The 72,089-nt window shown below is 41.5% G+C and overlaps 2 protein-coding genes across 7 annotated transcripts in view; both read right to left on the reverse strand.

The window, feature by feature from the left end:
* Positions 1-237: 237 nt before the first annotated feature.
* On the reverse strand, positions 238-53,922 carry sparta (spartin a). Of its 6 annotated transcripts, none has more exons than XM_060908286.1 (9): positions 52,894-52,970; positions 50,924-51,656; positions 38,271-38,465; positions 36,379-36,532; positions 35,695-35,889; positions 31,059-31,217; positions 30,858-30,948; positions 24,450-24,640; positions 238-793 (listed from the first exon to the last, which is right to left on the reverse strand). In XM_060908286.1, exons 2-9 carry the CDS (start codon positions 51,623-51,625, stop codon positions 675-677), a joined length of 1,806 nt encoding a protein of 601 aa, XP_060764269.1. In that variant the 5' UTR covers positions 51,626-51,656; positions 52,894-52,970; the 3' UTR covers positions 238-674. The 6 variants fall into 6 exon arrangements, with proteins under 6 accessions (XP_060764269.1, XP_060764268.1, XP_060764266.1 ...); XM_060908285.1 differs by lacking the exons at positions 238-793; positions 52,894-52,970 and adding exons at positions 7,203-7,535; positions 53,873-53,922; XM_060908283.1 differs by lacking the exon at positions 238-793 and adding an exon at positions 7,203-7,535.
* Positions 53,923-70,372: 16,450 nt separating this feature from the next.
* The window catches only part of ccna1 (cyclin A1), a 3,004-nt gene continuing 1,287 nt past the window's right edge, over positions 70,373-72,089 (reverse strand). The window contains exons 4-8 of the mRNA XM_060909628.1: positions 72,063-72,089; positions 71,787-71,991; positions 71,586-71,699; positions 71,295-71,428; positions 70,373-70,448 (exon numbers count right to left, since the gene is read on the reverse strand). The exon at positions 72,063-72,089 is cut by the window's right edge and continues 197 nt beyond it. Of these exons, the coding sequence (XP_060765611.1) occupies positions 70,397-70,448; positions 71,295-71,428; positions 71,586-71,699; positions 71,787-71,991; positions 72,063-72,089 (532 nt within the window). The 3' untranslated portion in view covers positions 70,373-70,396. The remainder of the gene's footprint in view (positions 70,449-71,294; positions 71,429-71,585; positions 71,700-71,786; positions 71,992-72,062) is intronic.

The following is a 72,089-nucleotide window of genomic DNA, read 5'->3' on the forward strand; positions in this document are numbered from 1 at the left end:
CTTTCCAATGTTTCTCAAATGATAAAAATAGATGCAATAGTATATCTCTCTACATTTCCATTCCTTAATCTGGATCTGCTCCCAAATTGTATAGTTTATTCTTTGGCTCTTGCTCCACCTTTCTACCAATTTTTGTGGAAATCACTTGAGTAGTTTCCAAGAAATTGACGAACAAAAAATAAAAAAATTTGCTCTAGCTCGCAATGTTAACAGGATAGAAAAAAAAAACATTCCTGGATCCTAGATTTTGTGTAAATCTGTTGAGCTCTTTTTATGTAATCCAGCTGACTCACAGACAGATTGCCCCGAAAACATAACCGCTTTTGTGGAGGTAACAAGTGCATTTATGTACGGCTTCCAACGAAGCATGTACTATTATACACCTTGGTATATAATAGTTGAATAATAAAAATATATCAACAAATCCCTACTTTGTTTCTGACTTAAACAGATCCAGTGTGATGAGGGCTCAATGTTAGCCCATGGACACCAAACAACTCCAAAAGACTGAACAAAGAAAATGGCTATGTATTTTGTGTGAGTAAACATTTGTTGTTGCATGGTGGTGCAATGGTTAGCACTGTTGCCTCACAGCAAGAAGGTTCTAAGTTTGAACCTCATAGCTGACGGGGGCCTTTCTGTGTGGAGTTTGCATGTTCTCTGCATGGGTTTCCTTAGGGTGCTCTGGTTTCCTCAGGGTGCTCTGGTTTTGTCCAAAGACATGCAGATTTGGTACAAGTACCCAGCCACTGGGGTTGCACAAGCCAGTGCATATTTAGTGCTGGTCCCAAGCCTGGATAGATTGAGGAGAGTTGTGAGGGCAAAACCTAAAAGGATGTAAAAACCTATAATCTGCTGTGGTGACACTTAATGGGAACAGCTGAAAGAAGAAGAAACATTTGTTGTTATATGCTGTGTTGTGGAAAAGATTCATTACATTGAACTGTACCTTTGAAATAGCCTAGTAATTATAGAAGAGTACAAGAACATAGTAGAAGAATAGGCTTTTTATGAAAAAAATTCATTAAAAAATAGAAAGTGCACTAAAATCCAAAAACATGAGGTGTGTCTCATTCTGTGAAATCAGTTATACATTTCTGCATTAGTTTGGAGTTGCTGAGTCACATGGCCTGGAAGCTTTTGTTTATTTGTCACTGATACAGTAATTTATTAATGGTCCCAAAGTAAAACGGGTGTGTTTTAAAGCAAGGGCCCCGTGGTGATCTATGCGTCCTCTCAATGCTGACAATCGGTGAAACTGAGGAGGAAGATGCCACTGGATCGCGGTTGAATGTCTGTCAAATATCCAACCTAAAACTATCTTCACCTTGGTCAAGCTCCTGATCTCGTGGCACTGGGTGTTTAGAGGACACCATTAAAATGCCTCAAAAAAGGAAAAGAGTGACATTACCCACCTGATTTCAGCATTGTACTACTATATGGGAGCTATGAAATGTAAACCACTCCAACTAACTCCTGCCACCCCACACAGATACATTGATTATCTGAATTTCGTAGTTTAGAATGAAATCAGTAGCTCATAAACAGTACATGCCTTCCACATTTAGTTAACTTCATGTTTGTAATAAACATGTATGAATTTTTCTAATAATAATAGTGTGATTGGGCCATTAGGGACCAACTTCAACTTGTCTGTCCTGTGGGGAGAGCAGGGAGACTTGGGACAGTTTGTATTCCCATTAATTAATTTAATCTAATCACATAACTCTCAACCCATAAGCAAAAGCTGTAAATCTTACTAATTTTTTAGATTTTTGTCAGGCTTATGTAAAGGTCTTATATAGCTGGAATCACTTCACAGTAGATACCGGAAGACAATTTTGAGCCTTCCGGGGGTCAGCCAGCACACATTCTGGGCCCTTCTATCAGAATATGTAAGAGCCGTGGAGCTACCTTGACAACCGAGATGGCATGGCTTCCATCCCCGGGAAGTTTGGTTGTGTTGAAAATGGCCATGGGTCAAGCGCTAGATAAATTCATCTGTCACAACTGTGAAGGCATCTGTGAGCATCCTTGAGGCATACACGAAGTTTATGTGGCCTACTGGGGGTTACCATAGAATTCCGTCACCACCATCGAGCTCGAAATGTTCACAAAACAACATTCTGCAGAAAGTGAAAAGTTTGCCTAGGGGGTGTGGCTCATTTCATCTTGCCATGGCTATGCCATACAGCAGTCATGAAAACCGTACTTGCTGCCATCATTGCCGTCAGGCCATACATTGTTATATGGTGCTGCCGCCATAGGTTTTACCAGCATCTTCCATCGCTACTGTCATAGCTACCATGGCTTCATTTGCATATTTACTGGATATTTGCTGGAATGACCATGGTAGTTTAAATATAAAAGATTTTGATTTTCGAGAAAGCAGGACTCCAATATGTAAAGCAGATTTCTTTTTCTAACTTTTCTCCTCTGTGCAAAAAGATCCGGATAGATGCTGACCTTGTTCAGTGTGAAATATTTCACACTTTTAAATTGTTTTCCTTTTTAAAATAACTTCTATTAAATTGTGCTTATTTGCTTGTTTCCTATTTATTTGTGTTTGTTCTAATGCATATGTGATGTGCTCTCGGCTGTGATGTGCTTTATACTGTAGATTTCAAAAAAGCATTTGACAGTATACACAGAGGGAAAATGATAATCCTTCAAGCCTACAGCATCCCAACGCGACTTCTAAACGCGATTCAGGAAATGTACACTAATACTAGAGCAAGAGTACTTTCTCCAGATGGAATAACAGAAGAATTTGAAATAAAAGCTGGAGTGCTACAGGGAGACACCCTTGCACCATACCTTTTTGTTATCGTCTTAGATTTCACCCTGCGACAAGCTATTGATTACCATAGTGAAGGTCTGGGTTTTACCATCACACCCAGACGCTCCAGTAGACACCATGCAATTACCTTAACGGATCTTGACTTTGCGGATGACATCTGTCTACTCTCCAACACACTAGAGGAAGCACAAAAACTACTGCTAAATGTAGAGTCAGAATGTAACAAAGTTGGTCTACACCTAAATGCCAAAAAGACTGAAGTAATAACAACGAACATCCCCCAGCCAACCCTTCCTCTTAAGACAAGAGAGGGACAACAACTTAAGGAAGTGGATGACTTCAAATATCTTGGGGCATGGGTAAAATCTTCTGAGCAAGACATAAAAGTTAGAAAAGCACTAGCATGGAATGCAATGAACAAGATGAAAACAGTGTGGACCTCCAATCTCTCCAGAGATTTAAAGCTTTCCTTCTTTAAAGCAACAGTTGAGACAGTTCTCCTTTATGGTTTGGAATGTTGGACTTTGACAAAACATCTCGAGAAATCCTTGGATGGAACATATACCAGAATGTTGCGTACAGTGCTCAATGTAAATTGGCATGATCAAATACCTAATGCCATTCTATATGGTGATCTGCCACGTCTAAGCAATATAATTGCTAGTAGAAGAATGGGCGTGGCAGGTCACTGCCAACGGCATGAAGAGCTTGTTACCAGCAAAGTCCTCCTGTGGGAACCCACCCATGGGAGGAGAAACCAGGGGCGGCCCATTAAAACGTTTATTGACATCCTTAAATCTGATGCCGGGGTTGCCACCCTGAATGAGCTTGCCACGTTAATGATGGAAAAATGTGACTGGCGTGGGAGACAGGAGGCTCGCCTGAGGGCGGCCTAAGTAAGTAAGTAAGTAATGCATATCTACCCATGTATTAATTTCTACATTTTTATTCATTTATTATTTATAATCTTGCTCTTGCCATGAATATAGCACTTGATGCTGAACATGGTGTTAAAAATTAAACACTTATCCGAACCTTTTCGCTCTGCGCAGCTCCTGGACGTGTTTCATGAACAGCTCAGCTCCGGAGGCAGTAAGTGTTTTATCAGGAGATTTAAAAGTGATGCTTCAGTATAGTTCCAGAACATGATCTCTTTTATCTTCCCCAATTTTTAACCCTGATATTATACAGCATTAATGGAGTTTGTTGTCTTTCTTTCCTAAAGGTTAAGGGAGGATTCTTGGAGTGCCTGTTTGCACTCATCAGCCTGTGGGACGTGGACGTGCGGGAGCCTGCAGCAGGACTGTACTTCACAGTGCTTCTTGTAAGTGATAAATATCTTCTGATGCCACAATACACAAATTCTCAGCATTGTATCTCTAACTCATTGACACTATGTTGAATTTTTGTGTATGTGTGTGTAATTTGTCAATAGGATCAACTGATAGTGCTTTTTGAAGCACTGTTTTCCCAGCCAGTGGAACTCTACAGCAACCCAGCAGTGTTATCCAGTGCAGTTTGCCATCTCATCGTTCAGCATGTCCAGCAGACAATGGACACTTTGGAGAGGATTTGAGCAATGTCCCTCTGACACCCAAACGCCCCTCCCCCCTTCACGCTTTTATCTTGCTTGGTGAACACTTTATATTATAGAATGTTCCTTAGTTCCTGCTACCTCTTTTACATTAATTTTAATTAGTTAATTAATTAGACCCAGGGGCGGCACGGTGGTGTAGTGGTTAGCACTGTCACCTCACAGCAAGAAGGTCCTGGGTTCAAGCCCAGCGGCTGGCGAGGGCCTTTCTTTGTGGAGTTTGCATGCTCTCCAGAGTCTGCATGGGTTTCCTCCGGGTGCTCCGGTTTCCCCCAAAGACAGTCATTCAAATTCTGTAAAGCTGCTTTGTGACAATGTTTATTGCTAAAAGCGCTATACAAATGAGCTTGACTTGACATGCAGGTTAGGTTAATTGGTGGCTCTAAATTGACTGTAGGTGTGAATGTGAGTGTGAATGGTTGTCTGTGTCTATGTGTTAGCCCTACGATGACCTGGCGACTTGTCCAGGGTGTACCCCGCCTTTCGCCCGTAGTCAGCTGAGATAGGCTCCAGCTTGCCTGCGACCCTGTAGGACAGGATAAGCGGCTACAGATAATGGATGGATGGATAATTAGACCCAAAAGATTCATTTTTTCTTCCTCTGTTGCATTTCATATTTTCTCTTTTCCATTACTACTTTTCCCTACATTGCTCAAGCTCTCCATGAGTATTAATTAGTTTTGCTATTTTTAATGAACTTAATATTTTAAAAATCTCTTTTTTCATTAACAGGTCTGCAAGAGAACCCAGGATTGAATCACCAGTATGACATCATCGCTTGTCCTATTCCAGTGGCGGCTGCTGGTTTTTAAAACAGGGGAAGCCCATTTTACGCATTCATCGTAAAACCTGTAGGCCGGATATCAAAGCATAGAAAGGTGTGCCCCATTAGCATAGTGAACTAGACAACCCTACCTAGTGGCAGAAAGTATTTTTGCTTGTACCATACATTTCATGTTATAGTCTGGCTTGCCAGGCTAGTGCCTCCTATCCTTAATCAAAAATATCAAACATCCAAAAATCACTGGCTATTCAACGAAGAGCCTTGAACATCATACTCTGATATGCAACACAGAGTCTTTAACACAACACCCAGCTGTGCAACACATCCTTGAACATCTTCTGCAACACAGTCTGGAAATTCATAACCAGGTAGGCTATGCAACACACAGAACCTTGAATATTATACCCAGGTATAACCTATAACACAGAGCCCACCATTCTCTTAACATTACTGAACAATATACACACTTCAGATTCATGAACATTATATGATGCACACTATTTATACACAAATTCTGCCCTCCGCTCCTTTTCCAGAAAATGGTCTGTGACCCTGTCATACTAGCTGGTTGTGCTTTCCAGAGACTTCACCAATTTCTGTTAGCAGCTAGCACTGCAGATCCCAATAAGGCTCAAGCTAGCCTACAACCAGATTGAACTACAAATGAAATAAACGAGTGAATTCACGAATGATCAAACTGATAGAATGGATGAAAGTTAACGGAGCACAACGAGTAATATTTACATTTATTTACAGAGTAATGTACAGAGACATCAATGAGAAGAAACGTTTATATGAAAAGAAATTCGGACAGCACTTTGGCACACGACTACACTTTCTGATCATGCGCTTACCGTGTTCCTTGCCGACACCGAAGTACAGAGCCCACCCTCCTCATGTCTTTCAAACACTACCTCCAATAATCCTTCATCAGCCTGGCTTCTTGTCCCTCCCACTGTCTCGTTTAGTCCCAGAGAAGCCCGGCTTCCCTGGAAGTGACGATTTTGTCGATTTTAACCAATAACAACTAGCCGAAATTGGCTGTTCAGAGCCCTCTCATAGACTGCAACAGATACCCGGCTGCCAGTCCATAGAGCCCATTGAAATAAGAAAGGTTACAGCCAGTGTTGTCAGATTGGGCGGTTTTAAGTGCATTTTGGCGGGTTTTGAACATATTTTGGCTGGAAAACATCAGCAGTATCTGGCAACGCTGGTTACAGCCTGGCAGCAAAGGTGATTCTCGTAGCGAACTGCAAGTTCGTCAGACATCACTCAAATAAGTTACAGGATAGTTATGAACGTAAATACAATCTTAGGCATATATTATGTTATGCAAGTTATTGTTTTAATGAGAATTCAACGTCATAGAGGCCGCAGTTTGGGGAGAGAATTTTAGGGGAAGCTCGGCTTCCCTTGTTGTCTCTGAGAAATCGCCCCTGTCCTATTCCTATCTATAGCTTAATGATCTTAAATAGGTAGCAACTGTAAATAGTCTTGTTTGTAAATTAACTTGTTCCATAGTGCTTACATAGTTCAGTTCAATAAAGGTTTTCATTTGCTCCCATTGCTGCTTCATTCTGATTATTTTTAGTCATCAATATACGTATATATAATGTTCCATTAAAAAGCAAACCAAACACAAAAGGAATTTCTCACAGATCCTTTAAAAAAAAATTTAAAAAGTCAAATAACTTTGACTTTTATTGTCAAAGTTATTTGACTTTTTTATTTTTTTTAAAGGATCTGTGAGAAATTCCTTTTGTGTTTGGTTTGCCTTTAAAAAATAAAAATAAAAAAGTCAAATAACAAATTTCAGATATTTATAGCCTTGGAAAATTTGTTGATGGCCTCAAACTGTCAAAACTGGCAGAATCCCTGTGAATAGGGATGTGAACAGGAATCTGTAACAGTAAGGTTCACTTCTGAATTTGCATATTTATTTTATTCAAAGTGCTAAAGAAATACATTTAGTCATACTTGTGTATGAGATATACAAAGTATAAAATGTAACTGCACATTATTCAATTAATTTTAAAATGTTAAGCTACGTTTTCATGACTATTATAAAATTACATTGTTAATGTCGAAGTTGAGGACAATGACCATGATCTGCTGTTTCTATAGAACTGTGATGTTCACTGACACCATTTCTGTTTCACCTCTCTTCCAGCTTGATGTGTCAGTCAGTGAGCAGGATGACACAGAACATCAGGATGATCTTTCAGAATCACTCCAACAGTCCCAGACACCGCTGTCGAGGCCTGGCACACCATCAGCTGGTACATTACATCCTGCCTCCCCTCTTGAATGGTTAGATGAAGGAGCTGTTGAGGAAACTCCTTCACCTGCCCCATCAACTGCCAATGCAAGGGGACATCAGAATCTGACATAAAGCAGCAGAAGCTTGTTGTTTTAAAGCAAATGACAGCAAAACTTGATGCTGACCCAATTCCTGATGCATTCACTACATTTATAAATCAGGTAGCATCTGAATGAAGGCAACTACAAGCCCCAGCAAATCTAACTAGATTGAAAAGGAAGATTGTGAACATGACATATGATACTCAAGACACTGAAAGGAATAGATCCTCCTCCTCACCTGCACCAGCAGCACTGTACACATTCCAACCCATCATTCCACCACTGCCACCAATACAGTCCCATCCTCAGTACAGATTTATCATCCATCCATCCATCCATCCATTATCTGTAACCACTTATCCTGTGTAGGGTCACAGGCAAGCTGGAGCCTATCCCAGCTGACTATGGGCGAGAGGCGGGGTACACCCTGGACAAGTCACCAGGTCATCGCAGGGCTGACACATAGAGACAAACAACCATTCACACTCACATTCACACCTACGGTCAATTTAGAGCCACCAGTTAACCTAACCTGCATGTCTTTGGACTGTGGGGGAAAACGGAGCACCCGGAGGAAACCCATGCAGACACGGGGAGAACATGCAAACTCCACACAGAAAGGCCCCCGCCAGCCACTGGGCTCGAACCCAGGACCTTCTTGCTGTGAAGTGACAGTGCTAACCACTACACCACCGTGCCGCCCCAAATTTATCATCATGTTCCTAAATGTTACATCTGCATTCTTGACCTCAAAGCTCTTCTGAAAACACAATAAAGCTATGATCCAAATGAACACCTGTGAAAAGCTGTGCCTCTTCAATTTTGTTGCATTTGTTTACAGTATCTGATTTGTCTTTTACAGGTATTTTTATACTATATGTGGATTGCTGTTTATTTTTTAATTTTTCCACTGTAGTGAAAAGAACACTTTTGCTTTTTACATTGTGTGAACAGAAGTTTGTATTTATTTTACTGTTGTAAAAGAAATAAAAGCAATGCAGACATTGTAGTGTTAGAAAAATAGTTGTAACACTGGTTGGAATCTGTACAGTAATGTGCAGGATATTACTTTATATACTTCATGTTATTTTATACACCTTGTCAATAAATGTTTAAAACAATGTTTACAAAAATTCTGTACATGAAGTTGAAACAATTATATCACAGAGTGTACACACTTGTGTATACTGTATCTTGAAACTATACAAGACATCCTGTATCAAAGATGTTGAATTATTATTATTATTATTAATATTGGGCGGCACGGTGGTGTAGTGGTTAGCGCTGTCGCCTCACAGCAAGAAGGTCCGGGTTCGAGCCCCATGGCCGGCGAGGGCCTTTCTGTGTGGAGTTTGCATGTTCTCCCCGTGTCCGCGTGGGTTTCCTCCGGGTGCTCCGGTTTCCCCCACAGTCCAAAGACATGCAGGTTAGGTTAACTGGTGACTCTAAATTGACCGTAGGTGTGAATGTGAATGGTTGTCTGTGTCTATGTGTCAGCCCTGTGATGACCTGGCGACTTGTCCAGGGTGTACCCCGCCTTTCGCCCGTAGTCAGCTGGGATAGGCTCCAGCTTGCCTGCGACCCTGTAGAACAGGATAAAGCGGCTAGAGATAATGAGATGAGATTATTAATATTAATTTACAGTGGTGCTTGAAAGTTAGTGAACCCTTTAGAATTGTCTATATTTCTGCATAAATATGACCTAAAACATCATCAGATTTTCACACAAGTTCCAAAAGTAGATAAAGAGAACCCAGTTAAAAAAAATGAGACAAAAATAGTATACTTGGTCATTTATTTATTGAGGAAAATGATCCAATATTACATATCTGTGAGTGGCAAAAGTATGTGAACCTTTGCTTTCAGTATCTGGTGTGACCCCCTTGTGCAGCAATAACTGCAAATAAACGTTTCCGGTAACTGTTGATCAGTCCTGCACACCAGCTTGGAGGAATTTTAGCCCATTCCTCCGTACAGAACAGCTTCAACTCTGGGATGTTGGTGGGTTTCCTCACATGAACTGCTCGCTTCAGGTCCTTCCACAACATTCGATTGGATTAAGGTCAGGACTTTGACTTGACCATTCCAAAACATTAACTTTATTCTTCTTTAACCATTCTTTGGTAGAACGACTTGTGTGCTTAGGGTCATTGTCTTGCTGCATGACCCACCTTCTCTTGAGATTCAGTTCATGGACAGATTGTCCTGACATCTTCCTTTAGAATTCGCTGGTATAATTCAGAATTCATTGTTTCATCAATGATGGCAAGTCGTCCTGGCCCAGATGCAGCAAAACAGGCCCAAATCATGATACTACCACCACCATGTTTCACAGATGGGATAAGGTTCTTATGTGGGAATGCAGTGTTTTCCTTTCTCCAAACATAACATTTCTCATTTAAACCAAAAAGTTCTGTTTTGGTCTCATCCATCCACAAAACATTTTTCCAATAGCCTTCTGGCTTGTCCACATGATCCTTAGCAAACTGCAGATGAGCGGCAATGTTCTTTTTGGAGAGGAGTGGCTTTCTCCTTGCAACCCTGCCATGCACACCATTGTTGTTCAGTGTTTTCCTGATGGTGGACTCATGAACATTAACATTAGCCTATGTGAGAGAGGCCTTCAGTTGCTTAGAAGTTATCCTGGGGTCCTTTGTGACCTCGCCGACTATTACACGCCTTGCTCTTGGAGTGATCTTTGTTGGTCGACCACTCCTGGGGAGGGTAACAATGGTCTTGAATTTCCTCCATTTGTACACAATCTGTCTGACTGTGGATTGGTGGAGTCCAAACTCTTTAGAGATGGTTTTGTAACCTTTTCCAGCCTGATGAGCATCAGCAACGCTTTTTCTGAGGTCCCCAGAAATCTCCTTTGTTCGTGCCATGATACACTTCCACAAACATGTGTTGTGAAGATCAGACTTTGATAAATCCCTGTTCTTTAAATAAAACAGGATGCCCACTCACACCTGATTGTCATCCCATTGATTGAAAACATCTGACTCTAATTTCACCTTCAAATTAACTGCCAATCCTAGAGGTTCACATACTTTTGCCACTCACAGATATGTAATATTGGATCATTTTCCTCAATAAATAAATGTCCAAGTATAATATTTTTGTCTCATTTGTTTAACTGGGTTCTCCTTATCTACTTTTAGGACTTGTGTGAAAATTTGATGATGTTTTAGGTCATATTTATGCAGAAATATAGAAAATTCTAAAGGGTTCAGAAACTTTCAAGCACCACTGTACTTGTATAGCAGTTAAAAATGCTTACTTTCCAAAAATAACTGAGTGATTCTATAGTTTGGGATAAATTATATGTCCATTGATGAGAATTATATTTATTCTAACTATTTTCCTCAAAAATATCATATTTTACATACTTACGGAAAGCATGTTATAATATCACACAAGCATTCTGTGCATCCTATGTGTAAGTCCAGTGCACTTTGGCATGCGCACCTAAAGGACTTTCAGGCGCACTCTGGACTGTGCACGTGCCGAGCGGACTCTCGCACGCGCACTGTTAATGACGCACACCTGCACATGATTAAAGAGTAATACATGCACCTATATAAATACTGCTTAGACGCACGCTCGGTGCGAAGTATTATGCGACATCAGTACATATTACGGAGCCTTATTTCCTTTGTCTGATTCCTGTGCCTGTTCCTTGTTTACGTGTTTCTCTCTGCCTGTGATATTCCGTTTGTGCCTCGCCCAACCCTTTGCTCGTTTTATGGTTTTGATATTGCTTGCCGATTTGGACTTTTTACCTGTGTGTATTTTCACTATTATTAATAAATATTCTTCTGCACCGCCTCTTACTGTGTCCTGACACTGTGTTAATAATAAATATGTTTAATAATCTTATGATTATTAGTAGTATTATAATCCTATGAGCCGATGTTTAAAAATATTCCTAGTTTTTCACCAAAATATTTTTATTCTGCAAGTACTTCTTTTGTGTTTTTCAGTGCACATTACACACAAAACAAGTAATAGGGGCCTTTCACTGACATTACAGACTTTTATCATGCAGCGTCGGCCATACTGCCAGGCAAACAAAGAAATATAGCCGCGACAGTTAATAATGAAAAAAATTGAGACGACTGCCATCAGTACAATCTCTGAAATGATTAAAAATGTATTTTATACCAGCAGATCCCATTACATCCAAAAGCTGAAATATGCAGGCATCGCAGAGCCATATAATTTACCCACAAATGTACAGTGCTCAGCATGAGTACATTTTACACTTTGAAAAGTAAAAATTTTAAACAATATCTCAATGAACACAAACAATTTCCAAAATGTTGACAAGACAAAGTTTAATATAACATCTGTTTAACTTATAACGGGAAAGTAAGGTTAATAATATAACTTAGATTACACATTTTTCAGTTTTACTCAAATTAGGATGATGCAAAATGAGTACACCCCACAACAAAAACTACTACATCTAGTACTTTGTATGGCCTCCATGATTTTTAATGACAGTACCAAGTCTTCTAGGCATGGAATAAACAAGTTGGCGACATTTTGCAACATCAATCTTTTTTCATTCTTCAACAATGACCTCTTTTAGTGACTGGATGCTGGATGGAGAGTGATGCTCAATTTGTCTCTTCAGAATTCCCCAAAGAAAATCATTTCTTTACACCACAAAGGTGAAGGCTACAAGAAGATCAGCAAAGCTTTACTTATCAGTCAGAATGCTGTAGTAAAAGTGGTACAAAAATTTAAGAAAGATGGAACTGCAGCCGTCTCACAGAGACGTCCAGGTCGTCCACAGAAGTTAACACCTCGACAGGAGCGTCTTCTGATGAGAAGGGTTGAAGAAAATTGGCATGCAAGTTCACTGCAGTTATCTAAAGAAGTAGAAAGCCAAACTGGGGTGACTATTTCCCATGACACAATAAGGCGTACACTGCAGAGGAACGGCATGCATGGATGCCATCCACGAAAGAAGCCTCTCCTAAAGCCCAGGCACAAAAAAGCCCGCCTTGAGTTTGCCAGGGCCCGTGCTGACAAAGATGAAGACTACTGGGACTCTATACTCTGGAGCGATGAGACCAAGATAAATGTTTTTGGAACAGATGGCTTCAAAACTGTATGGCGTCGCAAAAGTGAGGAATACAAAGAAAAATGCATGGTGCCTACAGTGAAACATGGTGGTGGCAGTGTCCTTATGTGGGGCTGCATGAGTGCTGCTGGTGTCGGGGAGCTGCATTTCAATGATCGCATCATGAATTCACAGATGTATTGCTCTATACTGAAAGAGAAGATGCTACCATCACTCCGTGCCCTTGGTCGTCGTGCACTTTTCCAACATGACTAAACACACATCTAAGGCCACTGTTGGATTTCTGAAGAAGAGCAGGGTGAAAGTGATTCAGTGGCCAAGTATGTCTCCTGATCTGAACCCAATGGAACATCTATGGGGAATTCTGAAGAGACAAGTTGAGCATCACTCTCCATCCAGCATCCAGTCACTAAAAGAGGTCATTGTTGAAGAATGGAAAAAGATTGATGTTGCAAAATGTCGCCAACTTGTTCATTCCATGCCTAGAAGACTTGGTGCTGTCATTAAAAATCATGAAGGCTAGATGTAGTAGTTTTTGTTGTGGGGTGTACTCATTTTTGCACCACCCTAATTTGAGTAAAACTGAAAAATGTGTAATCTAAGTTATATTATTAACCTTACTTTCATCTCATCTCATCTCTCATCTCATTATCTCTAGCCGCTTTATCCTTCTACAGGGTCGCAGGCAAGCTGGAGCCTATCCCAGCTGACTATGGGCGAAAGGCGGGGTACACCCTGGACAAGTCGCCAGGTCATCACAGGGCTGACACATAGACACAGACAACCATTCACACTCACATTCACACCTACGGTCAATTTAGAGTCACCAGTTAACCTAACCTGCATGTCTTTGGACTGTGGGGGAAACCGGAGCACCCGGAGGAAACCCACGCGGACACGAGGAGAACATGCAAACTCCACACAGAAAGGCCCTCGCCGGCCACGGGGCTCGAACCCGGACCTTCTTGCTGTGAGGCGACAGCGCTAACCACTACACCACCGTGCTGCCCCCTTACTTTCATGTTATAAGTTAAACAGATGTTATATTAAACTTTGTCTTGTCAACATTTTGGAAATTGTTTGTGTTCACTGAGATATTGTTTAAAATGTTACTTTTCAAAGGGGGTGGACTCATTTAGGCTGAGCACTGTACAGTATGTATTTTGTTCACTGCTCTCAGTGTGTGTGTGTGTGCACGCGCACATGTTCACTGCTTCAGATGGGTTAAATGCAGAGGATGAATTTTGCTGTGCTTGAGTGTATGTGTGACAAAAATAAACGTTTCTTCTTCTTAATTTACCCACAAGCATAGTTAGTCCACTTGAAAAGTGTTCGGCAAACCAGCTAGTGGATTTGGGACACTACGACATCCTGAACTATTTAGTATTTGGGACTTCTAAATACACCAGAGAGATGCTAAAGACATACAAAAGTACAGATGCCTACCAATATTTCCAAGTCAGATTTTGTGCTGGAATGTGATGGGAAATTCTTGATAAAGCCAAATCAACAGTGTCAGTACATAACAAACTTGCTGCTAGTCTAGCCAAGTATCCTGTATGAGGATGAAGCTTATTTCATTCCTTCTTGAGGATGGAACTGTTTTGTCGAGTCAGGTTTTGGGTAAACTAACATTTTTCTACAGTTGTACCAGCATTGTGTGTTCATACAGTTCATATGTTACAAGTTTCTATAATAAATAAAAATTAAACATGTAGGCCTAGGTATTTTATTTTTGTTCCATGTCTCCCAACATAACGTCCCATGTTTCCCCTCAATGTCTCATGTCTCCCCGCAAAAAATAATGACAAAAAATGAAGTCTGAAGGCCAGTGTATGTGACAAGCTGAGAAACTAATGTTGTGGTAAGAGGGTAGAGTAAATCATCTCTAATGCAATACGAATGTGACGCTACCTGCAAAGAATTTCACACAATCTACAAAAGCTGAACACTTGTCCCAAGCCTCCTTGCTCTCCCCTACAGCTTTTGGAAAGGTGCAGACATTCTCTCCATTTCCTGTCGTTTATTTTTTCCCATTGAAATGAATGGAGTTTCAGAATCAAAGTTGTCCTGCTTGGGCACACTTCATCAGAGAGCCACCAAACTTAATTTGAGACCTAAGACCAACTCACCCAACACATACATCAAAGCAATTATGACCCTCACTCATCTTTTTCTTGCTTTTCATCCATCCATTTTTCTCCCATTGGCAGCAGTGCATTTTTGGCCCCAAAGAAATACATGGGGTTTTGGAATCAAAATCTTCTTGCTTGGTCACATTTCATCAGAGAGCCACCAAACTTCATTTTTATTAAAATTCATACCTCAGACCAACCACCCCCCGCCACCACCACACACACACACACACACACACACAGCCATCCATCATGAGCCACAATTGTCATTTTTTTCTTGTGGCAATGCAGGTCAAGTATTAATAATTGACACTTGGTGAAATACAAAATGGTAATCAAATTAGATCGTGGTTTAGTGATTGTTATTAGATCATCATCAATATTTTCTTCAAGTTTCTGCAAATTTAACAATATTAGCTAACATTAAAGACTGATGGTTTGAACACTATCTTTCTGAATTTTTGTAATTGTTTGAAAATATTTCTATCTATCCAGCAAACTCAAGGAAAATTGGCTCATCTCACTGTTGTCAGAGCAAAGATTCATGTGGACTGTTTGCAGTTTGTTTGGTTTTTTTAACTTTATTTTGAGGGCTTATAACATGTAAAAAGCCTGCTGATACACCAGCGCCTTTCGGCTTCAGCAAACCTTCCTCAGGGTGTCAAACAATGGTACAAACAGAAAATGACCAAATAGCCTCGCCTACGTCAAAATAGCCTCATCTGTGCAGGTGATCTAGTGGCCACTATGGGCTCTCAAAAAATTAAAAAACAAAACAAACAAACAAAAACAAAGAACCCCCATCTTAAAAACTGTACGAACCCCAACATATAGAGCAAGAACATACAACAAGTGAATGATCCAATATCACCATGTCTGTTGATTATTTATACAACAATTACACAGACAATATAGTTCAGGATAGGCAAAATAATAATAATAATTAATAAAGAAGCTACATGGAACCATTTATAAATAAGCATATGCACATGTACAAGCTCAATGCACTACAAATGCTTGAAAGTGGATTCAAAAAAGGGGAAAAGACTCGATGTGCTCATTGAGCCCTGGATAAGTAAGGGTTTGAGCATGTGAATCTATAAAGTCTCTCGCTTAAGTTTGCGTCAAGCCCTTTCACCACATGAAACCTGCTCAGTTCCTGATATCTTTAAAGTACAGTCACTCCCCTGTTTGCACCTTTTCTAAAATATACTACACACTTTCCTTTGGCAAGTTTGTGACCAAATCTTTTATGGGGGTTTTTTTCTGGAAAAAATTCAATAACTTCCAAATGGATGAAATAATTGATCCAAGCCAGCATGGAACTTATTATATACCTTCTCTAGAATATATTACACTTTATTACTTTGGTAAATTTAACTGTTATTGACTTTACCTAATTTTTATTTGAAAAAAAAATTTTAATAGCTTTTAAATGGTTGAATGTATTGATATAAAACAACCGGTACAATATTCTGCACTTTCTGTAGAATGTAGAGTCATGGTAAAAAGAAAAGTACACCCTCCTTCAAGTCAATGCTTTTATTTATCAGGTCCTAAATAAGAATGGTGTGGTCCTCACCAATTTTTATAAACAAACAAATAACCTCAGGTGACAACAAAAAACAATATATTTTAATATGTAGTCTTTTTTTTAAGTAAATCAACAGTCAGAAACCGGGTGGGGAAATAATAAGTACACACTATAATTCATTAACATGTACGGTAGACCCACCTTTACCAATAATAACTTGAAGTAAACATTTTCTGTAGGAGTTTTTCAGTCCCTCACATCATTTTTAGAAATATTTTGGTCCACTAGTCATTACAACATTGCTTCAGTTCACAGTTGCTTGAGGGCATTCATTTATATCCAGCTCTCTTAAGATCTTGCCCTAGAATCTCAATGGAGTTGAGTTCTCGGCTTGACTTGGCCATTCCAACACCTTAATTTTTTGTTCTTTAGCCATTCAGATGTCAATTTGCTGGTGTACTTGGGATCATTGTCCTGTTGCATGACCCTATTTCATCCCAGCTTATGCTGTTGTACAGATGGTCTCACATTTGTCTCCAAAATATTATGCTATAAATTTCATTATTTTTCTCAAGGACAGGAAATTTCCCAGATCCTGTGGCTGCAAAAAAAAAAAAAAGCCTAAATCATCACCCCTCCACCACCATGCTTGACAGTTAGTATAGAGTGTTTTTGATGATATGCTGTGTTTGGTTTTCACCAATGGTGCTGTATATAATGACCAAACATCTCCACCTTGGTCTCATCAGTCCAAAAGATATTGTCTCATAACTTTTGATCAGATGTAACCTTGCAAAAAGTTATGCTGCCATCATCTTTTCGGAGAGAAGGGACTTTTTGCCTAGTGGTTCGTGGACACTTGACATCACACTGGGTCTTTCCAAAACTGAAACCTTCCCCAAAGTTGGAAGCACAAAATTTTCAAGAACGTCTTTGCATGTGGTTGCATTATGATTTCCTTTCACTGGAACTTAAGAAAGCCCTGCGATGATCTGGCAACATGTCCAGGGTGTACCCTGCCCCTCGCCCATAGTCAGTTGGGATAGGTTCCAGCTTGCCCGTGACCCTGCACAGGATAAGCGGTTACGGATAATGGATGGATGGAACTAAAGGACCCAGACCTGTCCCAGCATTACAACGTGCCTATGCACAAAATGAGATCCATAAAGACATGGTTTGCCAAGCTTTGAGTGAAAGAACTCAGGTGGCCTGCAGAGAGCCCTAACCTCAATCCCCTGAAAACCTCTGAGATGAACTGAAACACTGACTGTGCTCTAGGCCTCTTTAACCAGACATCAGTACTTGACCTCACTAATGCCCTTTTGGCTGAATGGCCAAAACCTCACAGCCACAGTACTAAATATAGTATTAATACAGCAATACTACAATAATCTATATAATCTGTTCCCTGGACTGGTGCCTTGTCATGGTGGAGCAGCTTGTGTATCCCAATGACCATGAGAGCTATGCTGGCAGGGATCTTGTACCCCTAGTAGCTGCAAGCAAGCCAGACAGGTTGAAGGTGAGGGATCAGATAAAATCCAGTCCAGCATGTCAGCCTGGCAGCAGGGGTTGGCATGCTGTGCATCAGGGCACCCTGTCTGCTGTTTTAGCATCTGTGTTGGCCTGTCTCAGCTGCCCGGTATGAGCCTTCAATATCAGCCAAGATAGTTGGGAAGCAATTGCGAGTGACAGATCCAAGTGGCACACAATGTTGAACAGTGGATATCAAGCCTCTCAGGAAACCTACATGTTATTTCTGCAGGACACTCCAAGCATCAAGCACTTTGTCACTCACGACATGGACAGCCATAAGATAAGAACTACTAGAATAAAATAATACTAACTATAAATGTAAATGTTTACCTTTATCTCTGCATAATTTATCTGAGAAACATCGGTCAACCACTGTGATATAAAGCACAGTTAATTATAGTAATAATGTATTAATTAGCATCAGCACTTCTAGGTAAAACTTAGTGAAAGCTATCAATTATGCTTTTATTTATTCAAACAAATTAATTACTACACAAATACAAATTACTTTTGAATATTGTAATAATTTTCATCAAAGGTATAGAACTTGTTCCTTCTTTTCTTATTCATGTGTCAGTGTAAAAACGTCATGCAGACAAACTATACAAATAATCAGTGACGAACTGTTACTATTAGAGCTGGGACTTTAACTCAGCCAAAACTTAGCCAGACACACCAAAAAAGCAACAGGGCAAAGGATTTTACAACTTTACAAGGGATTAGTGGCAGGCTGCTAGGTAGCTCCATTGTGTGTAGTTGTTGATGTTGATTTTAAAAGTAACTAAGTAAATTACATAGGGAAATGCATACTTAAGTACGAGCAAAAAATACTGTGTTCCATGTGTGGAAGAAGAGTCTGGAGACAGAAATCTTAGTTTCTCGATCGTTAGCCTGTGCTACTTGCTCTCGATGGCACTGGCTTGACCGTTTTATTAGTATTCTCTAACACTACTGATGGATGTTACACCAGCTGGAAGGTGACTTCACTGCTGCAGTGCCGGCGCTGGCTCACAGTTAAGCTTGTCTTGGCCTACGAGAATGCTGAGGGCAATACATTTTTGGTCCCTCCCACTACAAATCAAAATCTGATTGGTTAATTCATCTGTCAGGTCCTACATAAACATACACTGCCATGACCTTCTGTCCTGGTAATAAAGTCCTAACAAGTGAGCCAGCTCTAAACTCTTCTCAGCCTGGAGACAACAAACAAAAATATTTAATTGGATAACTCTTTTTTTTTATGTTTTTAGGACAGTAACTGTTTCATTTCTGAAGCAAATTTGGTAGAAAATGAGGCCAAATTAGAATTAGAAGAGAATAATTATAATGAAATTATGAAAGAATGAAAAATTTAAATATAACCTTATTTTATAAGGCTATTGTGGCACCGGGGGTGTGGCCAAGCGTCAGTCTGTGAATGGAGGACGGAGTCAGGGAAGGTGAGTGGTCGTATCGCTAGACCTGTTGTCAGTTAACGTGTGTTTGTTTGCGTGCCTCCTCCAGTGACCGTGCCCTATAAACGGAGAGTGAGAAGGGGAGGTCGGTGCCGAGGGCTTGATAGTAGCCTGTGTGCACGAGAGAGAGTTTGAGTTGTGTGCTGAAAAGCAACAATAAAGAAAATAATTAAGACACAAACAGCTGCCTCCCTCCTTAAGTATGCCCCTCCTCCCTCTCTCGGGGATTCCCTTGGGGATTTCCCGTTAGAGCAGTTGCGAGATGGGACTCTGCGGCATGCATTTGACCAAGTGAGAGTAATCGATGGTCAAATTCTCCAGCCAAATGTGACACCGGCCTTCCCCTATTTTGCTATTATCAAGGATAGGTTATACCGAGTGACGCAGGACACTCAAACTGGCGAAGAGATAACAGTTATTAATTCCAAAGAGCCACAGGGAACTCGTATTCCAGGCGGCTCACTTTAATCCCATGGTCGGACACTTAGGGCAGGATAAAACACTAGCCCGAATAATGGCCCGGTTCTATTGGCCAGGGATTCGCGGGGATGTCCATCGGTGGTGTGCGGCGTACCGCGAATGCCAATTAGTAAATCCTGTGGCCACTCCAAAAGTGCCTTTGTGCCCTCTCCCCTTAATCGAGACCCCTTTTGAAAGAATTGGAATGGATCTCGTCGGGCCATTAGATCGGTCAGCACAGGGATATCGCTTTATTTTAGTTCTGGTGGACTATGCAATGCAATAGATAGTTTTCACATGACGTCACAGAGTCGGGGATTCCCTAGTGGCGGCCATCTTGCGGGTCAAGCTTACCGTGCGGGTGACTGAGCACACATTGTAACGCGCGAGTACAAAGTCTTCAAAAGAACCCAAGCAGGCTATTTAAAGCTAGCAATGGTGCACACCTGTTGTATTCACGGCTGTCGTAATAGGTCAAATGATGAAGTCAAGCGGAGCTTTTATGGAATTCCCACTGTACAGGAGCACGAAGGCAAGCAAACAAACTCAGCATACAAAGGAGAAATCTATGGCTTGCGAGATTCAACCGCAAGGGTTATCAGCCTTCCAAACACAGCAAAGTCTGCTCCGATCATTTTATAAGTGGTAAGTTGTTTAAATAAACAATCAATTGTGTTTAAGTTTGTTTTTGGAAACCAAAACATCATGTGAACAATCTCTGGAGAATGCCTAACTGGAACCGCTGAGTGTACGTTTACATTGTAATGTACACTTAATATCGTTCGTTTGTCACGTTTCTATTTGACACTTGTCACTTCACTCATGCAAGGGTCATTTTTGAAAAACATTTTAGGTCTATTCTGTATGATTTGATTTGTGTTTGGGATGCAAACAGTGCGCCTTTTGGCGGATGCCGCCTGAATCGCGCAGATCCGATTTTTTTGGGGGGGGGGCGTTGGAGTATCTGATTATAATTTCAAAGTAAATTCTGTATTAAAATTACTAAATAAGCAAATCCGTTACAGTCCATGAAACAGGAAGTATAAGGATGAGAAAAAAACAGTTTAAATCGGAAAGCTGCGCACATTTGCGCAGCTCGAGCGGTGTGCAGGACTGCGCAAATGTGCGCAGCTTTCCGATTTAAACTGTTTTTTTTCTCATCCTTATACTTCCTGTTTCATGGACTGTAACGGATTTGCTTATTTAGTCATTTTAATACAGAATTTACTTTGAAATTATAATCAGACACTCCAACGCCCCCCCTAAAAAGGCGGCATCCGCCAAAAGGCGCGCTGTGAATATATAAAGTTGTATATATCAGACAGCCTTTAAAGTTTGATGAAGTCAGTTTCAGGCTTTGGAGCAGGCTTTGGCAGTTTCAGGCTTTGGCAGCCCTGCATAGTCACTTGAAAATGCATCTTTGTCCACTTCGTAGGGGTCAATTCCCCCAATCAAGGCCAGTTTGGCTGCATACCGTTGTCGTGAGATGTCGTCTAATGTATCTATATACTTCTGTTTGCTTGATTTTGCCGACATTGATCTTTATTTTAGAAAACTGACTATATAACTTCATAAATTCGTCCGAGATAACGTAGCCGGTAGTGGCGATGGTCCGTTTTGTTTGCCCCGCAAGATGGCAGCTGGGGGGGCGTTCCCCGGAATGCCGTGACGTCAGTGAAAACTATCTATACCCAGAAGCAGTGCCTCTCCGCAATATCTCAGCACACAGTATTGCAGAAGCGCTCTTCTGCTTTATCTCCCGGGTTGGGATTCTGAAGGAAATCCTGACAGACCAAGGCACTACATTCATGTCACGCACACTGCGCGAGCTGTATGGGTTACTGGGGATTAAGCCTATCCGCACCAGCGTCTATCACCCACAAACTGATGGCTTAGTGGAACGTTTTAATCGAACTCTCAAAAATATAATTCAGAAGTTCGTAAGCGAAGATGCACGTAATTGGGATAAGTGGCTCAAGCCCCTGTTATTTGCTGTATGAGAGGTTCCACAAGCCTCCACAGGTTTTTCACCATTTGAATTATTATATGGGCATAAGCCGCGTGGCATTTTGGACGTGCTATGTGAAAATTGGGAGGAGGGACCTTCACCTAGTAAGAACGAAATTCAATACATTCTCAACCTGTGCGCCAAACTCCACACACTCACACACTTAACCCAGGAGAATTTGCGGCAGGCGCAAGAACGTCAAATCCGATTGTACGACAGGGGCACGCGCCTTAGGAAGTTCACACCGGGAGACAAAGTACTCATATTACTGCCCACGTCGAGCTCCAAATTGATCGCCAAGTGGCAAGGGCCCTTCGAGGTCACACAGCGAGTCGGGGACGTCGACTATGAGGTGAGGCAAACGGACAGGGATGGGGCATTGCAAATTTACCACCTCAATCTATTAAAACGTTGGAATGAGGAGGTCCCCATGGCATTGGTGTCAGTAATCCCGGAGAAGGCAGAGCTGGGACCGGAGGTTCAAAAAAGAAAATTGACATCGCCCACCACTCTGGTCCCCTGTGGAGACCACCTCTCCCCGGCCCAACTCACGGAGGTAGCCCAGTTGCAGAAAGAATTTTCCAACGAGTTTTCGCCCCTGCCCGGCCGCACCCACCTCATAGAACACCACACTGAGACGCCCCCAGGGGTGGTAGTACGCAACTGAGCGTCAGTCTGTGAACGGAGGGCAGAGTCAGGGAAGGTGAGTGGTCGTATTGCTACACCTGCTGTCAATTAACGTGTGTTTGTGAGTCACCTCCAGTGACTGCGCCCTATAAAAGGAGAGCGAGAAGGGGAGGTCGGCACCGAGGGCTTGATAGTAGCCTGTGTGTGTGTGCATGTGAGAGAGAGTTTGAGTTGTGTGCTGAAAAGCAACAATAAAGAAAATAATTAAGACGCAAACAGCCACCTGCCATGCTTCTGTGCTCCCCCCACATCAGGGTCTCTCTACAGCTATATTCTGAGTTTCTTTCTGAATTTGCAGATTTTATCTCAGACCTGGTTACTTCCTTGACAAAGCTTTAGTTGTCAGAGATTTTGATATTCACTTCGATAACCCAGCAAACCCTTTGAAAACAGCATTTGTGCCCATTTTAGATTCAGTAGGGGTTAATCAGCGTGTCATAGGACCGACCCATAATGGTGGTCACACTCTCGATCTAATACTAACATTCGGATTAAATATAGAAAATATAGTCACAACTTCAGACTGTGGAAGTATCTCAGGAAGCAGAGCCTTTTCTTACAAAGCCCCACAGTTATGGAACAGCCTTCCAAGTAGTGTTCGGGAATCAGACACAGTCTCAGCGTTTAAGCCTAGGCTGAAAACATATCTGTTTAGTCAAGCCTTTTGTTAATAGGTGTTTATTAGGTAAAGGAGTAGATCTGGAGGGTCCTTAGGCATAGAGAGTTTTGGTAAACTGGGATGTTTGGATGCTGTCAGTCCCCCACTCACTTGCTCACTCGAGTTTGTTGACGGTGTAGTGGCCGGCTACTTTATGTCCCAGGGTGCCCCCATGCCTGTGTTACCTTCTGGCTCTCCCCTTTTAGTTTATGCTGTCATAGTTAGTTTTGCCAGAGTCCCTGCTTGCGCTCAGCACAAAATGTATACTGTTCTTACTCATCAGGTGACATCCAGCATACCTAACAACCTGTGGTTTTTCTCGCTCCCCCCTGTCTGCCCCTTTGAGTTACATGTGAATCCTGAGATCAAGATGCTGACCTCTTCTGCTCCTTGGACCTGCCTGATCCATCCTGATGCCCTATGTCTGGCTGGAGTCTCATCACATCGCTCCTGTGGAGGACAGCCCCATATGGACAGATGAAAGTCACACTTGGAAGACGCTCTGGACGCTTACAGTAATACTTTTATGGCTGAGTACTACAGTTGACTTGATAACTTTCGGACTGCAGTTGTCATGAACAGTTTTGCACTCAAGTTTCCATCAATGAAGAGTTATAACATCAACGAGACAGACCTCATGTTAAAACTGTTATCATCACATTGTTATCACCCAAATGAGGATGGGTTCCCTTTTGAGTCTGGTTCCTCTCGAGGTTTCTTCTTCATGTCATCTGAGGGAGTTTTTCCTTGCCACCGTCATCACAGGCTTACTCATTGGAGATAGATTAGGGATAAAATTAGCTCGTGTTTAAAGTTATTAAAATACTGTAAAGCTGCTTTGCGACAATGTCTATTGTTAAAAGCACTATAAAAATAAACTTGACTTGAAACTTGAGTATTTCCCAGAGATGTTGCAATATTGCAAGGGTTGTTTTGAAACAAGCTTCTTGACTGTTCAGAAGCTATTTAATTTTTTCAAAATAAACGTTCCTTGAAGTTTGGTGACAGTTAAACTAAAGTCAAAGTAAAGAGTGTAATATTTTTCAGCGAAAGTGCAGAAAATTGTACACATTGTTTTGGATCATGGCCTTCAACTGTTTAGAAGCTTTTTTTTTCCCCCATATCAAATTTAAAAGATAATAATTATTAAAATTCAGTAACAGCTCAACTTGCCAAACTAAAGAAGTGCATAATATTCTACACTGATTAATATTTTGAATAAGCTGAAAGCTGTCATCAAGGTAAAATGGTGGCTACTTTGAAGAATAGTGTATGCATGTGTGTGTGTATGAAATTTGCTTGACTGCTTTCAAATAGGCAAAGAAGCAAATAACTATTTTTTCTCACACTTCTCTCCCTTGGCTCTCTCCTCTGGGTTCATGGTTTGGTCTTCTGCAGTTAAGGTGTTTGATGTCTGCTTGCTTGCACACTTCAGTACAACCTTGAGGCCTAGCTTATCCAATGTGAATGCTGTGACTCCCACACTGGTCACTGACTGGAAAGCAGCGTCTGCAGCCTGGCTGGCTTGATCGCCATATCTTAATCACACACACAACCAAGACCAGGTCAGAACATCTACACTTTTTTTTTTTTAAGTACATTAGTGAACATGAGTGGATGACATTCCCTGTGTCTGTTTTTTAACACCCTTGTCAACTTTCCTTTGGATTTGGAAATTCATAACACTTGGGTCATGTCAAGGATTAACCTAAAGGGAATGCACTTTGCAAAGACAATGTTGGTTAAAGGAGACGTATCCCTTTTTCACAAGCTGACACAGTTCCCTAAGGTCTTAATGAAATGTCTGTGACCATGCTTTGGTCAAAATACCACCAGGATAAAGCATGACAGCTCCCTTCTCACCCTGTCTAAACAGCCCTGTTCACTCAGTTTGCTCTGAGGTCAAGTCTCTGTTCATTCTAACAGTGAGACATACACATTAACATACATACCCACATACTGCAAAGCATGAGTTTTCCAAATTACAGATGGAAGCAAAGCATATTTTCCCCCCAATACAACATGCTAACACTGCTAACCCCTACACCCATTTGCTCAGTTTACTCTCACATTATTCACAAGTGTTGATAAGTTAAAATCCATCTTGCAGACATTCAGCTAACAAACTACTCGTCTTAAGGGTAATGTGGATCCTGCAGAAAGTAATGCCAATAACTTTCTAGAAAATTTGCATACATCTATTATCATGGTTGGTCTTGATCCCTCTTTTAGGAAAAATTTTCTTTGCCAGTCCTGCATTGTACAGATAACAAAATGTATGTGCACAAGCACTGAAAATGTGACTCTCGTAATATGTCCCATTTAAGTGATTTTTTTTTTTTTTTGGCGAGTTGTCCATTTTCTTACAACTCCTCCAATTCCCAAAAAGTTGGGACACTATGTAAAACATAAATACAAACAGAATGTGAAGATTTGCAAATCATGGAAACCCTATTTCATTGAAAATAGTACAAAGACCAGTGGCATCGTTAAGCCCTATAACTTGGAGCTATAGCCCCAGGTATTTTTCTCAAAAAAAGTAAGAGATTAATAGAAAACAACTGACTGAAACAGATCAGAACTTGACTTGCAGCGTTTGAAGACGGTGGGGGAGGGGGGAATGGACATAATTGAGCGCTGCACAGTGTGAATTCAAAATTTTGGTAACTGCCAACAGAAGAACATTCAGAACTGGTTGGAAGATGACTTCAAAAAAACCAAATCTACTATTGTTGGATTTTTCAAGATGAAAACAGATGGTAAGTCATTGACCGTGGGTGTATATATAGAATGTGCCAACAATGTAACCTATCGAATTATGTTGATGCACAAAAACTGCTCTGTGTAGCCCGGTTATGTTGAATTTACAGCATCAGGTCTGTAGGATTAGTGTGTCAGACTAGCTCAAAAGTTCAAGTAGTTTAATGAATATCTACAGTGGTGGTCCATTTGGCCCGACTAAGTTTATTTAACAGGTCAACAACAATTGTTCATGTAGACACCAACAGTTACCCTGACATGATTTAATCATATGTTTTAATGCTACGTGTAGCCTACGCAGAACCAGCTGGCCTTTGGCATATTAGTCACATATAGGGATAAAATAGTTTTTTTGTTTTGCCATGCAATATTGTTATTTTTGTTGTTGTCCAGACACCAATAAATGAGCTGCTGCAGTCAACTGAGCCTGGATGTATTGGAAAAAATTGTGGGTTTTTGTGTGTGTGTGTGTGTGAGAGAGAGAGAGAGAGAGAGAGAGAGAGAGAGAGAGAGAGAAAGAAAGAAACTTGGAAGATATATTTATATGATCATAGTCTTGTGAGATGGGAGGTCATTTGGGATTTTGAAATGTTGTAATATAATAATGTAGCTTACAATTTGTCTTTGTGGTCCTATAGGAGAGATGTGAGTGAGAAATGATATTTTTTATTAAACTAATGAAAAATTTTACTAGTGATATTTAATAGTTTCCTGAGACATTATGGATGTTGATAACTTAAGGGGATAGAAACTGAAGTGAACTACATAAATTAAAAAAGAGCAGTGCAAAAATCAGTAATAAAGATGACAAACTTTAAATGGGTGTGGGTGATAATATTTCTTGTAAAGTATGTGTAATATAAATAAATAAATAAATAAATAAAACCACAACATGTATACGGTATAAACCCTGCCAATGCATTGATGCCAAACTCCCTTAAAAAATACAAGCAGCAGGAAAACTTCCCCTGGTCTTTTTAATAGCTAGAAATGCCCCTGACAAAGACAACATATCAAATGTTGAAACTGAGAAAAAAAAATTAATATATGCTCATTTTAAATTTGATGTCAGCAACACATCAGAAAAGTTGGGACGGGGCAACAAAAGACTGAAAAAGTTCTGTAATGCTAAATAAAAAAAAAAAAAGGTTTTTTTATTTTTAATTGTTAATTGGCAAAAGGTCAGTAACATGGTTGGGTATAAAAAGAGCATCCCAGAGAAGCTGAGTCTCTCAGAAGTAAAGATGGGGAGGGGTTCAGCACTCTGTGAAAGACTGCATGGGCAAACAGCGCAACAATTTAAGAATAACATTCCTCAATGTAAAGTTGCAAAGAATTTGGAGATCACATCATCTATGGTACATATTAAAAGATTCAGAAAATCTGGATTAGAAATCTCTGTATGCAAGAGACAAGGCTGAAAACTGACATTGGATGCCTGTAATCTTCAGGCCCTCAGGCAACACTGCAGTAAAAGCAGACATGTGTCTATATTGGAAATCACTGTATGGACTCAGGAACACTTCAGAAAACCATCGTCTGTGAAAACAGTTCATTACTGCATCCACAAATGTAAGTTAAAACCATATATAAACAATATCCAGAAACACTGCCACCTTCTCTGGGCCCAAGCTCTTTTACAACGGACTGAGGCAAAGTGGAAAACTGTCCCAAGGTCAGATGAATCAAAAGAAGAAATTCTTCTTAGAAATGATGGACACCACGTCCTCCAGGCTAAAGAGGAGAGGGACCATCTGGCTTATCAGTGCACGGTTTAAAAGCCAGCATCTGTGATGGGGTGCCTTACAGCACAAGACATTGGTAGCTTGTACATCTAGGAAGGCACCTTTAATGCTGAACAACATATACACATTTCAGAGCAATATACCACCATCCAGACAAAATCTTTTTCAGGGAAGGCCTTCCTTCTTTCAGCAAGACAATGCCAAACTACTTTCTGCACATATTTCAAATTGCATGGCTCTGTAGTAAAAGAGTCCAAGTGCTAAACTGGCCTGCCTGCAGTCCAGACCTGTTTCCCATTTAAAACATTTGGTGCATTATGAAGTGCAAAATATGACAAAGGAGACCCTGAACTGTTGAGCAATTGAAATTGAATATCAGACAAGAATGGGACAATATTTCTCTTTCAAAACTACAGCAATTGGTCTCCTCAGTTTCCAAACATTTACAGAGTGTTGTTAAAAGTAGAGGTGATGCAACACAGTGGTAAACATACCCCTGTCCCAACTTTTTTTGAAACCTGTTGCTGACATCAAATTCAAAATGAGCATATTTTTCAAACAAAATTCTCAGTTTCAACATTTGATATGTTGTCTTTGTATCATTTTCAATGACACATAGGGTTTCCATGATTTGCTAATTATTGCATTCTGTTTTTATTTACAGTTTACACAGCATCACAACATTTTTTGGAATTGGGGTTGTAGAAAGAACAATTCAATTATATAATACAATGGACATTGGCAGAAAGCAGCTTTACGGAAAGTCTGGATTTAAAATTTCTAATTTACCCCCAATAAGCAAATCAGAGGTAACAGTGGCAAGGAAAACACCCCAGAGGAAGAAGAGTCAGATTTGGCTTTCTAAGTAATTATTAGGGATAGATTAGGGATAAAATTAGCTCATGTTTAAAGTCATTAAAATTCTGTAAAGCTGCTTTGCAACAATGCCTTTTGTTAAAAGCGCTATTTAAAAAAATAAATAAATAAATAAATAACTTGATTTGACTAATTAATATGCCAACACGTTGGCTTGGTAACTAACAAATAAAATCAAGTATCAAACAAACATTATATGACCAAAAGTATGTAGATACTTGACCAATCACACCCATATGTGCATTTTGAACATCCCATTCCAGAATTGGTCTCCCTTTGATTTTATAATAAATCTCCAGCTTTCCACTAGATTTTGGAGTGTGACTGTGGGGGATTTGTCCATTCAGTCACAACAGCATTAGTGAGGTCAGGTATTGATGTCAGATGGCAAAGGAGGCCTGGGGCACAGTCAATGTGACAGTTTATCTCAAAGGTGTTCAGTGGGGTTGAGGTCAGGGCTCTGTGCAGGACACTTGAGTTCTTCCACTCCAGCCTTGGCAAAGCCTGTCTTTATGGACCTGAATTTGTGCACAGGAGCTTTGTCATTCTGGAACTGGTTTGGGCTCCTTAGTTCCAGTAAAGGGAAATTGTAATGCTACAGCAAACAAAGACATTCTATGCTTCACACAACATGGGGGGGCAATACTTTTTTTTTTTCTGGCAACAGTTTGGGGAAGAACCACATGCGTGTGATGGTCAGTTGTCCACAAATTTTGGCCATATAATGTAGATAATAAGTTAGACTTACTCCTGAAATGGTTGGGAGGAAAAGTCGAGAAGGGCATGTCAAACAGTATTTTAACACAAACATGGTATCCTGGAATTGGACACACTAAAATGGCAGTCATGTATGGACAGAAAAAAACAAAAAACAATAAAAAAAAAAAAAAAAGTGTTTAACTCATGAATCATTGGTTATACTGGAATTGACATTAAAACAGTCATAATGGATCCTTATAAAGAAAAATGCTTTGTGATGTCTGAAGAATGAAAAGTCAATAATGGAATAATAAGAGGAACCAAATACATTGCTATATTCATTTTGTTTATTGTACTTGACTTACAGCAGGGGCTCCTCAGTAACACTTGTTGAGTAACCTTTGAATGGCAAAATATACTGATAAATAAGGCACTAAAAAGCAATGTTAGTCATGAATGATTCAGTCTATGGATTTTTCAAGTGTTATTTCCAGCCACCAGTTAAATGTTGCTAGTGGAATCCAGGATGTATTCTAACCCCCTAAATCTGAAAAATCAAAAGGAAAAAGAGACAGGAAGAATAAAACCATTTCCCCAACAGCACAACAGAAAATGTTTAAAAAATTTAATATTTTAGAGAAAAGAGAAGTGGGTGAAAAGAGATCAAAAGTGCTTTATGAGAAACTGGCACTAAGAATCACCTGATACTTTCTATAAGGCCACACCAATTTAATTAGTTGGTTCTCGGATTTTTTCAGGAAAAATATTAAGCGAGTGAGCGAAATAAAAATTAATTTAAAAAAAATGCTCTGATGGTAAAATTAGCGGTGGAAATAGAGGGCTTTCATAACAGAGAAACAAAAAACAGACAATACATTATTGTTACACATTTCATATGGCTCTTTTAATAGCTTATTTCCACCCATATGCATTAAGGATAATTGAAAATAAAAGTCTGAAACAGTCTTCATTTTTTCCTTTTATTTGTGTCAACAAGCCTCCAAGAGGAACTCAAACAACTGTGCCTGACAAGTCAGAATGCCATCTCTCTGCACGTCTTTTATCAGGCAAACCAGTAAACAGATAGGCTAAATAAACGATTGAATTACAGTCAACTGAACATCTACAATGCACAGAAAAAAAGATTTGACCAGGAGTAGGCTACTTCTAATGGCTAAATACTTCGAATGATTTTTTTGTTTGCCCCTCACATCAATCAATGAAATGTATAAATCAAACCCACCTCCACAGAGTTGTTGTCTAAGTTGGCACATCGCAGGGTAACAAGCTCATGGCATCTTGAGTACAACTGTGCAAAGTTTTCCCCCTCTTGAATTTCGACACACCTGTCAAAGATTTTACACTTCTGTTCGCTGAATATCCTAACAATCACAAACACAGGCTTTGCAGGATTCCCCTCCACAGGCATGTTTCTTCCACAAGTCTTTATCTAAAGTGAAAGGGGCGATTTGATTGGTTTTCGACGTCACGTGACCTCAACCTGCAGTCTTCAGTATTTTGAACCATCAGCCATGATGTTTTTCTGTTGGTGGGAGTTTGATTTCGATTTTTTTTTTTCATTTTGCATTTTCTTCAAGCGGCGATTCCAAGAACCAACTAATCGAATTGGTGTGGCCTAAATTATGAAAAAAATACATTAAACAACACCACCTACTTGTGTTTGACAGTCTGGACTGTCTCAGAGCTTGCACTTTTACCAATTGTCTTTGCTGCTGTCTCCAGACTTGACCATATGGTTGAGAGACCTAAAGTAAATAAAAAAATAAGATTTAAAAACAGCGTTCATATGGAAAGTAATAAATTATGTGAAAGCAAGAATAACTGTGGTGATAATACTGTAGATACAACTGCTCACCTTTTAAGCTACTAGCAGCCACCACTTTGGCTCCGGTCATGTTGGTGCAGGCGTCTTTATTACTTTTTAAGGATTCTGGGATCAGTTTACTGCTATGCTTCTTAATATGTGGTGCTATTTCCTTCCCAACAAGTCCAACCACAGTTGAAAGGCCATCAACTAACAAATAGTTACACAGTTATTCTAAAAGACTCATCATAAAAAAAATCATTACATGAAACCTATCAGTCACTAAAAACATCAAAATCAACCTAAAACAAGGTGATCGGTTGGTGGGAAGTGAGACAGAAAACTATTAAAGTTTAATTTCTGTTCCCTTTGGATAGATGTCAGGTCTCAGGCTCAAAAATATCAGTAAATGCTTAGAAGCATTTACACCTTGCATCAGCATGCAGTTTTATTTGCTAGTATATTTCCACCTTTGTTGCAAAACTGATTTGTCATTGTTTAGACTGCCTCCTAACAGGCTTCTAAGTAACAGGATCCAAGTCTCTCACCATGATCACACCTGGCAATCTTAAGTATTTGCATAATGAGGTTTAATCACAATCTTAACATGATCAGGATAACATGAACTAAATACTGAGTGTAGCAAGGGTGAGATTGGATCGTTTGTCATCCAGATACTGATATCTATATAAAGATCACATTTAAATGTAAGGTGTAAATGAGGCCATACACCGATCAGCCATAACATTATGCCCACTGACAGGTGAAGTGAATAATATTGATTATCTCATTATAATGGCACCTGTCAAGGGGCGGGATATATTAGGCAACAAGAGAACAGTCGGTTCTTGAAGCTGATGTGTTGGAAGCAGGAAAAATGAGCAAGCGTAAGGATCTGAGCGACTTTGACAAGGGTCAAATTGCGATGGCTCTGAGCATCTCCAAAATGGCATATCTTGTGGGGTATTCCCAGTATACAGTGGTTAGTACCTACCAAAAGTGGTCCAAGGAAGGACAACCAGTGAACCAGCGATAGGCTCATAAGTATCAAAGGTTCATTGATTCGCATGGGGCATGAAGACTAGCCCATATGGTCAAATCCCACAGAAGAGCTTGTGTAGCACAAACTGCTGAAAAAGTTAATGCTGACACCCTTCTATTTTAACCAGCATTAACTTTTTCAACAGTTTGTCCTTCCTTGGACCACTGTCCTTCCCAGAATCCTTAAAAAGTAGGTACTAACCGCTGCATACCGGGAACACCCCACAAGATGTGCCATTTTGTTGATGCTCAGACCCAGTCATCTAGCCATCACAATTTGGCCCTTGTCAAAATCACACTGATCCTTATGCTTGCCCATTTGTCCTGTTTCCAACACATCCCACCCCTTAACAGGTGCCATTGTAATGAAATAAATCAGTGTTATTCACTTCACCTGTCAGTGGTCATAATGTTATTGCGCCACTCACTCACTCCGCTGGCAACAGACCCAGTTGATCCTTAGCCGCCTTCACAAGTCCTCGCCAGACATCACGATCCTTCGCTATGGTCCACCAGCTATTAGGGTCCTCTACTCCTAAAGATGTCATATCTTTTCTTGTCACTCCACCTCATCCTTGGTCTCCCTGGGGGTCTGATACCAACAGGAGTTCATTTGGTGATTTGTTTGACAGATCTTGTTTCTCCCATTCGGGCTACAGCGGGGCAAAAAAGTATTTAGTCAGTCACCAATTGTGCAAGTTCTCCCACTTAAAAAGATGAGAGAGGCCTGTAATTTTCATCATAGGTATACCTCAACTATGAGAGACAAAATGAGAAAAAAAAAATCCAGAAAATCACATTGCCTGATTTTTAAAGAATTTATTTGCAAATTATGGTGGAAAATAAGTATTTGGTCAATAACAAAAGTTCATCTCAATACTTTGTTATATACCCTTTGTTGGCAATGACAGAGGTCAAATGTTTTCTGTAAGTCTTCACAAGGTTTTCACACACTGTTGCTGGTATTTTGGCCCATTCCTCCATGCAGATCTCCTCTAGAGCAGTGATGTTTTGGGGCTGTCGCTGGGGAACACGGACTTTCAACTCCCTCCAAAGATTTTCTACGGGGGTTGAGATCTGGAGACTGGCTAGGCCACTCCAGGACCTTGAAATGCTTCTTATGAAGCCACTCCTTCGTTGCCCGGGCGGTGTGTTTGGGATCATTGTCATGCTGAAAGACCCAGCCGCGTTTCATCTTCAGTGCCCTTGCTGATGGAAGGAGCTTTTCACTCAAAATCTCATGATACATGGCCCCATTCATTCTTTCCTTTACACGGATCAGTCGTCCTGGTTCCTTTGCAGAAAAATAGCCCCAAAGCATGAGGTTTCCACCCCCATGCTTCACAGTAGGTATGGTGTTCTTTGGATGCTACTCAGCATTCTTTCTCCTCCAAACACGACAAGTTGAGTTTTTACCAAAAAGTTCTATTTTGGTTTCATGTGACCATATGGCATTCTCCCAGTCATCTTCTGGATCATCCAAATGCTCTCTAGCAAACTTCAGACGGGCCTGGACATGTACCGGCTTAAGCAGGGGGACACGTCTGGCACTGCAGGATTTGAGTCCCTGGCGGCGTAGTGTGTTACTGATGGTAGCCTTTGTTACTTTGCTCCCAGCTCTCTGCAGGTCATTCACTAGGTCCCCCCGTGTGGTTCTGGGATTTTTGCTCACCGTTTTTGTGATCATTTTGACCCCACGGGGTGAGATCTTGCATGGAGCCCCAGATCGAGGAAGATTATCAGTGGTCTTGTATATCTTCCATTTTCTAATGATTGCTCCCACAGTTGATTTCTTCACACCAAGCTGCTTACCTATTGCAGATTCAGTCTTCCCAGCCTGGTGCAGGTCTACAATTTTGTTTCTGGTGTCCTTTGACAGCTCTTTGGTCTTGGCCATCGTGGAGTTTGGAGTGTGACTGTTTGAGGTTGTGGACAGGTGCCATTAATACTGAGAACGAGTTCAAACAGGTGCCATTAATACAGGTAACGAGTGGAAGACAGAGGAGCCTCTTAAAGAAGTTGTTACAGGTCTGTAAGAGCCAGAAATCTTGCTTGTTTGTAGGTGACCAAATACTTATTTTACCGAGGAATTTACCAATTAATTTATTAAAAATCCTACAATGCGATTTCCTGGATTCTTTCCCCCCATTCTGTCTCTCATAGTTGAAGTGTACCTATGATGAAAATTACAGGCCTCTCTCATCTTTTTAAGTGGGAGAACTTGCACAATTGGTGGCTGACTAAATACTTTTTTGCCCCACTGTATGTGCCCTGCCCATCTTAACCTCATGGCATGTACTATGTTGGTACTATTACCAACATAATAGGAATTGGGGTGGGAGTCGTGATAGGTCCCATAGCTCTTGGTTATGTTGTCTTCTCCTCTCTCCAGTGCTGTTGTCAATGACTGGGCCATAGATTCATCTTAGAATATTGTTTTCAAAGACCAGTAGTTTTTGTTCTAGTTGTTTTGTAAGGGCCCAGGTCTCTGCTCCACATATATAACAGTTGGTTGGATGATGGTTGTGTATATCTGGAGTTTGTTTTTTCTGCTGATATTTCTTGCATTAAGGATTGATTTCATTGCCCATGCACAGCGAGACCCCATTGCTATTCGGATTTTTACCTCTTCAGCAATGTTGTCAGATGTTACAGTCGACCCCAGGTATTTGAAGCTGGTTACCTTTTCTAATACAAGGTTACTGATCTTGGTGTAACCTTCTTCCCCACCCATTCTTGAAGCTTTCATTATTTTTGTCTTACTTTCATTTATTTCAAACCCAACGTTTCTTCTATAATGTTATTGCTGATCAGGGTAAATTGGTCTGTAATTGTACAATAAGTAACGATTATTCGCTGAAGGTGACGTGAATAATAGCCGAGACGAAGTTGAGGTGGATAATTGTTTTAGTATAAATACGCAGATGATTATTTAAAAAAAATCAATCCTGAAATGCTGCATGCAAATGTAATGCACACAGGCTTGTGTCACTTATCTATGCCGAATCACATAAAATACTTTGTTTTGAAATAGATCAAATAAATCACAATTCCACTTTATCTTTGATTAGTTTTAGACCAAACTTCATAGCATCTTTAGTGCTTTTGGGAACAGCATTTTCTTTCATAATTTGTAATTCTTCCACACTTATGTTCACAAAGTGATTGGCAGGCATTTTGCTGAGTCACTCGAGGTGATTATTGAGAAATAGTCCGAATTTCTCGACCAGTTAGCGCGCATGATTTCCTATAAATCACCTGTGCATTTATACCAATACCTAATAAAACAAGCCATTGTGCATGATTGGTTGGGACAGAGCTGTGTAGTATTACATCTGTGGTCCATTTCCAAACACTCTTCAGTGTTAAACTCTTAACTGCTGAGGTGTTTATGAAGCTGCTAGTGCTATTAAAGATATAGAGCCTTCTCCATTTCAACACACTGAATAGTAATTAATGTTTAATGAGTACTGGCTGGGAGCAGAAAAAATATGAAATTTTGGAAGGCATGTATTCTAGGACGGAACCTCCATTCTATCATCTTTAGTCTTTGTGTTACAACAGGGCTCTCTTCCTAATCTGTGTACAGTGATGCTTAATGCAGCTTCAACAGGGTTTCTTCATTCCCTGACATTCAGGCACTCACCCAAAAACTTGCTGACTTTAACAGCTCCCCCGGTAGCCTGCTGAGCTACACGCAGGCCTGTGGTGACTCTTGGGCTAACCTCAACTGGCGTCTCCTCTGGTGTGAGGTGTTCACGTAGCTTCACTGCACCATTGTGGATAGCTTTACCCGTGGCCTCTGCTCCCTGCACAAGGCCCCGACTGAGCCATGAAGCCCCTGAACATGTAGAGGAATTAGCATGTGCAGAAATAAAAGTTTAGTAATTATCATACTACAACCAATATTATAAATTATCTTCATAATTATGTTATTTTAAAATTGCATTTTGTCAGCTTGCTTGTAATAAGACACTGTTTTGCATATCAGGATTTGTCTAGTCAAAAAGAAGGAATGTCTCCTAGTGGATTAGTTAAATAACTAGCTGTAGGGTGTCATTTGGACACACACACACTGCCCCATGTTGATGAATATATGATTTTTGTTGAACATTACCTTGCACATCCAGTCCTTCTCAAATGTGTTCTATTTTTCCCAAGGACTTTAAACATTAAATGTATTACATTAAAAATACAACCACACAATACATTTCCACAGATACCCGAGCTTCTATTCCATTTAACCTGGTATGATCAATAGCATTTTAGCATGAGCCTCAAAAGCTTTTATTGACTTTTTCATAAGTGGTTTCTATTCATAGATACAAACCTGCTGTGATGCTCTGTGACATCTTCTCACTCCATCCAGGTAAAATCTTCTCCTCTTTTCCCAATGCTGTGTCATCTGCAGGATTGATGAGAGTCTTTGTATTCAGGTTCATGTCTCTGCCTGTTGCTTCACCTTCTCCATCATCATCTGCAGACTTCAGTTGGGTTAAAAATCACTTTGTCAGCATGATGCAAAGATATGCACATAAAGTCAATAAGGGATAGTGGAACACAGTACACATCACTCACTATATTTTGGATATGCCATTTGGCCCGAATAGATATCGGGGGGGGGGGGGGGGGGGGGGGGGGGTGTTGTTTTTTAGTATTCAATAAAAAGGAATGTTATGAAATATAAACCCAATAACCATAGTTTCAGCACATTAAAATATCTCCCTATAACTGTTTCAAAGAGGACAATTGAGATGTTCTTCCTCAATTCATACTGACCTAGATGTTGTGATTTTATATGCATATGTAAACCCCCCCACACACACACCCTTAATGTAACCACATAATTATGTAAACCCCCCCCCCCACACACACACACACCTTGATGTAATCACATAAGCAATCATTTGGTTTATGGTGATTGCATTTTGATTCAAAGCCAGTCATGTTGATTTTCAGTAAAGAGCTCATTATTTAATGGTTTATTAACTGATTTAATAAAGGTCTAAACTTTTCTGCAACCTCTTTGACTTTGAATAATTTTTACTTGGGAGAGTTTCCACGACAACGTACACTGTGTTTTATATATTACTATAATTTGGAATGCCTCATCTTTCTGGTGACAGCCATCAAACCCTGTTTAGGGATTAAAAAATTAAAAAAATAAATGAGACCATGCATTAGAACCTTCCCATTTCCTAAAATGTGGGTTCTCAAAGTGGGGTATAGCTAAATTGCTAGCAGAGCCAGGAAGCACGGTCAGGGGTACTTTTTTTTGTTTGTTGTCGTCTTTATGCATCTATCATTTGTTTGTTCATTTGATGAAACTCAACTATCAAAGCTGTTATATTTATGCTTGAGGGTTTGGGGGGGGTTCAGTTATTTGTCAGATCAATTGAATTAAATAAGTTAAATTAAAAATTCAGTAACTCAAAAACATGTAGGCCTACAAATAATGTCAACTTAATGTGGATCTAATGTGTTCCGTTGGTGTAAAATCCTAGATTTAAAAAAAATTATAATAATTAAAAAAAAAGCACTAATCTTTTATTGTTCAAATCTAAATAATGAGGCTTACACTTGAATAAATGGATTATGCTCAAAATAAATCTCTAGGTGGATCAGTGGAATCTATATAACATACCTATAACACAGGTTGTTAGGTATGCCCAATGTCACCTCAATAAGTAGGAACAGTATGCACTTTGCGCTGAGTACAAGCAGGGACTCCGGCAACTAACTAAGACAGCATAACTAAAAGGGGAGAGCCAGAAGGTAACACAGACATGAGGGAGCCCTGGGACATAAAGCAGCCAGCCACTACACTGTCAACAAACTCAAGTGAGCAAGCGAGTGGGGACTGACAGCATCCATACATCCCAGTTTACCAAAACACTATGTCTGAGGACCCTCCAGATCTACTCCTTTACCTCATAAACACCATTAACAAAAGGCTTGACTAAACAGATATGTTTTCAGCCTAGACTTAAACACTGAGACTGTGTCTGATTCCCAAACACTACTTGGAAGGCTGTTCCATAACTGTGGGGCTTTGTAAGAAAAGGCTCTGCCCCCTGATGTAGCCTTCACTATACAAGGTACCAGCAGATAGCCTGCACCTTTTGATCTAAGTATTGATCTAAGTTTTGATCCAAGTTATGGCTATTGTTTTGTGAATTTCACATGCCATAAGCTTTAGATTTGGCTCTATTGCTGTGTTACCTGAACTCTGAGCTGCGTAAATGAGGAAAGGTGCTCTTGAAAAAGAGCTCTGTCCACTTCAGGCAGCTCTGAGGACAACAGAATCCCAACACAGGACCCAGGCACTGCTGCCATGGTATCAGGGAATGTGAACACACCGCTGTTGCTAAGCAGAACTGGCAGGTCCGGAAACAGGGGGTAGTTCCAATCACACACCTGCAAACATAACATAGTTATGGTGTTTACTTCTATCCGTCACTCAAGTTTATTTGAAACAGCATAATCCATTTCATGTACAACAATAATCTAGTCTTCAAACTGAAACATTTAAAAATGATTACATGTTGAACTGAAGGATCAGGTTGTCCATTCAGCTGAATGTGCTTTGTCCCAGAGGGCTCACATCAAACAAAGCAGCGCTGGGTGACACACAGTAGTGTGTGTGTGCGCGTGTGTGTGTGTCAGACAGAATGTGTTAGAGACTGCCAATGTCCATTTGTGTATGTTCTGGATTTGACCAGTGGCCATGTACAGCTGGCTTTCAAAAAGGGAAAACTGCCAATATAGCACAATGCCAGAGCCATGGCCACCAGTAAAACAGCAGTACCAAACAGAACAACAAACAGCATCTGGCCCAGAGTGCAGCTGTAGAACAACATTAAAGTGCATATCACGGGTAAATTCAGGAGCAAGATCAATGTAATTCTCCTATTTTATATTAAACTTTGGTCAAATATCTGTAACATTCTGCATTCTCTGCAATTTTTTTACCTTGTGCAATACCAGAAAAATTCAGTTGAAATCAAGCCATTTGAGGCGAATTGGTCCACCTCTGAAAAAACTTGGCATTTGAATTTCCCCGCAAACATTGATTTTCGTGACGTCACATGCGGGGCGCCTCCCTCTGAATCCTACGTCAGCGCTGGTTTGTTTATGAGAAAATGACCTGGTGGTTTTCTGCAAATTTCTTCAACGTTATCGCGTAATTATTAAAATGGTTAACAGATGTATCGTAGGAGGGTGTAGCAACACCAACCTCAATGGGATTAGTACTCATCGTTTTCCAAAAGACCGGACAATGAGAGAGAAATGGGAGCGCTTGGTCTACACAGGCTGTGCACTTAAACCATGCAAAGCTCGCGCAGCCTGCTGGCGCTTCCGCAGATAACGTCACGATTCTGGCTCCAGACTCCCTTGGGATTTTTCCAGACGCATTTTGTTATTTTATTTTTTTCTGCTGTAGACAGATGGCCTTGTACAAAATTACCCTTCTGGATGAGTGTGTAAAGGGACATACTTTCATATTTAAAAAAAAAAAAAAAAACACGAAATTGGTCCAGAATATGCACTTTAAATGCAAATTTTTTACCATTCAGATTAAGGGCAGGGCAGTTAGTCATACCTAAACGAGTGTTGAGTGTCGTCACTCAAAAGACACAGATTTGGAAACTATGCAAAAAATATAAAGGTGAAAATTAAACTTTGTATAGTGAGTTGTACACAGATTCTTCTTTGAATTAAGATCTCAGAAGCAGTCACAAAGAATTTTGTTTCTGCTTTTTGCCTTGTTCCTATTTAGTTATTAGTAACTTCTTTCCACACACAAAATTAAATCCAATCATAAACAAATAAAGACATTTTCAAGTTTAAAAATATGCCTTGAACAGGTAATGGGTGGTACAGTGGTTAGCACTGTCACCTCACAGCAAGAAGGTCCTGGGTTCGACCCCAGCGGCCGACGAGTTTGCATGTTCTGCATGTTTCCTTCGGATGCTCCAGTTTCCCCCACAGTCCAAACACATGCAGGTTAGGTTAATTGGTGTCTTTAAATTGACCATAGATGTGAGTGTGAATGGTTGTTTGTCTCTATATTGCCCCTTTTCCACCAAAGCAGTTCCAAGGCTGGTTCGGGGCCAGTGCTTAGTTTGGAACCGGGTTTTCTGTTTCCACTGACAAAGAACTGGCTCTGGGGCCAGAAAAAACGGTTCCAGGCTAGCACCAACTCTCTGCTGGGCCAGAGGAAAGAACCGCTTACATCAGCGGGGGGGCAGAGTTGTTAAGACCAACAACAATAACAAGACCGCGAAAGATCGCCATTTTTAAGCGACGAGAAGCAGCAGCTGTACAAACGTGAAGTCATCCATTATTATTATTAATTATTATTATTGTTGTTGCTGCTGCTGCTGCTTCTTCTGTGTTGTTTTTGCTTCGATGTTTGCGCCAAGGTTTATGCAAACGTAGCGACGTAATGACGTGGCTTCCCTTAGCACCGCGAGCTATGGAAAAGCAAACTGGTTCTCAGCTGACTCGCAAGTTGAACGAGTTGTGAACCAGCACAAGCACTGGCCCCGAACCAGCCCTGGAACTGATTTGGTGGAAAAGGGGTATATGTGTCAGCCCTGCAACGACCTGGCGACTTGTCCAGGGTGTACCCCGCCTCTCACCCATAGTCAGCTGGGATAGGCTCCAGCTTGCCTGCGACCCTGCACAGCATAAGTGGCTACAAACGATGGATGGATGGATGAACAAGTAATGGATGATATGTTTGACCTCAGATAAGATAAAATGCCAAACTAATTCTGATTCTACCAGAACGTATGAGATTATTTATTCCCACCTACTATAGGCAAAAAAAAAAAAAAAAGTATATTTAGAACTGAAAAGGAGACTTAGAAACTGAATATTTAAGTGATGTGTTAATTACCCCAGTTAATTACTTTACAACTACAGTAGATGCAGATTTAAAAAATAAGAACAAGCCGGGGGTGGGGTGGGGGGTGCCACGTGATGGTGGTGAGCTGAGCAGACGCTTTTGCCAGAGCTCCGTGCCACTCGGTGCTAATTTTTTCATTATCCTGACAACAACCGGGCGCTATAAGCCATTTTTGTTATGAACATAACAGGCTATGTTCTTGGAAAACTTTTGGCCACAGTCTTTCGACAAGATGGGAAGAACCAGAGGAAATAAAAAGACGTCCTGTCCAAGCCCGGCGATGACACAAAAGATGGCGACCAGGCCGAATTTGTAACCACAGATGGGCTTGACCCTGCCCTTGCTAAAGCCCTGAGCATAATGACTTCCAAAATTAAAGTTATTAATGAAAAACTTGGCCCTCTGGCCAAGACTATCCACAAGCATGCTACGGAGCCCCAGGCCGCTAGCAAGCGGCTAGATGAAGCAGAGGCTAGGTTACTAGCAGTTGAAAACTCCGCCACAGCACCAGAGCCGAGGATTGTGGAGCTGGAAAAGCAGGTTAGTGCTCTCATGGAGAGTTTGGACATGGCCGAAAACGATAGTAGGCGCCTAAACATTCGAGTCGTCGGCTTGGCGGAGGATACGGAGACTGGGCAGCCGGTGGAGTTTTTCGAGTCATGGCTACCCCGCGTCCTAAAGATGACCACGAAGGCCGGCCGCATAAAGCTGGAGATAGCCCACCGCACCCTCGCACCAAAACCAGACCCGAACAGGAGGCCCAGGTCGTTGCTGCTACGATTCCACGCGTTCAGAGACAAACAGAGGGTCATGGAAGTGGCGCGTAGGGTGAGCCAGGACGGTGGCTTAATCTACAACGGATCCAGGGTCTCTTTCTACAGCGATTTTTCCTCGATGGTGATGAAAAAACGCAAGGCATATGATGCGGTGAAACAGCGGCTACGAGAGCAAGGGATGCCAGATGCCATATGCTATGCTGTTCCCGGCTACTCTACAGGTGATATATGGAGGCTCCAAAAAGAGGTTTTCCACCCCGGAGGAGGTTCGCGCTTTCATTGACTCTCTGCCTGGATGATAACTTTGCGGAGCACAGAGCTCTGTTTGTCTGGTTTGGGACACTTTTTCTGTAACAGACAGTTTTCCCACTCAGGCTGGTAGGTCATGCTCCGTGTTCTAGACGTTGCCTACTCTTGAACACTCTCTTAACATTTTGAACATATTGGACATTTCCTAACCGAGTGGCACGGCTGCTCGTAATGTGAATATTTTGTTTCCACCTTATTTCGTTCCCTCCCATAGGGAGGACTTTTTTGTTTTTTTGGCATGCTATTCATCATATGCAGTCAGTTCGCTCATGGTGAGTTTGAAAGGTGCTTGTATGGTGAACAGTCCCTGTTTATTTGGGGAAAGACCCTCAGTTTGTTTTTCTCTGTTATACATTTGTTATGCTTGTTTAGTGTAGTTCATGTGTTTAGCTCAGGACATGACTTTTGTATAAGATTTATGTGGGGTATCAGTGTGGCTTTTTCCCATTCCTGTTGAATGTACAGTGCCTTGAAAAAGTATTCATACCCCTTGAACTTTTTCACATTTTTCCACCTTACAACCACGAACTTAAAAGTTTTGAGATTTTATGTGATAGACCAACACAGAGTAGCACATAATTGAAGTGAAACAAAAATGATAAATGGTTTTCAAAATTTTAAACAAATAAAAATCTGAAAAATGTGGTGTGCATTAGTATTCAGCCCCCTGTATTCTGATGCCTCTAAATACAATCCAGTGCAATCAATTGCCTTCAGAAGTCATCTAATTAGTTAATAGAGGCCTACTGTCTGTAATTTACTCTCAGCATAAATACACTTGTTCTGTGAAGGCCTCAGTGGTTTGTTAGAGAACACTGAAGAACAAACAGCATCATGAAGACCAAAGAACTCACCAGACGGGTCAGGGATAAAGTTCTGGAGAAGTTTAAAGCAGGGTTAGGTTATAAAAAAATCCCAAGCTCTGAACATCAAGAAGCACTGTTCAATCCATCATTCAAAAATGGAAAAAGTATGGCACAACTGCAAACCTACCAAGACATGGCCGTCCACCTAAACTGACAGAGCGAGCAAGGAGAGCACTGGTCAGAGAAGCAGCCAAGAGGCCCATGATCACTCTGGAGGAGCTGCAGAAATCCACAGCTCAGGTGGGAGAATCTGTGCACAGGACAACTATAAGTCATACACTCCACAAATCTGGCCTTTTTGGAAGAGTGGCAAGAAGAAAGCCATTGTTGAAAGACAGGCATAAGAAGTCCCGTTGCAGTTTGCCAGAAGCCATGTAGGGGACACAGCAAGCATGTGGAAGAAGGTGCTTTGGTCAGATGAGACCAAAGTTGAACTTTTTGGCCTAAATGCAAAGCGCTATGTGTGGCGGAAAACCAGAGGTGGAAAAACTGGATTGACAAAGTAAAAGTCCTGCTTAGGTTTTCCTTCTGCCTGTGCTCTCAACACAGGTGATTTCACCAATTAGCTCATCAACCTGGCTTAGGGGATGTGGTAATTAGGATCAGCTGGTTCATTGAATTGGCTGGAGCAAAAATGTGGCAGGGTTTTTACTTTCTGCACCCGGGTTTTGTCACCTCTGTTGAAAACTAACACTGCTCATCACCCTGCACGCACCATCCCCACTGTGAAACATGGTGATGGAAGCATCATGCTATGAGGATGCTTTTCTTCAGCAGGGACAGGGAAGCTGGTCAGAGTTGATGGGAAGATGGATGGAGCTAAATACAGGGCAATCCTGGAAGAAAACCTGTTGGAGGCTGCAAAAGACTTGAGACTGGGAAGGAGATTCACCTTCCAGCAAGACAATGACCCTAAACATACAGCCAGAGCTACAACAGAATGGTTTAGATCAAAGAATATTCATGTGTTAGAATGGCCCAGTCAAAGTCCAGACCTAAATCCCATTGAGCATCTGTGACAAGATTTGAAAATTGCTGTTCACAGATGCTCTCCATCCAATCTGGCTGAGCTTGAGCTATTTTGCAAAGAAGAATGGGCAAAGCTGGTAGAGACATACCACAAAAGACTTGCAGCTGTAATCGCAGCAAAAGGTGGCTCTAGAAAGTATTGACGCAGGGGGGCTGAATACTAATGCACATCACATTTTTCAGATTTTTATTTGTTTAAAATTTTGAAGACCATTTATCATTTTCTTTTCACTTCACAATTATGTGCTACTCTGTGTTGGTCTATCACATAAAATCTCAATAAAAAACTTTTAAGTTCGTGGTTGTAGGGTGGAAAAATGTGAAAAAGTTCAAGGGGTATGAATACTTTTGCAAGGCACTGTAACTGTCCTATGTATCTGATAATGTGAGTCATGGGATGCATATATAGGGTGAGTGTATAGGTGTAAATGGCTCTGACTTTTTTTTTTTTTATCCTGCCCTTATGGCAAATAGTATCTTATGGTCATGTCCAGTTTATATAATATTAAGATCTGTTCTTGGAACATCCGTGGCCCCCAAAAACCTGCCAAGAGGATGGCAGTATTATCATTTTTGAATAAGGAAGATGTTTCTATTGCGTTCCTCCAAGAGACTCACCTGGAGGACAAGGATAATGCTAAATTGCAAAGGAGTTGCGTGGCGCAGGTCTTTGCCACTTCATATTCTTCTTTCAGTAGGGGCGTAGCCATTTTGATTTGTAAAAAGCTGGCATTTAGGTCTCTTGTGTTAAAGGCAGCCAGGGCCGGTATATAATTAATTATTAAAGGAATACTCACAGGAAAAGAAGTAATATTTATGAATCTATATTGTCCCCCAGCCTATTCCCCTGATTTTCTCTCCAAGGCTTTTGCAGTTTTTATGGATCAGGCCTCAGGGGAGTCTTTTGTGGGGGGAGATTTCAATTGTCACCTTAATCCCTCTCTTGACAAACTTCCATTTGACATTTCTCCCCCCTCTAAACAAGCAAGGGTGCTCACTAATATGTGTCACGATATTGAATATTCTGATGTGTGGAGGCAGCTTCACCCTACTGATTCAGAGTTCACTTTTTTTTCGGCCCCACATAAAAGCTATACCAGAATTGATTACTTTTTCATCCCCTCCTCAAAAATGTCTCTTGCTTTATCATGTTCTATAGGCAATATTGTGTTATCAGACCATACCCCCCTTTATTTGGTATACTCTCTCGCTGAGGACAGGGCATTGTCACGGTGCTGGAGATTTCAGCCTTATCTCCTCAAAGATAAGTTTATCTCCTACTTTACTTCAGAATTTAAGATTTTTTTATTCTATCAACTCACCATCCACAGATAACCCCTCTGTCCTCTGGGAGACATGTAAAATATACTCCGTGGACTAATTATGTCTTTTGTTGCATCCAAAAGACGTGAGAAGAATGAACAGCGTAAACTTCTCAAATCTCATCTAGCTGAATTGGAGAAAAATCATATATCTAGTCCAAGTCCTGATTTGCTTAAGGAACTGTTATCCGGGGCGGCACGGTGGTGTAGTGGTTTGCGCTGTCGCCTCACAGCAAGAAGGTCCGGGTTCGAGCCCCGTGGCCGGCGAGGGCCTTTCTGTGCGGAGTTTGCATGTTCTCCCCGTGTCCGCGTGGGTTTCCTCCGGGTGCTCCGGTTTCCCCCACAGTCCAAAGACATGCAGGTTAGGTTAATTGGTGACTAAATTGACCGTAGATGTGAGTGTGAATGGTTGTCTGTGTCTATGTGTCAGCCCTGTGATGACTTGGTGACTTGCCCAGGGTGTACCCCGCCTCTCGCCCGTAGTCAGCTGGGATAGGCTCCAGCTTGCCTGCGACCCTGTAGAACAGGATAAAGCGGCTAGAGATAATGAGATGAGAACTGTTATCCGCATGTGCTACATTAAATACTTTTCTGATTCTGGACTCTGAACAGTCCCTTAAATTTGCCAGGCAGAAACTATATGAGTTTGGGGATAAACCTGGAAGATAGCTTGCTAATCTTGTCAAAAAGAGGGCAGATTCTCAAAATATATAGTCTCTATTACTGACTCTAATGGTGTAAGATCGTTCGATATCAGAACCATTAATAAACACTTTGCATTGTTTTATTTCAACCTATATAGTTCCAAGCAGCCTGACGGTGCCCTGACCCTTATGCATCAGTTTTTTGCAGACTTAAGACTCCCCAAAGCTATGGATGATCAAAAATTACAACTAAATGCCCCAATTACTAGAGAGGAAGCGCTACTTGCTTTGAAATCTATGCCGTCCGGTAAGACCCCAGGGCCAGATGGATTCAGATGTGAGTTTTATAAGGAGTTTACTGGTATTCTTTTAGACCCTTTGCTGCCTATGCTCAATCACTCATTTGAAAATGGGATCCTACCTCAATCCCTTACGGAGGCCAACATTTCTCTTATCCTTAAAAAAGGAAAATGCCCGGATAGCTGTATCTCATACAGGCCGATAGCCCTACTTAACTCTGACCAAAAACTGCTCTCCAAAATGTTGGCCTTATGCCTAGAGAGGGTTCTGCCTCATATTGTCAGGGAGGACCAAACTGGTTTTGTCAAGGGCCAGAACTCCTGTGATATGAGGTGGCTCCTTAACATCATCCAACTAACCCAGAGCTACAAGGACCCGGCCCTCGTGCTGTCTCTCGATGCCGAGAAGGTGTTCGACCGGGTCGAGTGGTCGTATTTGTTCTACGCTCTGGAGGAATTTGGCATAGGCGATAATTTTGTGAATTGGATTAGGGTCCTGTATAATAATTCTCCGACGGCGGCGGTTCTGACTAATGGACTGAGATCCGACAACTTCCCCCTCCACCGCGGGAATAGGCAGGGCGATCCCCTCAGCCCCCTGCTCTTTGATATTGTTATTGAGCCGCTGGCCCAAGCAGTAAGGCAAAACACTTTAATTTCTGGTATTTTCGTTGGTGAAAAGGAACACAAAATTACTTTAAACGCGGATGACATTTTGATACATTTATTGCAACCCCAAACTTCTGTTCCCCGCCTGATTAAGGTCATTTCATCATTCAGCGTCTTTTTGGGATATAAAATTAACTTTGCAAAATCCGAGGCTATGCCCCTAGAGTTGTTAACATGTGTTCCAGATATGGCTGAGCCCTTCCCGTTCCGCTGGTCTCCCACTGGTTTCATTTACTTAGGAGTGCACGCAACACCCACTTTTGGTCAGATGTTTAAGTCCAACTCCTCCCCCCCGGATGCCATAAGGGCAGACCTAGACCGCTGGGCCCCTCTTCCTATTTCCTGACTTGGTAGGGTTGCTCTCATAAAAATGAACGTCCTGCCCAGACTGCTATACCCACTGCAAATGATCCCCATCTTATTATCCAGCAAGGTTATTAAGGTGCTTGAAGGCTGGCTAAGCGCCTTCATTTGGAGCAAAAGGAAGCCTCGTCTCAAGATGACAAAACTTCAAATGGCAGGTTGTGATGGAGGGTTAGATGTACCAAATCTTAGATTTTACCAACTGGCATCACACCTGCAGGTGATTGCAAGCTGGCACAACTGTGATTCAGCCTCGATTTGGCATGATATTGAGTCCTCTGAGTCAAAGTGTCCCTTGTTGAACCTATTGTTTTTGAATAATCCTGAATCTGTTAAAAAACACTGCTCTAACCCTATTACTCCAGTACCATCAGAGCCTGGAGATCCATTTGAATCTATCTATAGAAGGCTGGGCTCATTTATCATCTCTTCTCATTCCCATTCTTGATAACCCGGACTTCCTGCCAGGCTGTAAGGACCAGGGCTTTAAAGTGTGGAGTAGAGCCCTGCACTCCCGCGGGAGTCCTGCGGGACTCGAGGGACCCGCCGCAAAGCAGTGCGGCGCGGGACAAATTTTGAAAGCTCATTGCGGGCGCGGGCGGGACCGGAAGTGCACATATGCACGCGTGGGCGGGAGCGGGAGTGCACATATGCAGCGCAGGCGGGAGCGGTGATAAGCTGCAGTCCCGCTAACTAAAAACGTGTTTGAAATAAAATTTATAAATTATTAATTTATGTCTATCATATATAATTTGGGGCGGCACGGTGGTGTAGTGGTTAGCGCTGTCGCCTCACAGCAAGAAGGTCCGGGTTCGAGCCCCGTGGCCGGCGAGGGCCTTTCTGTGCGGAGTTTGCATGTTCTCCCCGTGTCCGCGTGGGTTTCCTCCGGGTGCTCCGGTTTCCCCCACAGTCCAAAGACATGCAGGTTAGGTTAACTGATGACTCTAAATTGACCGTAGGTGTGAATGTGAGTGTGAATGGTTGTCTGTGTCTATGTGTCAGCCCTGTGATGACCTGGCGACTTGTCCAGGGTGTACCCCGCCTTTCGCCCGTAGTCAGCTGGGATAGGCTCCAGCTTGCCTGCGACCCTGTAGAAGGATAAAGCGGCTAGAGATAATGAGATGAGAAAAACATTTTAAGATGCCTAAATTTGCAGAGAGAGTCAGATTGCCAGATTGAGTGAGGAATGGCATCTTAAATTTGCCATTGATCACCCTAACGGGAAATCCTTTGATCACTCTAATGACTCGCAGTTCACACCCAGCTAGCAAGAGAACCATGAGTGAAGTGATTTACTGCTTGCGTTAGTCTACAACTCTAATCAGAGAGACAGGTTACACAGTGACGGTAGGCTTGACTCAATGCTATCCCAGAAATCCTTCCTGTAATATGCAAGTTTGGCCGCCTCTGATTGGCCAGCCAAATTTGCATATTACAGGAAGGATTTCTGGGATAGCATTGAGTCAAGCCTACCGTCACTGTGTAACCTGTCTCTCTGATTAGAGTTGTAGACTAACTCAAGCAGTAAATCAATTCACTTCTCTTACTAGCTCTGCTTTGCAATAAATAAAAAAAAACACCATTGGTACAAAGCAAGCCCATTCACTTTTTTATGCTGATCAGAGAATTACAATGGTTTCTCATGTGATAAAAATGTGCGATTCGCGATTAAATATTTTAATCGCTTGACAGCACTAATTATTATCATTATTAGAGACACTACATGCTGAATTCAGAAACAAGGTAAATAATAACAAACGTGAACTGTAGATATTTATGCTCAAATCCACTCAAAGTAGGGGGCGGGGCACCATCACGCTATGTCAAGACAAGAACTTTCCTGAGAAATAACGTGAATGTCTGCATCATGCGGGATTTGCGGGCGGGAGCGGGACAAAATATGGCAGGCGCGGGCGGGAGTGGGACTGAAAATCATAATTTTTTTGTGGGCGCGGGCGGGAGCGGGACTGAAAATCATAATTCTTTGCGGGCGCGGGCGGGACTGCACAATGCGGGCGCGGGCGGGAGCGGGACTGAAAAATCCGACCCGCGCAGACCTCTAGTGTGGAGCACCCAAGGGCTGAAGAAAATAGGTGACTATTTAAAGCCCAGATTTTACCATCCTTTCAGCAGTTGCAACAGCAATTTGGTTTATTCAATCAAGGTGACTGTGGCAGCGGGGGCGTGGTCAAGCATCGGTCTGTGAATGGAGGGCGGAGTCAGGGAAGGTAAGTGGCGGAATCACTGCACCTGACGGGAATTAACTTGTGTTTGTGTGTCTTCCCCAGTGACCGCGCCCTATAAGAGGAGAGGGAGAGCGGAGGAAGGGAGCTTCTCCCCAACTTGGATACTTATATACGTGCGTGTGTGTGTGAAATATTAAGCTGAAAAGCTGTAATAAACGAGTCTGTTGAGAACTCAATTCTGGCCTGCCATGCTTCTGTGCTCCACCCACTTAGACACTTGTTACAGTGACTTCTACAGATATTTACAAATTAGAGATTTCATAGTTAAAGACACCACCTTAATGACTAATAACACCATGTGTGGAGAAGGCCCCGTCTCTACAGATTAATAAGCAATGCATTACTGTTTTTTATAGAACCCTGAACTCTAATTCTCCTCTTACCTCACAAACCATCAAGCTAGCTTGGGAGAAAGATCTAGGTGTTGCTATAGATGATGCTGACTGTCAGGAAGTCTGGTCTCAGGCCATGAACATTTCTGTTTGTAACCGCACTAAATCCATACAGTTCAGAATTGTACATCGCACACATATAACACCTGTTGTCAAGAACAAAATGGACGCTAATATTTCCCTGCTTTGTTGGAAATGCAATTCTGAGACTGGTAGTTATGCTCACTGCTTCTGGTCATGTGTGAAGTTACAAAAGTATTGGTCTAGTATTGTGATTGAACTGACTGCTATCTTTGGTGTCCCAATACGGATGGACCCTCTGTGCATGAATGATACTTGGTCTCCCAGATGGTTGGATCACTGACAGTAAACACAGAAGACTTTTCAATATACTGACCTTTGCTGCTAGAAAGAACATTCTACTTTTCTGGATCAAGAATGTTGCTCCAACAACAACAAAAAAAATCATGGCACAACATTGTTATGGACTGCATTCCTAATGAATACATCACGTGCATGCTTCCCTCCAAAATAGATGCTTTCTATAAGGTTTGGGACCCTTATTTGCAGCATATTGGGCCCACGCTGTCATCTTCCTTGCTTTGTGGATTTCCCAGATCAGCCAAGCCTGTCTCTGTGACTTTGTTTTAAGTGCTCACTATCTAACAAGCACCTTGTAGCCTTGCTGTGTTTGTATGCTCTGTATTGATTCCTATTTGGATACTGCCCTGTCTTGCTGCAGGAGATTGAAAGGGAGGGGGCTGGATGGAGTCTGTGCCCACTGTCATTTTTATTTTCATATTTATTTTCTATTTACTGTACCCACATGCCCACATTCTGCTGTGTTTTTTTCCCCCTTTTTTTTTCTTCTGTCATGTCTGAGCAGTTCGGTGTGTTTTGCATTTTGAGAAAATGTAATAAAAATATTTTTAAAAAAAACAAGAACAATAAAATTTCTTAATGTTGCTGGTTGCTACTCAAATTATATACACATTATTAATGCCTTAATGCCTTAGGGGTAATCAAGTCCAAAAGACTTCACTAACCTGCAGGTAAGCTAGAGGATGTCTGGTGTCATTGGTATCATCACTATCATAATGTTGATTGCTGTTCAGGGTGATGCGCAGGTATCCTGGATATGATGGAGCACTGACTTGCCCGTCCGGTGTAACAAAGAATATCTGCACCCCATGGGGCAAGCAAAAGAGAACATCTTGATGGTGGGAAACCAGCTCTGGTATTGGTAGTGAAGGACAGGTGATCCTTTTGTCTCTATTTTGCAGAATATTCTCATCTGTGGGTTGTGGGGTGTAGGCTGGTGGCAGATCCCAGGGCACATCAGAGGCCATGGCAGGTGAGAGTGGAAGACAGGGAGCCCCACCTAAAGGCACTGAAGCAAGCATTCTGTCAGTATGGATGCTGGCTGTTCCCATTGATGGCATAAGGACAGGGCAGCAATTCTGGCTACTGGAGGGTCCTGTGGCTGAAGTGGACTCCAGCGCAGACAGCCGAGTGCAGATGCTCCTCAGTATTTCATTCATCTTCACTGGAACCTGCTGTGTCTGAGAATTCTGCTCAGAGGCCATTTCCAGGCCCTGAAGCAGATGACATCTTCCCAGCCTGTACAGGGCAATCGCTCTGTCTTTATTTCCCATACTATCCTCCAGAATTCCTGCATTGAGGCATTCCAATGCTTTCTCATATTGTATCTTTATGATCTGTAGCTCAACAGGCTCAGGAGCTTCCATATCTTAACACTACAATGATTTCAGGAGTGTTCTGTAGATCATGTGATGTTAGGAGAAGAAAAGATTGAGAATGAATATGAGGAAATGCACAGACACTCTGCTTAAACAGTGTTGTAAACATTCTTAGCTGACATTTATAGAAGTGCATTGTGTTGACAACTGAGGACAGTTGTATTGTGGAATTTATAAGAATAAAAGGAAGAAAAGCTACAAGTGTTACCACCATTTATATCAGAATCGAATATAGATTAACATTAAATACACAAAACTGGTCATTTCTGTCAGGTAAAATGTATCAACCCTTACAAAACTAAACTATGCTGCAACAATTTATGGCATCTTGTTCTACCTGAAAGACAAGTGGAACATTTCTCTGTGAGAATGTGCAGGTTACTGCAGACGCATTACAGCTTCCAGACTTAGCACTCTCCAACCCTCCTCCCCAGCATAATAATAATAATAAAAAATGTCATTTAAAAAGGTAGCTTCCTAAACTGTACTTTTCCTTGACTCTGTGGGTAATATGCTTATATTTTACTCCCAAATGTGGATATTATGCGCCTTTAGATAGTTCTGAAGGTATATAATTGGACTTTGGTTACCTTTTAAAGTAAAGCTTAAAAGGTACACTTCATGTACCTTCCTTGGTAAAAGATACATAGGGGAAAGTGGAGAGACTTGGGACAAGTTTTCAGCTTTTGTAGATTGTGTGAAATTCTTGGCAGGTAGTGTCACATTCATATTGCATTAGAGAGTATTTACCTTCTTACCACAATATTAGTTTCTTAGTTTATCACATATAGTGGCTTTCAGGCTTCACTTTTTCTGTCATAATAATAATAATAATAATAATAATAATAATAATAAATTATTATTATTATTATTATTATTATTTTGCAGGCAAACATGGGACATAGCAGGGAGACATGGAACAAAAATACCTAGACCTACATGTTTAATTTTTATCAAAACTTGTAACATGAACACACAATGCTGGTACAGCTATAGAAAAAAAAAAATTCAGTTTATCCAAATCCTGACTCAAGAAGGAATGAAATAAGCTTAATCCTCATACTGACACATGCCCACATTTTTATATTTGTAAACCACAAGAAAAGACCCATAACATGAACTATCCCAACTCTCCCCATCTGAACATTTTTTTTAAATAAAATCCTTCAACGTTTTTTCTCCAGAATTTAAGTTAAAATAAATAAGACTATATAATGGTAAGCCTAGACTACATTTTTTAAATTTATTTATCTCACCGCTTATCCCGCGTGGAGTCGCGGGGGGGGGCAAGCTGGAGCCTATCCCAGCTGGCCATGAGCGAGAGGCAGGGTAGACCCTGGCCAAGTTGCCAGCTCATCACAGGGCTGACACCCATAGAGACACAAACAATCAATCATTCACACTCACAGTCAATTTAGAGCCACCAATTAACCTAACCTGCATATCTTTGGATTGTGGGAGGAAACCCACGCAGACACAGGGAGAACATGAAAACTCCACACAGAAAGGCCCTCGTCGGCCGCTGGGTTCGAACCCAGAACCTTCTAGGCTACCTAGTTTAGTTTAATTCCTAACAAATCCCAAATTCACCAGCGTACATTACACCATAGAATGGAGGTGGAGGCGAAGTAGAAAATACAAGTTTTGGTTGACAAAAATATTTCACTGCACATACCTGACTGCAGTGTCAAGCTTCATGGCTCCAAAGGAAGTAGGTTACTCTAAGGGCCAATATCTAACTTCTGATGTCATCTTAAACCTGGTCGGTTGAAAGGAATTTATGGGAATACAAACTGTCCCAAATCTCCCCCGTCTCAAGTCTCCCCGCTCTCCCCTATATTGCTACTTTAACGAGGCACAAATCATAAAAGAGATTGTATGATCGATTAACTGACAAAGTAAGACACCAGGAGGGAGAGTAGATCGGTTTCTTGCAGTGCAGCTTGGCCACATAAAGGCCATCTGATTGTCTTTACAGTCTCTCATGGGTGAGACGCGAGTATTTTCTCGACTCGACTTGTTTTCTAAATTCTCAGTTTGGGCTCAGTGCTGTCCCAGACAAATTTATGAAATCAAACCAAATCCTAAGAAAAATTTTGTGAAAATAATCTGAATCCTAACCATAACTCCATTATACAGTAACCCAAAATATTAAAGCGTCTGTATAACATTTTAACAAATCCTATTTATTTAAAACACACACACGCTGAACAAGTCAGTGAAATGAACACTTACCCTGAAGCCTTTTCCCTCAAACGCTGAAAGGTGCATGCTGGAGGCGCTCCCTCGGTTTAACAGAACCAACCCAACCGCCGCTAGAGGGCGCCAAAGCCTCGTTATTTTCAGTATCGGAACGTGAAGCTGTCGCTGGTAAGAAAATAAATCCTACAACACGTGATACATTTCTGAAAAACTTAAGGTGTTCAGCAGGGGCGGTCTTAACATAGAGGCATAGGTAGGCGGCTGCTTGGGGCCCCCCACCAGTGGTCGTTGTAGGGGGGCCCCCAACCAACCTCAAAAAAAAGAAAAAGCCCCTTATCATGATTCATGAACACTTCAAAAGTATGGTACATTTTACTAATATTCCTAAGAAATACGTTGAAGTAGTAGTTAAAATGTCCAGTTCATGGTTATCTGTCCCTACACATACACCCCATACTTTCACAATGAAATGGACTAGTCCATAACGCTGCGCAGCGCAGCGCGAAAGGTAAACACACAGTGACCGGAGTCTGAACAACGCGAAAATGAAAAGGAGTTACACAAGCGGATCAAAAAAAAAAAAAAAAGAAAAAAGCGAAAAGATGCTGAGAAATATGTGACAATGCTGCCTAAGTTGGGAAACTTTTTTACAACTACTGTTAGCAATAGAGACCGCGACAACAACGCCAACATCATTCCAAATGCTGAACATGATGCCGGTAGAGCAGCAGCTGCTGTGAAGTGGCACTAGCTGAGGAGGAGAACCTCAAGCAAGACACGTTGTTGCCACCTTCCATCACCGACAGTGTCAACGTTGACACAAATGAGGTGGAAGAGTTATCCAGTGATGGCCATTTTGACACCGATGGTGATGACTATAGTTGGTGACAATTTTTTTTTAATTATTATTTTACATTTTCCTACATCTGGCTGTGCACCATGTACGTGTGAAGACCTGTGAGAAGACATCAACAAGTAGGACTCTGATGTGGAGAACAATCTCTCTTTTCTCTCTCATAGACTCTCTCATCCTCTCTGTCTCACACACACAGAACACTCTCTCTCACACACACTGTCTCATTCTCACTCACTCACTGACACATACATTCACATGGATATGGAGTTGCTTAGAGCCAAATGCCACCTCATCTCTCCTCAGTCCACACTTCTTACCTCCCCCCACTCACACACACACAAACACTAACTCACTCACTCTCACACATACACACTCACTCGCTAACACACAAACACTAACTCACTCACACACACACACATACACACACACACACACAAACACTCACTCACTCTCACACATACACACACACACTCACTCACACTAACTCACTCACTCTCACACATACACACACACACAAACACTAACTCACTCACACACACACACAAACACTAACTCACTCACACACACACACACACTAACTCACTCACTCTCACACATACACACTCACTCGCTAACACAAACACTAACTCACTCACACACACACACACACACATATACACACACACAAACACTCAAACACTCACTCACTCACACTAACTCACTCACTCTCACACATACACACACACACACTCACTCACACTAACTCACTCACTCTCACACATACACACACACAAACACTAACTCACTCACTTACACATACACACACAAACACTCACACTAACTCACTCTCACACATACACTCACACTAACTCACTCTCTCACACACAAACACTCACAAACACTAACTCACTCACACACACTCACACATACACACACTCACACACACAAACACTAACTCACTCACACACACACTCTCACATTCTCACACACACACAAACACTAACTCACTCACACACTCTCACACACACACACACACACACACAGAGAAACACTCACTCACTCACTCTCACACACACACAACCATGTACATAGTTTTATTTATAGAATGTTTGAAATGTTCTGATCTTTAAAAAATAAAATAAACAGTGCTGGTTTTCCTGGCATTTTGGCAAAGACAGATGTTATCTGAAATCTTATTCTCTGTTGGGTTCCATCATGACTATTAGTTTGTGTAGTGCTACACTTTGTGTGTTCTCTGCTTTCCATCTTCATTTTGGAGTAAAGAAGTGTATGCAGGGTTTAAAGGGGAATGTTTTTTTCTCCTCTCCAACCTTTACTTCCCTATAGATTAGCTTTACCTGCCTATCCACCATGCAGTCGGTACATTTTTTTTGTTTCGGATCGGATGAGGGGGGCCCCATACATACCTTCGCTTGGGGCCCCCAATTTGCTAAATCCGCCACTGGTGTTCAGTATTTACATGTGAAGGAAAGATGCTTATATCGTTTACAGCGAAACGTGGTTTAGGCCTGCACACATTCGTCAAGATCGAAAAACAGTGTTCTTTTGCCCCATGGTTAGTAATTTGGGTCAGTAAGTTTGGGAGTAAGGTACACGTGTTCAGTAGTACTGTACCTTCATCCTCAGTGTCATGTTTAAAGAACATCATTTTGCAACATATTGAGTCCATTCCTCAGACCTTTACTTAGACACAATAATCTAAATAAAACTGAGTAAATATTACTTAAATACAGTATGAACATCCATCCATTATCTGTAGCCACTTGTCCTGTGCAGGGTCGCAGGCAAGCTGGAGCCTATCCCAGCTGAATATGGGCGAGAGGCGGGGTACACCCTGGACAAGTCGGTAGGTCATCGCAGGGCTAACAAATAGAGACAAACAACCATTCACACTCACGGTCAATTTAGAGCCACCAATTAGCCTAACCTGCATGTCCTACTGTGGGGAAAACTGGAGCACCCAGAGGAAACCCACACAGACACGGGGAGAACATGCAAACTCCACAGAGAAAGGCCCTCGTCGGCTGCTGTGCTCAAACCCAGGACTTTCTTGCTGTGAGGCGACAGTGCTAACCACTACACCACCATGCTGCCCAGTATGAACATCTCATCTCATCTCATTATCTCTAGCCGCTTTATCCTGCTCTATAGGGTCGCAGGCAAGCTGGAGCCTATCCCAGCTGACTGCGGGCGAAAGGCAGGGTACACCCTGGACAAGTCGCCAGGTCATCACAGGGCCGACACATAGACACAGACAACCATTCACACCCACATTCACACCTACGGTCAATTTAGAGTCACCAGTTAACCTAACCTGCATGTCTTTGGACTGTGGGGGAAACCGGAGCACCCGGAGGAAACCCATGCGGACACGGGGAGAACATGCAAACTCCGCACAGATAGGCCCTCGCCAGCCATGGGGCTCGAACCCGGACCTTCTTGCTGTGAGGCGACAGCGCTAACCACTACACCACCGTGCCGCCCAGTATGAACATCTCATTCTCATTATCTCATCTCATCTCATTATCTCTAGCCGCTTTATCCTGTTCTACAGGGTCGCAGGCAAGCTGGAGCCTATCCCAGCTGACTACGGGCGAAAGGCGGGGTACACCCTGGACAAGTCGCCAGGTCATCACAGGGCTGACACATAGACACAGACAACCATTCACACTCTCATTCACACCTACGGTCAATTTAGAGTCACCAGTTAACCTAACCTGCATGTCTTTGGACTGTGGGGGAAACCAGAGCACCCGGAGGAAACCCATGCGGACACGGGGAGAACATGCAAACTCCGCACAGATAGGCCCTCGCCAGCCATGGGGCTCGAACCCGGACCTTCTTGCTGTGAGGCGACAGCGCTAACCGCTACACCACCGTGCCGCCCCAGTATGAACATATTAAGTTAAAAAATCACAGTAAAATACTAATAAACTTCTGGAGTAACAGTATAAGTTTGTGTGTGTGTGTGTGTGTGTGTGTGAGAGAGAGAATATCAATATATATGAATACATATCATTTCCGTGGGAGAGCATGACAGATTACACCAGTGAACATCCAGGGTTTGGACATTGAGATCGTGGGGGAATACAAATACCTGGGTGTTCACCTTAATAATAAACTGGACTGGATGACCAACACAGATGCCTTTTACAAGAAGGGCCAAAGTCGTCTTCACCTGCTGAAGAGACTGAGGTCCTTCGGAGTGTGCAAGACACTGTTGAGGACATTCTACGACACTGTGGTAGAATCTGCTATCTTCTTCACCGTGGTTTGTTGGGGATGTGGAAGCTCTGAGAGGGACAGGAAAAGGCTTAACAAGCTGGTGAAAAGGGCCAGCTCTGTCCTTTGGACTCCATTGAGGTGGTGTGTGAGAGGAGGATATTAGCTAAGCTAATGTCAATCATGGACAACACCTCTCACCCCCTACATGAGACTGTTGGTGCTCTGAGCAGCTCCTTCAGCAGCAGACTGCTGCACCCACGGTGCAAGAAGGAACGCTACCACAGGTCCTTCATCCCAACTGCTGTTAGACTCTTCAACGACAGCCTGGCATAATGTAGCACTGTTTCTCAATGTCACTACCACCTTTTTGTTACTTTGTCACTTTATTTGCATCTCATCGCCATCATCTACTTATGTTGTGCAATAATATTACTATTTGGTACAATATCCTTTCCATTTGCAAGTATTATTCTTAAGTTTCATTCTATTGTTGTGTACACTTATGTTCATAGCCTGTGTTTTTGTCATTTTTTTTAGTTACTTTGCACACATATTCCATCCTCATTATCTATGTTATGTTAATAACATTCACTACCTTGGTGCAACATCTGCTGTGCAGTAACTTTCACTACCTGGTGCAATATTCTATTTCTATTTCATTTGAAGTACCATTCTTATTCAAGTTCCATGGGCGGCACGGTGGTGTAGTGGTTAGCGCTGTCGCCTCACAGCAAGAAGGTCCGGGTTCGAGCCCCATGGCTGGCAAGGGCCTTTCTGTGCGGAGTTTGCATGTTCTCCTCGTGTCCGCGTGGGTTTCCTCCGGGTGCTCTGGTTTCCCCCACAGTCCAAAGACATGCAGGTTAGGTTAACTGGTGACTCTAAATTGACTGTAGGTGTGAATATGAATGGTTGTCTGTGTCTGTGTGTCAGCCCTGTGATGACCTGGCGACTTGTCCAGGATGTACCCCGCCTTTCGCCCGTAGTCAGCTGGGATAGGCTCCAGCTTGCCTGCGGCCCTGTAGAACAGGATAAAGCGGCTAGAAATAATGAGATGAGATATGTGCATAGTCCATGTTTTTACTTTTTTTTTTTGTTACTGTTTATTCCTGACTCTTTTTCTATTTGTGAGTTGCTCTAACGTAAATTTCTCCACCGAGGGATGGATAAGTTTATCTTGTGAATTTGAAATAAATAAAAAGGTATAAATACATAAATAACTAGGGTTCATGAAAAAATTAATATTAAATTTAAAAATAAGAGCAATAATTATTAATAATAATAATTCATCAATTAACCAGAAAAATTCTCATCATGAAAAAACAGCATGGAAAAACTTGTTGAAAGTGCAGCCTTCTCAGCTTCTGTAGAATTCAGAAACTGACCAATGTTCCTGTCCTGCTAAACAAACTAGTGTTGTGTCCCAAATCACATACTTATGTAGTAAGATTTTTATTGAAAATTAACATTAACTGGGTTTCCTGTTATTGTATGAATTTTAAAACCTGTCATGTAGCCTTCAAGCCCATTGATCGGTCCAGTCTTCTGGATTTTCTAGATTAGTTAACACTACTGAATGAAAGGTCAGGGTTTTCAGTTTGAGATGCTGCTCATGACACTAGCCACAATAATGGCTGATAGGGAACAGACCTCCCAAGTGACCCGCCTCTGGCGGTTCAGACCCACAAAATGATACCCAACCCAGTTGACCGCCAAGACATGAAAAAACCTGCACATGAAAAATCTAAAGCGTAATGTCACTGATCTGTCAGGATTTATCCAAGACTAAACTTGCCAACAAGTCAGTCCTGTTGATAACTGTTGGCAGCCAGCGATTTTTTCTGTCTGTAAACGCTCCATCTGAGGCAATTAAGTTAATTTTAAATATTGTATGAGTATCTTTGGTGTGATTCAGATCTGGGCAGTGCTTCTGTATGTTCAGCAAACCAACCAAGAGGCTAAAGACTTGACAGTTTTTTCCAAACAAACCATGCAAGTTGAGTAATGCTGTTGAATGTAGATAATGTTTAGCTAAAAGATGACAAATAGATGTCAATTTAGTTAGTTACGCTAGCTAGCTAACTTAGAGGTGGTAGTAACTAGTTACATTTACTTGAGTAACTTTTTGGATAAATTGTACTCTTAAGAGTTGATTTGTTGCAAAATACATTTTACTTGAGTAATATTCTAAAGTAACAATACTCTTGAGTAATGTTACTATTTTGGCTACTCTAAGATTACTCACTTCCGGGTAGAAAATAAGAATATAAATGTATTTGTGTTCCTTTGACTTATTTTTGTAAAGATTTAATTTATTTTTGTGGTAGTTAAAGTTTAAAGTACATGAATTTGCTGATTATTATTACTGTATTCCTAATTCTATTTCAAAATGTTGCTTTCCACATTTTTTTTAAATCTTTATTGCCGCAATAGAAAGAGCAGGGTGAGAGAGGAGACAGTGGACCACAGGCCAACAGGGATGATTATGCAGGGTCACAGGTAAGAAGAGAATATAACTAGCTGTGTCACTACTACTATTCTTAATTCTATTTATAAATTTTAGTTTATAGATTGGCTTTTAGATTGATAGTATATCATTTTAAAGAACTAAAGTCGGTTCCCTGGTGCTGTTTGTGGTTCTTTAGCTGCTAAGGAGAGGTGCAATTGAATGCGAGAGGATGATAAAATTACTCAATAGACCTCTGAACAATTTGTCCCCCTCACTTCTAAAATGATGGCTATGCCCCTGCAATTAACACTGGATAAGTTTTGCAGTGACTGCTGTTAGCATATACAGAGAATATTACACAGCAGTGCGAAGATATGAAGTTTATCTTCGAGTGGTGAAATTTCATGAGTGAGCAAAGTGAGATTTAACATGAGAAGATAAACTCTATATCTTCATGCCACCATGTACTGTTCTTTATATTATATGGGCGCATCCACAAAAGGAAGAAAAACGCAAGTTAATCAAAAGAATTTATTTTGAACTAATTCACCATTTTGACATGTCTAGTCAGCAGGAAAAAAACACTGGGAGTGAAGTCATCGGAGTGAAATATCGGGAAATATGTTACTCAGATTCGCAGTGGGAGAAGATAAACTTCATATCTTCAAGCCAACGTGATTATTATACAGACACAAAGTATCCAAATTTATCAAAACAATTCATCAATTTCCTCATGAGTGACATATTGAAAATTATTATACATACAGGACATGTTTTCCATGAAATAAAAGCATTAATTTTTTTTCACAGTCCGGTTGCCATCAAATCCTGCGCTCTGATTGGCTGGCGAGCAGATCCGTACCCTACGGTACGGACCCCAGTTACGGACACCTGGCAACTCGCTTGTTCACAACACACACAGTAGCAATTTTTATCAACATTCATCTTTTTTATAAGACTTAAGATTTTTGATAATCTTAAATTTTTGCCAGCATTTCTCAGCATAATAGCATTAATTTACATCATGGATAGCGATAATGACAGTGTTCACAGTGAAAGCGAGTTTTACTACCCTAAGGAATATAAAACACATTTCAGGAGAAAGCTAAAAACCTGTAACTGTTGCTAACGCTGAGCAAAAACATGGCCGAATCCTGAATGACTCAATTTTGTATAAATAGGGGACTACATAGGTGGCAAAATGTAGTTTATTTCCTGCCATGGAAGTGCACTTGTATACCGAGGAGGAAGCAATTTGCATTATAGCCGTGAATGAGGATTCAAAATGGCGGCTCGGCTTTCCCTTTCGGGCGCTCTCGTTTTCTGTTGGAATTTGGTAAAGAAAAAAATTAAATTTACCAGCTTAAGATCAGTCCGTATAGACCAGGGGTGGGCAATTATTTTTTCCATGGGGCCACATGAGAAAGAAAATTGTGGAGGGCCGGACCAAAAGGCTGAACTATTCTGCATAATGTATTTCTTTATATAAAGCACTAAATAACATTGTTTTTTACAAGCTGCTAAGCGTATGGAAAAAACGAGGTTGCCTTACAAAAAAAAGTCATTTATTCAATCAAATTTCCCAAAACAATGGTTAAAACGTGAACGTTTGTACCCTTTTTCAGGTCACATTCACCCCAAAACACAATAAGACATCACATTGGTCTTTCTACTCCAAATATCAAGCACCAAGTCCTTTCACAAATTCCCCCTCCGAGAATGGCTTACTGTTTAGTGATTTTGTGGGAAAGCACAAAGCTGGTCTTGGTTGCTGCATCCCTGGATGTGTGATGCTTAGTAAAAAAAGCCTTGCTGCTTTTCTAGCTTAGCCAGCAAAGCTTCCGATGTCTGCGCCATTTCAGCATCAGTCAAGTTTCGGTATTTCTCAGGGTGCTTCGTCTGGTAATGCCAACTCAAACTGTAGTCTTTGAACATGGCGATCTGCTCTCCACAAACTAAACACACAGCTTTATCTCTGACTTCAGTAAATACTTAGCAGTCCATGTTTTGTTGAAAGCCCTGCATTCGGCATCTACCTTTCTTCTTTTTGCGGACATTTTGGGGGCTAAAGTCGTCTTGTGATCTGCTCCCAACAACATCGATTCGGTGTAGGTATCAGATCTACAGATCGGCTTGGGCACCTGCTGGTGACGTCACACTATGTGATTGGCTGGACCATTTGAAGGATGACGTACAAGTTTGTGGTTGGTCTGGACAAATTACGGAATGAGTTATCGTGGAATTTCATGTCGCGCGCATTGCTTTTATTTTGAAGTTGTGTTCAACAAAAAAAAGCAATGCACATTCAGTCCATGCATGAGGTAAAATTAGAATATACGTTTATTTTATAATTTCCAATTAACCTTACGAGGGCCGGTCAGAATGAACCAAAGGGCCGGACGCGGCCCGGACTTTCAAGACCTCAGTCACAGTATTTCATGATACGGACCTCCCAGCTGGTAAATAACTTTTTTGCGGTCCGGTTTCCATCAAATCCTGCGCCCTGATTGGCCGGCGAGCGGGTCCGTATCCTACGGTACGGACCCCGGTTACAGACCTCTGGTGACTTGCTCGTTCACAAACATAGTAGCAATTTGTGTCAACATTTAGTTTCGCATTTCTCAGGAGAACAGCATTAATTTTACAGCATGGATAGTGATAATGACCGTGTTCACAGCGAAAGGAAGTTTTACTACCCTGAGGAAGAAAAAACATTTCAGGAGAAACCTAAAAAAAAAAAAAAAAAAAACTGGAACTTGCTAATGCCGAGCAAAAACATGGCTGAATCCTGAATGACTCATTTTGTATAAATAGGGGACTACATAGGCACCAAAATGTAGTTTATTTCCTGCCATGGAAGTGCACTTGTATACCGAGGAGGAAGCAATTTACATTATAGCCATGAATGAGGATGCAAAATGGAGGCTTGCCTCGGCTCGCTTTTCCCTTTCGGGCGCTCTCATTTGCTGTTAGAATTTGGTAAAGAAAAAAATAAATATTTACCAGCTTAAGGTCAGTCCGTATGGTGAAATACCATGACCTCAGCCCAGAGGGCCTCAGTCAGTACTTTCAAGACCTCGGTCACGGTATTTCACAATACAGACCTCCCAGCTGGTAAATAACATGTATTCTATTCCCTTCTAGCGGGTTTCATTCATTGGGTTTGATAGCATATTGCTTATCCTACATATTTCACTCTACCCAATGGAGAATGAGCGTTTAATATGGTTTGATATTGCATGGTTGTCAAGACAAGATATCACAAGTCAGAGCTGATGAATATCCACTGACAGTTTTTTTCTGCTGCACATGTGCAGAAGCATTTTTGTTCACCAGGAAAGAAAAAGGTGTTAAACACCTGAAAGGCTACCAAAACTTTTTTTATGGAATAAAAACATGTATTCTATTCCTTTCTTGCAGGTTTCATTCAATTGGTTCAGTAGCATGCAATATTGTTTGCCCAGTGCTGTCAGACGCTTATTTAAAAAAAAAAAAAAGCGCGTGTGTTATTTACCAGCGGGGAGGTCCGTATCATGAAATACCATGACTGAGGTCTTGAAAGTACTGACCGAGGCCCTCTGGGCCAAGGTCAGTATTCAAGGTCACGGTATTTCACCATACGGACCGACTTTAAGCTGGTAAATAATACATTTCATTTTTTTTCTTTACCAAATTCTAACGGGGCAGCACGGTGCTGTAGTGGTTAGCGCTGTCGCCTCTCAGCAAGAAGGTCCGGGTTCGAGCCCCGTGGCCGACGAGGGCCTTTCTGTGTGGAGTTTGCATGTTCTCCCCATGGGTTTCCTCCAGGTGCTCTGGTTTCCCCCACAGTCCAAAAGACATGCAGGTTAGGTTAACTGGTGACTCTAAATTGACCGTAGGTGTGAATGTGAGTGTGTCGCCCTGTGATGACCAGGCGACTTGTCCAGGATGTACCCTGCCTTTTGCCCATAGTCAGCTGGGATAGGCTCCAGCTTGCCTGCGACCCTGTAGAACAGGATAAAACGGCTAGAGATGAGATTCTAACAAAATGAGAGTGCCCGAAAGGGAAAACCAAGCCACCATTTTGAATCCTCATTCACAGCTGTAATGCAAATGGATTCCTTCTCGGTATACAAGTGCACTTCCATGGCAGGAAACAAGCTACATTTTGCTGCCTATGTAGTCCCCTATTTATACAAATAGGAGTCATTCAGGATTCAGCCATGTTTTTGCTCAGCGTTAGCAAGTTTTTAGCTCTCTCCTGAAATGTTTTATTTATTTCTTCAGGGTAGTAAAACTTGCTTTCGCTGTGAACACTCATTGTCACTGTCCATGATAAAATTAATGCTACTTTCCTGAGAAATTCTGGCAAAAATGTAGTTGATAATCTTATTAAAAAAATTGATAAGATAAATGTTGACAAAAAAGGCTGTGTTTTTTGTTGTGATCGAGCGAGTCACCAGAGGTCCGTACCATAGGATACAGACCCGCTCGCCAGCCAATCAGAGCACAGGATTTGATTGAAACTGCACCACAAAAAATTAAATGCCGTTATTAACTGTCAGCAGATACACAATCCACTTGCAAGCTTTGATACCAAAGTCAAAAATAAGTGCAAATACTTTGAAATGGCATTCAATGCCATTTTAAAAAAAATAAATTCTAGGGGGCCTCCCAGAGCCCCTGGTAGGAGGGGATAAGACCCCTCCAACTCTTCCCCTTGGCAGCTTCACCACCATCGATCAGTCACTGTGCAGCTTCAGCATCACTTCAGAAATGGACCAGAAGGTGGAAACTTAGGACCCATGTTAACACTGCTGTGGCTGAAATCCCTCTTTTTAATTTCAACTTGGAAACCAAACAGGGATGTTTGTGCCATCTAGTAAATATCACATTTAATCCTTCAGGTATAATTTGGCACAGATTTCTGTACACCTCTCATAACAGCATAACACTGCACTAGACTGGTAAGGCAAGGCATATTCCTTTGGTATTTTGTCACCTAGATTACCACCATTAAAAAAAAAAAACAACCTGAGAACATTTGAACCGCTTTTTTTTTTTTTTTTTTTTAACCTTTGGCATACTGCTAGGTAGACAGTTAATATAAACATTAAAAGGGGGATATTAGAAGTACTGGGGCAAGATGCAAGAACCAGATAATTGCCCTTTTCCTCTCGAGCAAAAAACTTTGCAGTTTTAATGCAACGCAAAATTTTAGCTACACCAACTCAGCATTAAAACTTGTCAAAGTGCAAAATGAGCCTTGTTAAAGTTGGGAACTAGCTCACTAGAGCCAAATCAAACACATCAGTAATGGTAGATTGCTATAGCCATAACTTTAGCCAGCTCCAGCAAAGTTGTAGAGATTACACTGGACTATACCTAACTTCAGGAAAAAAAATTGTAATTTTTTTGTGGGAGAGAATTAGACCCCACTACATTGAAAAAACGCATGGAATTCATCACCAGCATGTCAGACATTGCACATTATGATAATACATGATAACGGCACCCAATAAAATGGGAAGTTGGACTCTTCTGCTAAGGGCTTATTGCCTCACACATGGGGGATAGGTACTTTTTTTTTTAAAGAAAAAGCTTAGAAAACTGTCCTTTATAATTGGATTTAATGGCAGTTAATTTGTGTCCCATTACACTGTTAGTCTCTGTACCCTATAATTTAAGAGTGTAGGGCCTACTCCCCTTACGTGGTGTAGATAACACATGTAAACCTAGGTCTATGGTTTCTTTAGATCTTTCATCTCTCCCTATATACATTTTTAATTAGAAAAAGGAGAGAGAGATTAAGATAACAAATGGCAAAAGAGTCTAATCCAGCCACTGGGGGTGTACAAGTGTACTCTTGGTGCCAGTCCCAAGCCCAGATAAATTGGAGAGGGTTGCATTAAGAAGGGCATCCACAGGGCTGTGAAAAATCCACGGAACTCCGAATTTGGCCGCCAAAAATATCATTAGTAAATCCTCTAATTTTGCAATAAGAATGGGGGGTTGGGGGGGTAGGTTTCTTTTGCGACAATGACAGACTGGTTTACGGCATTTGTGCCATGCTTACAAACCACGGTGCGAATCTTGTGCTCTTTAAAACACGCTTTCGATATCAACGGTTCCGAAAAGGAGAATTTCGCGGTACGTCTGTCACGGAGGGACATCGTTCAGAGGGGAGGACGGTGAGACAGACGATGTCAAAAACATTTGACAAGGAAAACTGCATCAAAAGTCCATGGAATTGGCAATGGCTGGAGTTTAAAGTCGATAGTGAATGAGCACATACAGAAGATAAAAACCAGGGAAAGCTTACCACATCTTGTGCCATCAGGATGTGAAGTACAGTTCTGGTGGAAGAATGCGTTTGGTTGACCATGTTAAAGGGGAAAAAAGTGGAATTGGTGAAATTGAAGCTGTCGAACTATAGATTACCAGGTAGACCATCTTGTTCACATATATTCAATTTATAATACAGTTCAAATTAAATGGCATGGCTAAGAAAATATTCAGGAGATGCTTCAAATCTATCAATATACACAAAATCTGTTCAGCTTCTGGGGCCCTGTGGGCCCCAGGCTCCCCCCCCCCAGACCCCCTGCTAAAATGGTTTCCTCGGATTTTGTCATTTCTATTTCACAGCCCTGCATCCAGTATAAAACTGCCAAATCTAAACATGCGGAATGAAAAGTGCCATATCAGATCAGTCGGGGCCCAGGTTAACAACGACCACCTCTGGTACTGTTGGTCAACAGGGTGCCAGTGGAAAGTATGCTACTGTTATGTCAAAACAGGGGGGTGTGAAAGATGGAAGGGAAGGTGCTTAGAATTAAGGGTAGGAACACTGACTGGTAGAGTTGGCAGATATGATGGAAAGAAGGAAGTTGGACATTGTGTGTGCAGGAGACAAGGTGGAAAGGAAGCAAGGCCAAGAACATTGGAGATGGATGCAAGTTTTATTATGGAGTCGATGGAAAGAGAAATGTGTTGGTATTGTTTTGAGGGGAGAGTTGGTCAACAGTGTGATTGATGTGAAGAGGGTGTCAGTGATGGGCATGAAGTTGGAGATTCAAGGAGTGGTAATCATTGTTGTGTGTCCCCCCCAGGTTGGATGTGAGAATGGAGAGTCTTTCTACTGCTTCATCCATCTTTTCCCAGAAAGTATACCAAGGGAGGAGCACATGCTGATAGGAGCAGATTTCAATGGACATGTTGGCAAGGGAAACAGGAGATGAGGATGTGATTGGCAGATATAGTGTGAGAAAAATGTGGAAGGGCCAATGGTGGTTGATTTTTCAAAGAGGATGAATTTGGCGATAGTCAATACCTACTTCACGAAGAGCAGCACAGGGTGACATTTAAGAGTGGAGAAAGATCTACACAGGTGGACTACATACTCTGCAGAAGGGGTAATCTGAAGATTGGAGACTAAAGTGATGGCAGGAGAGTGTAGCTAGACAAAGTGGTTGTGTGCAGGATGATCTTGAAAGTGAAAGTGTGAAATAGGAGCTGAAGATTAAGTGGTGAAAACCAAAAGAGGTTGATCAAAAGGGAGTTTAGGGAAGAAATGAGATGAGCATTGAGTGGTCATGGAAGTCTGCCAGAAGATTGGGATACTACTGCTGTACTAGTAAGAGGCAGCAAGGAAGGTGGTAGGGTGGTCATTGGGAAGGAAGACATGGAACAAAGTAGTGCAGGAAATTATAAAAGAGGCTAGCAAAGAAGAATTGGGACAATTGGAGAGAGGAGGAAAGCAGGTAGTTATACAGAGACTGACAGAAGGCAAAAAGAGCAGTAGCAAAGGCAAAAGCAGATACATACCAGGAGTTGTACGAAAGACTGGAGACCAAGGAGAGAAAGGCCTGTACAGACTAGCTAGGCAGAGAAACGGGGAAGCAAGGGATTTACAGCAGGTTAGAGTGATGAAAGATGTAAATGTGCTGACAAAGAGCATATTAAGAAGGTGGAAGGAGTACTTTGAGGATTTATTAAATGAGGAGAATCCAAGAGGGAAAAGGTCAGATTTGTTGGAGACAGCAAATCAGGAAGTAGAGTTGGTTAGTAAGGATGAGGTGAGGGCAACCATGAGAAGAATGAAGACTAGGAAAGCAGTTGGACCAGATGGTATCCCGATTGAGGCTTGGAGATGTTTGGGTGAGATGGCTGTGGAGTTCCTAACGAGATTGTTTAATAAGATCCTAGAGAATGAGAAAATACCAAATGAATGGAGAAAGTGCGCTAGTCCCAATATACAAGAATAAGGGAGATGTACAGAGCTGCAGCAATTAGAGGGATAAAACTGATGAGCCACACCATGAAGTTATGGGAAAGAGTATTGGAGGCAAGATTGAGAAGAGAGGTAGCAATCTGAACAGTAGTGCGGGTTTATGCCAAGGAAGAGCACATCAGACGCAATTTTTGCTTTAAGAATGTTAATGGAGAAGTACAGGGAAGGCCAGAGAAAGCTATTGTGTTTGTAGACCTGGAGAAGGCATATGATAGAGTGCCGAGAGAGGAGTTATGGTATTGTATGAGAAAGTGTGGAGTATATTAGAGTGGTGCAACACATGTATGAGAACAGTGAAATGAAACTGAGGAAGGCCAAAGAGGAGATACATGGATGTGGTGAGAGGACATGAAAGTGGCAGGTGTGGTAGAGAAGGATGCAGAAGACAGGGAGCAATGGAGATGAAAGATCTGCTGTGGTGACCCCTAATCAGGAGCAACCAAAAGAAGCAGTGGCAAAAAAGTGTCTATAGTCCTTATTCAAACATCCATTTTTATGCATTGTGTCCAAGCCTTAACTGAACTCTTCCCTTTATAACTTGCACAACCTGTCAGACTCATGTTAAGGTCTGCATACACAAAACTAGAGCTAATTAACAAACTTCATTTTGGGTTTCAGCAACCCTGAATTAGTAAAGTTTAACCACCTCTGAATCAATCACTTTGTAGACTCCTGATACTCACATTGAACTTGTGCAAAGTTAGACTGCCTTTCTGATTTAAGCATAAAGAACTCTCCAATGCCCAATTTTAGTGGGCCAAATGCTACTGAATTTGAATCAGACTTCCAGTTTTATTAGAACAATTAATGAACTGAGGGCCACAACCTTAAATTCTCCACCATGACCCAATTCATGATACTGTCATGCATCATGTGGTGGGCTTTCCCTGTTTGCACAAGGCATCATGGAGTTACAGATTTAAACAGGAAGAAAAAAGGGAGGATGCAAATGAAATGTGAAAGACCAACTACAGTAACGGAAAGCAAGATGTTGCAAAGGAAACAGGACCAAACTAGTAGATATTGGCAGTCAGCAAGCACCTTAGCATGATCAGCTGTTTGTTTAGCAATGGAATGATAACCGTCAGTGCACAATCAAGGCAAACCTGTAGATGGCAGTGATGCAACACTGGGTGACAGCTGCCATAAAACCCAAAAGGTAAACCTGCACATGGACTTCTGGCTGCTTGACTGTACAAAGCAAGCAATTTCATGCATTTGCTAGGGAATCCCCTCAAATTCAATAGCTTCCCAGCCACAGAATAGCTGATTTGAGATTAAAGATAAGTCAATTTGGTTATGATTTATCAAATTGAAAGGCAGTCTCACTTCAAGTTTAGCAATACAGCAAAAAGGGAAACTGCTGTAGACAGAACCTAGATTCCTTTCACACAAAGGAATCAAACTAGAGACCAAAAACTCTTAGATATGAATATACACTGGTATGGCAACTTCATTTATTTAAAAAGAAATCAGTCTGCAGTCCATGATTTTGTATGACCAAGTCCTGGGGTAGTAATGGATAGAAACAAGTCATTCCCAATGCCTGTACAAAGGAATCCAGGCTCATGACCAATTACACACCTTAGCTAGAGGCAACAAGCTGCATTTTATTGCCAACCAAGTTCATAATGAACTATGATTAAAAAACAAATTTAAAAAGAGTCAACAGGTTTAAAAACCTTGACGGCTCATGCAGCATTTACATGTCAACAAGCAAGTGCTGCAGTTTCTTGGTCTTCATGGATTCACTGGGCATCAGTGCAGTGGCAAAGTCTCCACTGGTTTAATCAGAGATGCACTGCAGTATCTGGAAGAGGGGCAGTTATTGCAGTAATCCTCCACTAAAGGGACTTGATTTAAATACCACTGGTACAAAAGTCAACTTAAAAGGAACAGTCCACTGTACTTCCATAATGAAATATGCTCTTATCTGAATTGAGATGAGCTGCTCCGTACCTCTCCAAGCTTTGTATGACCTCCCAGGCAGTCAGACGCGCTGTCAGCAATGTAGCTAGGCTCAGCATGGCCAATGGTATTTTTTGGGGCTGTAGTTAGATGCGACCAAACTCTCCTGCGTTTTTCCTGTTTACATAGGTTTATATGACCAGTGACATGAAACAAGTTCAGTTACACAAATTGAAACGTAGCGATTTTCTATGCTATGGAAAGTCCGCACTATAATGACAGGAGTACTAACACCTTCTGCGTGCTTCGACAGCGCATTGATATGAGCTCCGTATCAATGCGCTGTCGAAGCACGCAGAAGGTGTTAGTACTCCTGTCATTATAGTGCGGACTTTCCATAGCATAGAAAATCGCTACGTTTCAATTTGTGTAACTGAACTTGTTTCATGTCACTGGTCATATAAACCTATGTAAACAGGAAAAACGCAGGAGAGTTTGGTCGCATCTAACTACAGCCCCAAAAAATACCATTGGCCATGCTGAGCCTAGCTACATTGCTAACAGGAGTGACAGTGCGTCTGACTGCCTGGGAGGTCATGCAAAGCTTGGAGAGGTACGGAGCAGCTCATCAATTCAGATAAGAGCACATTTCATTATGGAAGTACGGTGGACTGTTCCTTTAACGCTTCAAAGCAAAAATAAATTACTCATTATGAATTAGAGTTGCTTAGGCACAATCTTAACTCACTTTGTGCTCCTGTACTTCTCATAGATGGCCTTCTGGGGCCGACATTTTGCAGCCAAGTGGAGCTGATGGAGCCGAATCAGACATGGCATGATCTCTACCAGTGTGTAACCAGTAAAGGCATGCAGAGAATCAGGCTGCCAGAGGAAAGACCAAGGATTATTCAAGATCACAGCATAAAATCTGACAAGAGCACATTTCCATGAGACAATACTCCAGTATCAGTTAAGTCTCTCGTAGTAACTTAAGTGCTTAGCAATACTGCAGTTGTAGTTTAATACAACAGAACCTTACCCAGAAGGCTCTGTTGAGTGTGTAGTTGGCCAGACAGTAAGCTGCAGCAGCAATCACTGAAGGAAGATACTGCAGAGAAGGGTCCACTTCAAGTAAGCCCAGTTCTGAAACATACTAAGCCCATATGGGGGTTGAGAAGCTTTGAACCACTAACCAAAAAAAAAAAACCCACTTAAGATGCACCAATGTGTCAAGTTTTACCAAAGCAAGATTTGCTGTTTTAACACAGACAGTGCCCTCCAAAATGTACTGCATCAAGAACTGGTGACTTGTTGGTGCAGCCATGTCAAAGGACAACACTTTGAGCATAAGGTGCTCCATACGCAGGAGCTGCTTTTTGGTGTAGGAGTCATCTGTGATGTAGACAAATTCATCCACCTCTGGAGGATAAATTTCTTCATATTTCCTAAAGGATGGATACAAGTTTAAGGCCTCACACTTTAGAAAATAAGTTTTACAACCCTCACTTCTACTTACGCAGCCAAAAGGATCGCAGCAGTCCCT

Source organism: Neoarius graeffei, chromosome 25 (assembly GCF_027579695.1).
Source record: "Neoarius graeffei isolate fNeoGra1 chromosome 25, fNeoGra1.pri, whole genome shotgun sequence".
Classification (NCBI taxonomy): Eukaryota; Metazoa; Chordata; class Actinopteri; order Siluriformes; family Ariidae; genus Neoarius; species Neoarius graeffei.

Coding starts and splice junctions, on each gene's coding strand:
- sparta (XM_060908285.1), bottom strand. CDS start 51,625: ATGGAAGCTCCTGAGCCTGTTGAGCTACAGATCATAAAGATACAATAT. Junction 35,890..36,378: donor GTCACAGAGCATCACAGCAG/GTTTGTATCTAT, acceptor CTACATGTTCAG/GGGCTTCATGGCTCAGTCGG. Junction 7,536..24,449: donor GAGAGCCAAGGGAGAGAAGT/GTGAGAAAAAAT, acceptor TTGCATTGGCAG/TTGATGGGGCAGGTGAAGGA.